The sequence below is a fragment of the Triticum aestivum genome, chromosome 4D (assembly GCF_018294505.1).
Source record: "Triticum aestivum cultivar Chinese Spring chromosome 4D, IWGSC CS RefSeq v2.1, whole genome shotgun sequence".
Taxonomy (NCBI): domain Eukaryota; kingdom Viridiplantae; phylum Streptophyta; class Magnoliopsida; order Poales; family Poaceae; genus Triticum; species Triticum aestivum.
In genome coordinates, this window is record NC_057805.1 from 464,402,406 (window position 1) to 464,474,494 (window position 72,089).

General features: G+C 46.2%; 3 protein-coding genes across 4 annotated transcripts; 2 read left to right on the top strand and 1 right to left on the bottom strand.

The window, feature by feature from the left end:
• The first annotated feature begins 18,522 nt into the window (after window positions 1-18,522).
• Window positions 18,523-20,018, top strand: LOC123100331 (anthocyanidin 3-O-glucoside 6''-O-acyltransferase-like). Its single transcript, XM_044522273.1, has one exon. The coding sequence runs from the start codon at window positions 18,546-18,548 to the stop codon at window positions 19,908-19,910; it is 1,365 nt and encodes a 454-aa protein (XP_044378208.1). The 5' UTR covers window positions 18,523-18,545; the 3' UTR covers window positions 19,911-20,018.
• A 1,831-nt stretch (window positions 20,019-21,849) lies between these two features.
• LOC123100332 (anthocyanidin 3-O-glucoside 6''-O-acyltransferase-like) lies at window positions 21,850-23,418 on the top strand. Its single transcript, XM_044522274.1, has one exon. It carries the CDS (start codon window positions 21,856-21,858, stop codon window positions 23,230-23,232), a length of 1,377 nt encoding a protein of 458 aa, XP_044378209.1. The 5' UTR covers window positions 21,850-21,855; the 3' UTR covers window positions 23,233-23,418.
• A 3,950-nt stretch (window positions 23,419-27,368) lies between these two features.
• Window positions 27,369-30,866, bottom strand: LOC123098650 (uncharacterized). Of its 2 annotated transcripts, none has more exons than XM_044520699.1 (2): window positions 29,145-30,866; window positions 27,369-28,764 (listed from the first exon to the last, which is right to left on the bottom strand). In XM_044520699.1, the coding sequence occupies exon 1, from the start codon at window positions 30,445-30,447 to the stop codon at window positions 29,848-29,850; it is 600 nt and encodes a 199-aa protein (XP_044376634.1). In that variant the 5' UTR covers window positions 30,448-30,866; the 3' UTR covers window positions 27,369-28,764; window positions 29,145-29,847. The 2 variants fall into 2 exon arrangements, with proteins under 2 accessions (XP_044376634.1, XP_044376633.1); XM_044520698.1 differs by having other exon boundaries at window positions 27,887-28,764.
• Between the last annotated feature and the right edge of the window lie 41,223 nt (window positions 30,867-72,089).

A 72,089-nucleotide genomic window follows, 5' to 3' on the forward strand; every position in this document is an offset into this window, starting at 1 on the left:
TGTTATGCGGTCTGACCGATAAAGATCTTCGTAGAATTTGTGGGAGCCAATATGGGCATCCAGGTCCCGCTATTGGTTATTGACCGGAGACGTGTCTCGGTCATGTCTACATAGTTCTCGAACCCGTAGGGTCCGCACGCTTAACGTTACGATGACAGTTTTATTGAGTTTTGATGTACCGAAGGAGTTCGGAGTCCCGGATGAGATCGGGGATATGACGAGGAGTCTCGAAATGGTCAAGACGTAAAAATCGATATATTGGACGACTATATTCGGACTTCGAAAAGGTTCCGAGTGATTCGGGTATTTTTCGGAGTACCGGAGAGTTACGGGAATTCGTATTGGGCCTTAATGGGCCATACGGGAAAGGAGAGAAAGGCCTCAAAAGGCGGCCGCACCCCTCCCCATGGTCTGGTCCGAATTGGACTAGGGAAGAGGGGGCGCACCCTGTTGGGAATCGTAGCATAATTTTAAAAAAATTCTACCCTCACCAAGATGCATCTATGGAGTCTTCTAGCAACGAGGGGAAAGGAGTGCATCTACATACCCTTGTAGATCGCGAGCGGAAGCGTTCCAATGAACGTGGATGACGGAGTCGTACTCGCCATGATCCAAATCACCGATGACCGAGTGCCGAACGGACGGCACCTCCGCGTTCAACACACGTACGGTGCAGCGACGTCTCCTCCTTCTTGATCCAGCAAGGGGGAAGGAGAGGTTGATGGAGATCCAGCAGCACGACGGCGTGGTGGTGGATGTAGCGGGTCTCGGCAGGGCTTCGCTAAGCTTCTGCGAGAGAGAGAGAGAGGTGTTGCAGGGGAGGAGGGAGGCGCCCAAGGCTGTTGTGTGCTGCCCTCCCTCCCCCCTTTATATAGGCCCCTGGGGGGTGCGCCGGCCCTGGAGATGAGATCCAAGGGGGGGGCGGCGGCCACAATAGGCGCATGGGGGAGGCCCAAGGGGGACGCCCCAGCCCACTAAGGGCTGGTTCCCTTCCACTTTCAGCCCACGGGGCCCTCCGGGATAGGTGGCCCCACCCGGTGGACCCCCGGGACCCTTCCGGTGGTCCCGGTACAATACCGGTAACCCCCGAAACTTTCCCGGTGGCCGAAACTGGACTTCCTATATATAATTCTTCACCTCCGGACCATTCCGGAACCTCTCGTGACGTCCGGGATCTCATCCGGGACTCCGAACAACTTTCGGGTTTCCGCATACATATATCTCTACAACCCTAGCGTCACCGAACCTTAAGTGTGTAGACCCTACGGGTTCGGGAGACATGCAGACATGACCGAGATGCCTCTTCGGTCAATAACCAACAGCGGGATCTGGATACCCATGTTGGCTCCCACATGTTCCACGATGATCTCATCGGATGAACCACGGTGTCGAGGATTCAATCAATCCGGTATACAATTCCCTTTGTCAATCGGTATGTTACTTGCCCGAGATTCGATTGTCGGTATCCCAATACCTTGTTCAATCTCGTTACCGGCAAGTCTCTTTACTCGTACCGTAATGCATGATCCCGTGACTAACGCCTTAGTCACATTGAGCTCATTATGATGATGCATTACCGAGTGGGCCCAGAGATACCTCTCCGTCACACGGAGTGACAAATCCCAGTCTCGATCCGTGCCAACCCAACAGACACTTTCGGAGATACCCGTAGTGCACCTTTATAGCCACCCAGTTACGTTGTGACGTTTGGCACACCCAAAGCACTCCTACGGTATCCGGGAGTTGCACGATCTCATGGTCTAAGGAAAAGATACTTGACATTGGAAAAGCTCTAGCAAACGAAACTACACGATCTTTTATGCTATGCTTAGGATTGGGTCTTGTCCATCACATCATTCTCCTAATGATGTGATCCCGTTATCAATGACATCCAATGTCCATAGTCAGGAAACCATGACTATCAGTTGATCAACGAGCTAGTCAACTAGAGGCTTACTAGGGACACGTTGTGGTCTATGTATTCACACATGTATTACGATTTCCGGACAATACAATTATAGCATGAATAATAGACAATTACCATGAACAAAGAAATATAATAATAACCATTTATTATTGCCTCTAGGGCATATTTCCAACAGTCTCCCACTTGCACTAGAGTCAATAATCTAGTTCACATCACCATGTGATTAACACTCACTGGTCACATCACCATGTGACCAACATCTAAAGAGTTTACTAGAGTCAACAATCTAGTTCACATCACTATGTGATTATCACTCAATGTGTTCTGGTTTGGTCATGTTATGCTTGTGAGAGAGGTTATTAGTCAACGGGTCTGAACCTTTCAGAACCGTGTGCTTTACGAATATCTATGTCATCTTGTGGATGCTACCACGCGCTATTTGGAGCCATTTCAAATAATTGCTCTACTATATGAATCCGGTTTACTACTCAGAGTCATCCGGATTAGTGTCAAAGTTCGCATCGACGTAACCCTTTACGACGAACTCCTTTCCACCTCCATAATCGAGAAAATTCCTTAATCCACTAGGTACTAAGGATAAGTTCGACCGCTGTCATGAGATCCTTTCCCGGATCACCATTGTACCCTCTTGACCAACTCATGGCAAGGCACACTACATGTGCGGTACACAGCATAGCATACTATAGAGCCTACGTCTAAAGCATAGGGGACGACCTTCGTCCTTTCTCTATCTTCTGCTGTGGTCAGGTCTTGAGTCTCACTCAATACTCACACCTTGTAACACAGCCAAGAACTCCTTCTTTGCTGATCTATTTTGAACTCTTTCAAAATCATGTCAAGGTGTGCTGTCTTTTGAAAGTATCATCGGGCGTCTTGATCTATCTCTATGGATCTTGATGCCCAATATGTAAGTAGCTTTATCCAGGTCTTCCTTTGAAAAACTCCTTTCAAACAACCCTTTATGCTTTCCAGAAATTTTACATCATTTCGGATCAACAATATGTCATTCACATATACTTATCAGAAATGTTGTAGCGCTCCCACTCACTTTGTTGTAAATACAAGTTTCTAACAAACTTTGTATAAACCCAAAAACTTTGATCACACCATCAAAGCGTATATTCTGACTCCGAGATGCTTGCTCTAATCCATGGAAGGATCGCTGGAGCTAGCATACCTTTTAGCATCCTTAGGATCGACAAAACCTTTCTGATTGTATCACATACAACCTTTCCTTACGAAAACTGGTAAGGAAACTTGTTTTGACATCCATCTGCTAGATTTCATAAATGTAGCTAATGCTAACATGATTCCGACGGACCTAAGCATCGCTACGGATGAGAAAAACTCATCGTAGTCAACTCCTTGAACTTGTGAAAATACTCTTTGCCACAAGTCGAGCTTCATAGACGGTAACATTACCGTCCATGTCCGTCTTCTTCTTAAAGATCCATTTATCTCAATGGCTTGCCGATCATCGGGCAAGTTCACCAAAGTCCATGCTTTGTTCTGATACATGGATTCTATCTCGGATTTCATGGCCTCGAGCCATTCGTCGGAATATGGGCCCACCATCGCTTCTCCATAGCTCGTAGGTTCATAGTTGTCTAGCAACATGACTTCCAAGACAGGATCACGTACTACTCTGAAGTATTACGCATCCTCGTCGTCCTACGAGGTTTGGTAGTGACTTGATCCGAAGTTTTATGATCACCATCATAAGCTTCCACTTCAATTGGTGTAGGTGCCACAGGAACAACTTCCTGTGCCCTGCTACAAACTAGTTGAAGTGACGGTTCAATAACCCTATCAAGTCTCCACCATCCTCCCACTCAATTCTTTCGAGAGAAACTTTTCCTCGAGAAAGGACCTGTCTCTAGAAGCAATTACTTTTGCTTCCAGATCTGAAATAGGAGGTATACCCAACTGTTTTGGGTATTCTATGAAGATGTATTTGTCCGCTTTGGGTTCGAGCTTATCAGCCTGAAACTTTTTCACATAAGCTTCACAGCCCCAAACTTTTAAGAAACGACAACTTAGGTTTCTCTAAACGGTGTCGTCTCAACGGAATTGCGTGGTGCCCCTTTTAAAGTGAATGCGGTTGTCTCTAATGCCTAACCCATAAACGATAGTGGTAATTCGATAAGAGACATCATGGTATGCACCATATCCAATAGGGTGCAGCTATGATGTCCGGACACACCATCACACTATGGTGTTCCAGGCGGTATTAATTGTGAAACACTTTCCACAATGTCTTAATTGTGTGCCAAACTCGTAACTCAGATACTCATCTCTATGATCATATCACAGAAATTTTATCCTCTTGTCACGATGATCTTCAACTTCACTCTGAAATTACTTGAACCTTTCAATAATTCAGACTTGTGTTTCATCAAGTAAATATTCTCAGCATCTACTCAAATCATCTGTGAAGTAAGAACATAACGATATCCACTACATGCCTCAGCATTCATTGGACTGCATACATCAAAATGTATTACTTCCAATAAATTGCTCTCTTGTTCCATCTTACTGAAAACGAGGCCTTTCAGTCATCTTGCCCATGTGGTATGATTTGCATGTCTCAAGTGATTCAAAATCAAGTGAGTACAAACGATCCATCTGCATGGAGTTTCTTCATGCATATATACCAATAGACATGGTTCGCATGTCTCAATCTTTTCAAAAACGAGTGAGTCCAAAGATCCATCTACATGGAGCTTCTTCATGCGTTCTATACCAATATGACTCAAGTGGCAGTGCCACAAGTATGTGGTACTATCATTACTATCTTATATCTTTTTGGCATGAACATGTGTATCACTACGATCGAGATTCATTTTAGGTGCAAGACCATTGAACGTATTATTCAAATAAACAGAGTAACCATTATTCTCCTTAAATGAATAACCGTTTTGCGATAAACATAATCCAATCATGCTCAATGCAAACACCAAATCTCGATGGTAGAGGGAGCATGCGATGCTTGATGACATCAACCTTGGAAACACTTCCAACACATATCGTCATCTCACCTTTAGCTAGTCTCCATTTATTCCGCAGCTTTTATTTCGAGTTACTAACACTTAGCAACCGAACCAGTATCTAATACCCTGGTGCTGCTAGGAGTACTAGTAAAGTACACATTCATATAACGTATATCCAATATACTTCTGTCGACCTTGCCTGCCTTCTCATCTACCAAGTATCTAGGGTAGTACTGCTTCAGTGACCGTTCCTCTCATTACAGAAGCACTTAGTCTCGGGTTTGGGTTCAACCTTGGGATTCTTCACTAGAGCAGCAAACGACTTGTTGTTTCATGAAGTATCCCTTTTGCCCTTGCCCTTCTTAAACTAGTGGTTTTACTAACCATCAACAATTGATGCTCCTTCTTGATTTCTACTCTCGCGGTGTTAAACATCGCGAATAGCTCAAGGATCATCATAATTATCCTTGATATGTTATAGTTCATCACGAAGCTCTACTAGCTTGGTGGCAGTGACTATGGAGAACTATCACTATCTCATCTGGGAGATTAACTCCCACTCGATTCAAGCGATTGTGGCACTCAGACAATCTGAGCACACGTTCAACGATTGAGCTTTTCTCCCTTAGTTTGTAGGCTTAAGAAACTTGTCAGAGGTCTCATACCTCTTGACGTGGGCACTAGTCTGAAATCCCAATTTCAGTCTTCGGAACATCTCACATGTTCTGCGATGTTTCAAAAATGTCTTGGGTGCCACAATTCTAAACCGCACTGAACTATCACGTAGTCATCAAAACGTGTATGTCAGATGTTTCGTAACATCTACAGACGACGCTGAGGTTCAGCACACCGAGCGGTGCATTAAGGACATAAGCCTTCTGTGCAGCAATGAGGACAATCCTCAGTTTACGGACCCAGTCCGCATAATTGCTACTACCAACTTTCAACTAAATTTTCTCTAGGAACATATCTTAACCAGTAGAACTAAAGCGCAAGCTATGACATAATTTGCAAATACCTTTTTGACTATGTTCATGATAATGAAGTTCATCTGATTATGAACTCCCACTCAGATAGACATCCCTCTAGTCATCTAAGTGTAACATGATCCGAGTTTAACTAGGCCGTGTCCGATCATCACGTGAGACGGACTAGTCAAGATCGGTGAACATCTCCATGTTGATCGTATCTTCTATACGACTCATGCTCGACCTTTCGGTCCTCCGTGTTCCGAGGCCATGTCTGTACATGCTAGGCTCGTCAAGTCAACCTAAGTGTATTGCGTGTGTTCCGAGGCCATGTCTGTACATGCTAGGCTCGTCAACACCCGTTGTATTCGAACGTTAGAATCTATCACACCCGATCATCACGTGGTGCTTCGAAACAACGAACCTTCGCAACGGTGCACAGTTAGGGTGAACACTTTCTTGAAATTATTATAAGGGATCATCCTACTTGCTACCGTCGTTCTAAGCAAATAAGATGCAAAAACATGATAAACATCACATGCAATCAAATAGTGACATGATATGGCCAATATCATCATGCTCCTTTGATCTCCATCTTCGGGGCACCATGATCATCTTTGTCACCGGCATGACACCATGATCTCCATCATCATGATCTCCATCATTGTGTCTTCATGAAGTCGTCACGCCAACGATTACTTCTACTTCTATGGCTAACGCGTTTAGCAACAAAGTAAAGTAATTTACATGGCATTATTCAATGACACGCAGGTCATGCAAAATAATAAAGACAACTCCTATGGCTCCTGCCGGTTGTCATACTCATCGACATGCAAGTCGTGATTCCTATTACAAGAATATGATCAATCTCATACATCACATATATCATTCATCACATCTTCTGGCCATATCACATCACATAGCACTTGCTGCAAAAACAAGTTAGACGTCCTCTAATTGTTGTTGCAAGTTTTTACGTGGTTTGTAGGTTTCTAGCAAGAACGTTTTCTTACCTACGTATGACCACAACGTGATTTGCCCATTTCTATTTACCCTTCATAAGGACCCTTTTCATCGAATCCGTTCCGACTAAAGTAGGAGAGACAGACACCCGCTAGCCACCTTATGCATCTAGTGCATGTCAGTCGGTGGAACCTGTCTCACGTAAGCGTACGTGTAAGGTCGGTCCGGGCCGCTTCATCCTACAATGCCGCCGAAACAAGAAACGACTAGTAGCGGCAAGAAGAATTGGCAAACTCAACGCCCACAACTGCTTTGTGTTCTACTCGTGCATAGTAACTACGCATAGACCTGGCTCATGATGCCACTGTTGGGAATCGTAGCATAATTTTAAAAAAATTCTACGCTCACCAAGATGCATCTATGGAGTCTACTAGCAATGAGGGGAAAGGAGTGCATCTACATACCCTTGTAGATCGCGAGCGGAAGCGTTCCAATGAACGTGGATGACGGAGTCGTACTCGCCGTGATCCAAATCACCGATGACCGAGTGCCGAACGGACGGCACCTCCGCGTTCAACACACGTACGGTGCAGCGACGTCTCCTCCTTCTTGATCCAGCAAGGGGGAAGGAGAGGTTGATGGAGATCCAGCAGCACGACGGCGTGGTGGTGGATGTAGCGGGTCTCGGCAGGGCTTCGCTAAGCTTCTGGGAGAGAGAGAGAGAGGTGTTGCAGGGGAGGAGGGAGGCGCCCAAGGCTGTTGTGTGCTGCCCTCCCCCCTTTATATAGGCCCCTGTGGGGGTGCGCCGGCTCTGGAGATGAGATCCAAGGGGGGGCGGCGGCCACAAGGGGGGAAGGGGTTGCCTTGCCCCCCAAGGCAAGGGGGAACTCCCCCCCTAGGGTTCCCAACCCTAGGCGCATGGGGGGAGGCCCAGGGGGGGCGCCCCAGCCCACTAAGGGCTGGTTCCCTTCCACTTTCATCCCACGGGGCCCTCCGGGATAGGTGGCCCCACCCGGTGGACCCCCGGGACCCTTCCGGTGGTCCCGGTACAATACCGGTAACCCCCGAAACTTTCCCGGTGGCCGAAACTGGACTTCCTATATATAATTCTTCACCTCCGGACCATTCCGGAACCTCTCGTGACATCCGGGATCTCATCCGGGACTCCGAACAACTTTCGGGTTTCCGCATACATATATCTCTACAACCCTAGCGTCACCGAACCTTAAGTGTGTAGACCCTACGGGTTCGGGAGACATGCAGACATGACCGAGACGCCTCTCCAGTCAATAACCAACAGCGGGATCTGGATACCCATGTTGGCTCCCACATGTTCCACGATGATCTCATCGGATGAACCACGGTGTCGAGGATTCAATCAATCCGGTATACAATTCCCTTTGTCAATCGGTATGTTACTTGCCCGAGATTCGATCGTCGGTATCCCAATACCTTGTTCAATCTCGTTACCGGCAAGTCTCTTTACTCGTACCGTAATGCATGATCCCGTGACTAATGCCTTAGTCACATTGAGCTCATTATGATGATGCATTACCGAGTGGGTCCAGAGATACCTCTCCGTCACACGGAGTGACAAATCCCAGTCTCGATCCGTGCCAACCCAACAGACACTTTCGGAGATACCCGTAGTGCACCTTTATAGCCACCCAGTTACGTTGTGACGTTTGGCACACCCAAAGCACTCCTACGGTATCCGGGAGTTGCACGATCTCATGGTCTAAGGAAAAGATACTTGACATTGGAAAAGCTCTAGCAAACGAAACTACACGATCTTTTATGCTATGCTTAGGATTGGGTCTTGTCCATCACATCATTCTCCTAATGATGTGATCCCGTTATCAATGACATCCAATGTCCATAGTCAGGAAACCATGACTATTAGTTGATCAACGAGCTAGTCAACTAGAGGCTTACTAGGGACACGTTGTGGTCTATGTATTCACACATGTATTACGATTTCCGGACAATACAATTATAGCATGAATAATAGACAATTACCATGAACAAAGAAATATAATAATAACCATTTATTATTGCCTCTAGGGCATATTTCCAACACACCCTTCCTTCTTTCTCCTTCCCCCTTCCCTTCTCCTACTCCCACAAGGAAAGGAGGAGTCCTACTCCCGGTGGGAGTAGGACTCCCCCCTATGGCGCGCCTCTCCCCTTGGCCGGCTGCCTCCCCCTTGCTCCTTTATATACGGGGGCAGGGGGGCACCCCAGAGACACAACAATTGATCCTTGAGATCTCTTAGCCGTGTGCGGTGCCCCCTCCACCATATTACACCTCGATAATACCGTTGCGGAGCTTAGGTGAAGCCCTGCGTCGGTGGAACATCATCATCGTCACCACGCCGTCGTGCTGACGAAACTCTCCCTCAACACTCGGCTGGATCGGAGTTCGAGGGACGTCATCGAGCTGAACGTGTGTAGAACTCGGAGGTGCCGTACGTTCGGTACTTGATCAGTCGGATCGTGAAGACGTACGACTACATCAACCGCGTTGTGATAACGCTTCCGCTGTCGGTCTACGAGGGTACGTGGACAACACTCTCCCCTCTCGTTGCTATGCATCACCATGATCTTGCGTGTGCGTAGGAAATTTTTTGAAATTACTATGTTCCCCAACAGTTTGGATATCGGAAGTGTTCCGGGTGAAACCGGGATTTTTCCGGAGTACCGGGAGGTTACCGGAACCCCCCGGTAACTTAATGGGCCTTAGTGGGCCTAGGTGGAAGAGAGGAGAGGAGGCCAGGGCAGGGCCGCACGCCCCTCCCCCCCAGTCCGAATAGGACAAGGAGAGGGGGGCGGCGCCCCCCCTTTCCTTCCTCCCCTCCACCTCTTCCCCCTCTCTCTCCTAGTCCAACATGGAAAAGGGGGGGAGTCCTACTCCCGGTAGGAGTAGGACTCCTCCTGGCGCGCCTCTCCCCTTTGGCCGGCCGAACCCCCCTGCTCCTTTATATACGGGGGCAGGGGGGCACCTCTAGACACACAATTTATCATTGATCTCTTAGCCGTGTGCGGTGCCCCCCTCCACCATATTACACCCTGATAATATCGTAGCGGTGCTTAGGCGAAGCCCTACGTCGGTAGAACATCATCATTGTCACCACGCCGTCGTGCTGACGAAACTCTCCCTCAACACTCAGCTGGATCGGAGTTCGAGGGACGTCATCGAGCTGAACGTGTGCTGAACTCGGAGGTGCCGTGCGTTCGGTACTTGATCGGTCGGATCGTGAAGACGTACGACTACATCAACCGCGTTGTGTTTACGCTTCCGCTTTCGGTCTACGAGGGTACATGGACAACACTCTCCCCTCTCGTTGCTATGCATCACCATGATCTTGCGTGTGCGTAGGAATTTTTTTGAAATTACTACGTTCCCCAACAGATTTCTGTGGGTATGGGTTTGGGCAGGAGAAGGTCGTACCCGCCCATACCCTACCCATTGCCATCCCTAAGCTCTGGCAAGGTTCAAAAAAGAAAAGAGGATGGAGCTCTGATGTGTTCTGCTGCTGTGTGTGCGACAGTGCAAGGATGCCACAAAAGCTTAGGTCAGATCAGATTACAGTTACAGTTACAGTTACAGGATACGATTAGATTAATAAGTCTGCTAGGCGCTCCCACAAAATCGGTATTTTTTTCTCTTTTTTTGCAGAATTTCTGAAATCAAAACAGGCTTGAACTGAAATTAACGAGGAATCCATCTCGAGAACTCGGGGAGGAATGCGGCGTCGCACTGCATCTGCCAGGCGCACGCTAGGCTCCCGCGCCAGCCCCTGTCCCCTGACCCTGAGGTGCTCACCGTCGACCTAGTTAGGCCCCTCCCCTCCATCCCTCCGCTAACTTCGCGTCAGCGACCACCTTGGCTCCGCACGAGGCGCTACGGTGATGCTACGTGCTGGGCGGTGGCGCGGTTCCCCTGCGGCCTGGGGTAGGCGGAGCCTCGTGGTTGCCGCCATGGTGGGTTGGGGAAGAAGAACTGGGGATGAGAATCCATCGTCCCTAAGGCTGGCTGGGAGTATCATAGGTAGTATCATGCATGCCAACTAAGCAATTTTGATGAGGTGTCATAGAATTAAATGAGGAAAGAGAAGCTTGAGTATCATATCATGATATCATATCATATTAAATGATGTGTTAATTTGTGTCATGCATGACAATAAATATAGTCCTATATGATACCAACATATGATACCATGCATTACAGATGTAGTATACACTAATATCATATGCATGATACTAATATATGATACTCCCCATTACAACCAGTCTAAGGGACTGTCGACTAGGTCCCACATGCCAAAGGCACAAGAAGCTGGTTGGAAAATTCTCCGAGGATATAATTGCAACAAACAACTGCACCGGTTCTAGAAAAACGCACCAACTTTCTCGAAATCAACTCAGTAGTCACGTCCAACTAAAAAAACTCAATTGCCACGTCTCTTTAATTAGATAGACGATTGTCCGTACATTGCAAAGCGAACATAAATACTCTAGTAGATTTGCCTGTGATTTTCTTTCTTTTTTGCGGGAAGCCTATGATGTGATTTACTACTCGTATTAATTTGATTGTGTAAAATAAATAAAATTATATATTTGGTAAACACTTATTGCCTTACAAAGGAAACAAAATTTTATTTTGTAAGTAAATAAGAGGTAGAGTAGTGAGGTGGTTTTTAAGGAAACCCAGTGGAAAACAATATATGGAAGAAAAATAATTAAAAATATGAAAGAGAGGCGGGCGTATGTAAGGTTGGGGGAAAAAAGGATAGATGACAGAAGCCTGTGTTCTTTGTTTACCTAATTCTGTAATATTCGTTCATACTACCATGACAGTAACTTTTTTATGAGCAGTATATAAATAATTTGAAGGCATATTTCACTCAAAGCATATTTAGTCTTTGTTGGTTCATACTCTAAGTGAAACTGCAAGACACAAGTAGGCTTGCAGATGCAGTTTGGAAGAAATTAGGCTTATCTGATTCAGCACGAGGTTCGTCCGATCTGCATGGCTTCCTTCTCTCGCAAACTGCAAAACACAAGTACGGCAAACTGTATGGCACATCCTTTTTGGAGCCTGTGCAGTGGTACTTTGGAATGACCGTAATGCCCAGGTTTTCGATAATGCCAGATGGTCATTAGCACAAACCTTCTCTGCAATTGCAACTCTTCTTAGGTTGTGGTGTTTTAGAGCACCAAGGGATGATGATCGAGCTGTGTTAAGCGCTTGGGCTGAAATAGGTGAATAAGAGCATCTCTAGCAGACCCCTTAAAGCGGTCAAACCCGTAAAAATCTACATTTTTAGTTCCACGGTGTTAAAAACGTCCCGAATAGAGCCTGTAAAAGTGATCAAACCCGTAAAAAATTTGCAGGCCCCTGAGAATCCATCCCCACGACCCTTTTATATGCAGATTTGGAGGCAAAATATAAGGGGGACTGAAAACCCGTCAACACTACGGGAGAAGGAAATCCGCCGTGCGCACACGGACTCCGGTGACCTTCTGCCACGGAACTCGCCGAATCTCGCCAAAAACTCGCTGTTTGCAGCTGCTGCGTCGTCGGCTTGCGGAGTAGATCGCAGGAGCAGCGGCTGGAGACTCGAGCAGCTACGGTGACGAAGGAGCTTCTGATCAACCCGGCCAAGGACGAGCTAGCTAGCTAGCATGCCTGGATCGACCCGGCCACGAACGAGCTAGCTAGCTAGCAAGCTCCTGGATCCATCCGGCCACGAATGAGCTAGCTAGCTAGCAAGCTCCTGGATCCATCCGGCCACGAATGAGCTAGCTAGCTAGCAAGCTCCTGGATCCAGCCGGCCATGGACGAGCTAGCTAGCTCCCGGATCCATCCCGCCATGGTCAAGCTAGCTAGCCCCTGGATCCATCCGGCAACGGAGGAGCTGGCTCCTGGATCGATTCGGCGACTACGGCGGACGACGGGAGCTGACTATGAACACAGGCGAGAGGAAGAAGAAGATGCGGCGAAGAATATACGCGAATATTCGATTTTACGGTCCGAGTTTAAGGGTCTGTTCGGCCGCAGCTCAAACCGACCCTTAAAATGCGTTTTCCGCGAACTGAAAACCGTGTTTTCAGTTCCACGGTTTAAGGGGTCTGCTAGAGATGCTCTAAGCAGCCCTCTCTAACCCCCAACACCCCCATACTTAGTTTTGTTTTTTCCTGACTTGGTGATGGTCTGCTGCACGATCTGCATGGTCATTCGGGTTCTTTCCCGTTTTGAATGCATAAGGTAGATCATTATCTATCTTTTCTTTCAAAAAAATACTCTATGTGAGTAGATGTTTCCAAAGATCAACTGACAAGTATCTATGTGCCTCGGTATTTGTTGAACGATTCATGGTCAATTACCATGATTATTTTTTAGCTACCAAAAAAATGCAACATTGCAAGATTGTGTGGATAAAAGTTGACATCCAATATCAATGCTACCATATTGTTTGAGTGTGTCACAAATTTAGATACAATGTACCTTGTTGTTAGAAATTTAAGTTGTGATATTGTTTTCCCTAGGTACGTGTGTGGAAAGTATGGTGTATCACATAATGGTTGCGTCGTGCATTGTTAGAAAATTGTGCGGCTATTTTTTAATGTAAATATATGCAATACATTTGAGGGATTGCTTGTTTGTTCCTTTCGCCTTTTTATTGCATTCCGCCATCTTTGCTTGAGAAGAGTAATTTTGCGGGTTGCACTTGCTCATCATGAAACTCACCCTTTTATTAGCTACTCACTCCTCTCCGGTTTTATAGGTCATGTGTGTGTCTCTAAGCCGCTAATTTTAGTAATGTAATATGAATTATATATCACAAATATTATACCATTAGAAAATAGAACATTTGAAGTTTCTTATGGTAGTATAATTTATATAATAAATAACTCATATTATGTTGATCAAATAGTTGACCTAGGGATACGTGTGGGCTTAACGAACTGAAAAGGAGGTAGTAGCTTAGTCTTTTTTTTGCGGGTGTGGCTTAATCTTTTTTTTGTTCCTAGTAGCATGCAAGAAAAAAAAATCCATAGGCACTAGCACCCATGACATATTTTTAAAGAAGAAGCCCACCCAGGTGAGATCGCGGAAATTCACCCCCTGGCAGGAGTCGAACTAACTATTACAGTCTTTTTTTTTTGTGGGAACTAACTGTTACAGTCTTAGGATTTATTCCTTTGAAAAACTGAGCGAGCTATTTATTTTTTGATGGGAGAATCAAGCATAGACCATCATTTTAGTTTGTGGGTCACTATGACCAATTCGAATAAAGAGGAGCACGACTCTTCAAAATTTGCAATTTAAAAGATAAAATAGATCCAAAAAAATTAGTGACTAGTAAGTATTTCCTCCATCTCATAATATAAAAGCATTTTTTACACTTTTTTCACTAAGTGTTAAAAACGTTCTTATATTATGGAAGGGATGGAGTATATTATAATGGTATGACGAAATTGAATACACAAAAGAGTGGACTAGTATACATATCAGCCAAACAAGAAAGTGACCCAATATTGAAATCCCTTAATAAAGGACCCAATAAGAGTTGGTATATATACTTCTCAATCAGCCAGCGCAGTACATGAAAAGAAGTCAGGTCCTTCTCAAACACTAAGATGGATCATTGGTTCCGTTTCAAACACTCAGGCTGCACGGCCGTTGAAACCAACCAGCACGTGCTGTGCTCCTGTACCAAATTTACTAGTATATATACTCAAAAGTCAGAAGTTTTTGTTTTTCTGTGTGTGAGTACACGCACAAGTACTAAACTATATGTGCGTAGTAGAATGCAAAAAAAATACACTATTGTATGCTCATTATGTGAATATTCCAAAAAGTGCAATTTGAGTGCAGAGTTGTGTGCAATTTTTTTATTTTTTTGGTCCTTTAAAGATTTTGGGTCCTTTAAAGTGCAATTTTATATTTGATATGACGAAATCGAATATACAAAAGAAGTACGGAAACACTAACGCTCACACGTGTGGGCGTTTGCATCTCGTCCATACGCGTGAATTCGCGTCCGTTTGTGGGCGCACGAATCTTGGCATGTTTGTGGTGCCACGTAGGACTGGGCTGGTGTGTGGGCATTCATCCGGTCGCCCACACGTCTGTTTCACCATACGGAGGGGCCGGTGTGTGCGCGTTTAGCAGTTCACCCACACACCAGTCTTCACTCACGCACAAGGGCTGATGTGTGGGCATTTGCCATCTCGCCCACACGCCCGTCTCCTCTCCCACACCCAAGCTGCCAGTTGCCATGCGTTTTGCAGTGTACATGGCAACTGCCCTAGTGTGCTTACAAGCAGATGGCAACTCTCTCTTTTTTTTTTACCCGAACATGTCAGTTGCCATATGTTTGTAGGGTACACGGCAACTGCCCCTAGTGTGCTTGTAAGCAGATGGCAACTCTCTCTTTTACCCGAACATGTTGTTTTGCCATGTCTCTTTGTAGCGCTACACGGTAACTGCCTAATGTTAGTAGGTGGCAACTCCTAAGATTTTTAAATCATGGCAACTGTAGTAAACCAGACCATATATGGCAACTGCTTAGTATATATTATATTATGAGACGGAGGGAGTATATTATATTGATATGACGAAATTGAATACACAAAAGAGTGGAGTAGTATATATATCAGCCGAACAAAAAGTGACCCAATATTGAAATCCCTTAATAAAGGACCCAAGAAGAGTTGGCATATATTAATATATACTACTCAATCAACCAGCGCAGTACATGAAAAGAAGTCAGGTCCTTCTCAAACACTGAGATGGATCATTGGTTCCGTTTCGAACACTCAGGCTGCACGGCCGTTGAAACCAACCAGCACGTGCTTTGCTCCTGTACCTAATTTTCTAGTATATATACACAAAAGTCAGAAGTTTTTCCTGTTTTTCTGTGTGTAAGTATACACACAAGTACTAAACTATATGTGTGTAGTAGAATGCAAAAACAAAACACTACTGTATGCTCATTCCGTGAATATTCCAACAAAGTGCAATTTGAGTGCAAAGTTGTGTGAATATTTTTAAGTTTTTTGGGTCCTTTAAAGTGCAATTTTATATTTGATATGACGAAATTGAATATACAAAAGAACCATATATCAGCCAAACACAAAAGTGCATATGCATGGGATGCTTTAAAGGGTCAGAGGAGTTATTAGGGCATATACAATGCATAGCCCCAGCGTGATGCTCCGCATGCCATGTAGGATTGGATGTTAGAAAAAGTAGGTTCGGATGAAGAAGCGGGATCCTCTGCAGGAGGCGGGTGCTTGAGGAGAAAAAGTGTGGTCCAGTGCATAAAGCTGAAAAAGTTGAAGTGAAGAGTAGAGATGCATGTGCAGTGAGAGTATACTTTATATTTATTTTTTAGACCAACTACTAGTACGTAGCTTGTGTTGGGGACAAAAAATCAATATAGATGCCTCAAACTATTTTTTGTCATGGGGCATCTGTATCCATATGCAAATCCATATGTCATCATTATACATGCCCAACCAGCAGTACATGAAAAGAAGACCGGTCCTTTTCAAACACTGAGGTTGATCATTGGTTCCTCCTCAAACACTGAGATGAACTGCTGTCTGCAAGGATGCTAGATGCCCGAATAAGTAAATTTACCGGTGGCAGGATGTACCGGTGGGCTATCCACCATCCATCAGCTTTCTCAAGATGCGTGCTGTTGACTTCGTATAAACTTATAAATTGATTCTCTCTACTATACTAGTTGAATACAACTGACAAGACTGACACTGCATGTCTTTTCAGCCTTTTTACAGAAGAGAGAGAGAGTTAGAGTGGAGACGAACGACGCATGCATGCAATCCCTGTTCCCATACATCTCACATGGATTGATTTTCATCCTCATATTTTTCAATACTTGATATGTTTCGAACCAAATGATCATTTTTGAATTTTTTTATATATTCGAATATTTGGTGACAAGGCCTTCAAAACAAGATCAATCTTGGCTACATTTGAACTACTTTTTATTTTACATATTTCAATTATCTTTCAAATAACTTTCATAAAACATAAGAATGTTTCGGTATTTCATAAAAAATATTTCAATTTTTGAACTAATTTCAAAAAACTAATTTGAATATTTTTGAATAAGTAATATTTCCAAACTGTTTCACTCATTTCAAAGAATATAATTTCAGCCGTTTCAAAATAAGTATTTCACAAATTTGAAAAAACACATTGCACCGATTTGAAAAACTAATTTCACTCATTACAAACTATGTCTCAAAAACTAATTCCACTTCTTATTGACGAAAAGAAATAGAAACATATTTCACTCAGTAGAAAAACCAGTTTCGAACATTGAAAAAAGCCGTTTCACACCAAAACGATTTATTTCACTTTTTTGACACAACATATTTCACTCATTTCAGAAAACACATTACACTAGCTTTCAGTCAGTTTCACATTTCACTAGATTCAGAAAACACATTACACCCGTTTACAAAAGTTACATTTCACTCATTTTAGAAATCACATTTCACTATATTTAACGTATTCCACACCGAAATATGTGTCATGTGTATAAAAAACAAATTTCACTCATCTAAAGAAAATAATTTCACACGGTTGAGAAAACATATTTCAAAATTGATTTCACTCAATGAAAATAACTAATTTCAATTATTTCAAAAAACCTATTTTACTCGTTTCAGAAAATCTTTCAGTCAGTTTCACATTTCACTAGATTCAGAAAACTCATTACACCCGTTTACAAAAGTTAGATTTCACTCATTTTAGAAATCACATTTCACTATATTTAACGTATTTCACACCGAAATATGTGTCATGTGTATGGAAAACAAATTTCACTCATCTAAAGAAAATAATTTCACACGGTTGAGAAAACATACTTGACTCAGTTGAGAAAATTGATTTCAAAATTGATTTCACTCAATGAAAAAAAAACTAATTTCAATTATTTCAAAAAACATATTTCGCTTGTTTCAGAAACCCAATTTCAGTCATTTGAAATGTTGAAATTAAAACATGTTTGAAATGCATCCAAATTTGGTCTTATACTAAAGCTCTTGGCTTCAGGAATTCAAATATATAAAATATTTCAAAAATAACAGTATGGTTTAAAAGATAGAAATGATTGAAAATCCTAAAGAGAAAATAAAAGGAAAAGATTTGTACCACAGCACCACATGCAACGTCAGGATAGACTCTCTCTTACCTAACATGTGTCCCATCGATCTGACATTAATTTGACGTAATGGTGAATACAGCGGCCCAGAAGATGGAATACACTGATATACAAACATGTGGGTCATCGAGCGACACGAATCGCAAACAACGCAACGGCAGCGGCTCCGGTACATCCCGCCTCCCGTAAAAAGGAGTTTGCGGCTAGATGCCATGCTTGGTACCTGGTACCTCCTAGGTGGACGCATGCATGGCAGTTGAAACGAGCGGACGAGAGAGCACACAGTACACAACAAACGGAGGCGTTTGAACCCAACCAACCAGCACGTGCTTTGCTCCTGTACCAAATCTACCACGCTGCTCGCGACCTAGCTACCTCCTGCACCAAAGCGGTAATATAACATCCACGTTACTCAAGGTCAAGGGTAAAACATAGATTCATCCAAGCAAAGTTTCACGGATCGACCAACATGGGCGTCAACAGCAACGAACTCCGCGTCCTGGACGCTGGCGTGGTCAGGCCGTCCGACCTCGACCTCCCGCCGCGCTCCATTCCGCTCACCTTCTTCGACGTCAAGTGGCTCCGCCCGCCGCCCGTCCAGCGCCTCTTCCTCTACCGTCTCCACCGCAACCACGACGTCGACCAGCTCATCTCCGGCCTCAAGGCCTCCCTCTGCAAGGCCCTCACCCTCTTCTACCCGCTCGCCGGCCACGTCCGCCTCGCCCCGAACAGCAACAACCGCTACGAGCTCTTCTACCAGCCCGGCGACGGCGTCCCCTTCACCGCTGCCGAGTACGACGCCGACGTCGACGACCTTGCCCGTCCCTCCGACGGCGAGCCCGTGCAGGTCGCCAGGCTCGCGCCTCTCGTGCCGCCGCTGCCGAAGGGCCGCGCGGTGCTCGCCGTGCAGGCCACCGTTCTGCTCGAGGGTCGGGGCCTCGCGCTCGGCGTCACCGTGCACCACTCCGCCGGTGACGGCGCCAGCTCCACCCACTTCCTGCACACTTGGGCCGCCATCTGCAACGGCGCTGTTGAAATGCCGCAACCGCCCATCATCGACCGCACGCTCATCGCTGATCCCAGGGGCCTCTACGACATCTACTCCAAAGGAATGCCGAGCGACGGCAGCGAGATCGAGTTCGTGACCAGCAGAATGTCCTCTGTCCCCGACGACCAGCTCGTCGCCACATTCACGCTGACTCAAGAGCTCCTAACTGCCATCAAGGACGCGCTCGCCGGAGAGGCGGCCAGGCACGGTGTGCCGTCACGCAGATGCTCGTCGATGCTCGCCACCTATAGCTTCATCTGGTCCTGCTACTGCCGAGCCAAAAAGGAACAAAACCAAACAAACACAACCCACCTCCTTTTCTCCGTGGATCACCGGGCGCGGTTGAAGCCGCCCGTCCCTGCCAAATACTTCGGCAACTGCTGTAGCCCGGCCATCGCCTCAGCACGCCACGGCGAGCTCGCGGCGGCCGGCACAGGAGGCCTCTTCACGGCGTTCACGGCGATCGCGAGCGCGCTGGAGGAAGAGGTGGGCGAGGGTTCACAGGAGAGGTGGGACGGAGGCATCGAGAGGGTGAAGGAAGCCGCGAAGGCCGGCATGGTGTTTGTGGTGGGGTCACCCAAGTTCCGCGTGTATGACATCGACTTCGGTTTCGGGCGGCCGATGAAGGTGGTGGCCATGTCTGCGACTGCCACCGGCTCGATGCCAGTGGCAGATGCGCGTGACGGTGGTGGCGGTGTCGAGGTGGCGCTCTCATTTCCGGCGGACGGCATGGAGAATTTTCAACGGAGCTTTGCCGAAGCCATGCATGCCATCGGGATGCAATAAGAATAAGGCATTTCTCTGTTTTCAAAAGTCGATGTTCTAGCGTAAAATAAAATATTGTAGTACCAAGGTCCTTTCATGTTCGTCATGTTCTTTATTGTAGTACTCCAAGATCCCTTCTAATGTAAAATAAAATAATATAATACTAGTTTGTATTAATTTCTTTCAAAAGTCAACCATGTATATGTTTGACTAATTCTGAAGAAACTATCAATATTTACAATACATAAGAAAATATTTGGTATTGCATAGGTTGATAGATTCTTCTATAAACTTGTTCGAACGTTGGAAAGTTCAGCTTTTAAAAAGTTCAATATGCACTGTATTTTAAAACACAGGGAGTAACATTTATGTTAGCCCTCATGGATATGGGCCCACCACTGTAAACTTCCTTAATTCGATTGATCAAGCTGTTGCACTCTTTAATTTGTGGTCATGTATCAAAATCAACTGTCATGCTATGAATTTGTAAAGTCAAAGACTCCTTCGATTCAACTCACTCAATTCATCTTGTAGAGGATGGACATATGAAGCTAATGATATGTGCCATTAAAGCTTATCTTAACTCTATAGACATGTCAGAGGATATGCCGTGATATTTGTGAGAAGGAAACATCTCCAAATCTGCAATGCATGTTAATCTCATCTGAAGCATCATGTTGGGGATTCAAATTCTTGGAGTGATTTGCTGAAGGCCAAGAAATGGTTTGGACACAAACTTTTAGAAGATATCTCGCTCGGGAAATAATGTTACAAGAAAGGATCAATTTCTAAACTACCCATCAATAATGAACATGCCATGGCTATTCAACCAATGCATAGCATAGGTTACGTCTGTTGGAATATAATGTCCGACCTTCTCACATAGTTCGGACTTTTGAAGCAACTGGCTGGAGCTTGAATTCAATAGCATCATGATTTTTTATGCTGGTTGAATGAGGATATGTAAGACTATAATAGTTAGATATTTTTTTCAGGAGTATGCATAGCATGTGTATCATCCATTAAAGAAAAAGCATGTTGAAGAAGCGGATACAATGCATATCAGCTTACAAAGTTACTCACACCACGATTACAACCAATGGACTCGCCTTGCCAACCTCTAGCTATGAATTGCGAGGGCGAGGCACAAAACGTCAAGGACCCGACACGACTGAAGCCGGACATCTCAAAGCACGACCATGCATGATTCTAGGGTTGTAAGAACCCTAGTGGGCTGGTTGGGAACCTAACTATCTGAGCTACGCTCAGTTCATAAAAGAAAACATTGATGGTTATAGAATTTCCAAATACAATGTGAATTTTCATTTCTGAACTAACTGTTGCGTTCTTAGAATTTTATTCCTAGGAAAAACTAAGGAAACTATTTAAAATCAAGCAATCATAAACCATAGTTTTAGTTTGTGGGTCCCCTATAACCAATTCAAATGAAGAGAAGGATGACTCTTTAAATTTGCACAAAATAAATAGACCCAAAATCTTTTAGTGACCATTATTTGATATGACGAAATTGAATATACAAAAGAATTATATATCAGCCAAACACGAAAGTGCATATGGGGTGCTTTAATAAAGGACCCAAAGGAGGGACGTGGAGTATTTGAGCTCGGGCGTGAAAAGAAGTCAGGTCCTTTTCAAACAGTGAGGTTGATCATTTGTTCCTTCTCAAACAGTGAGATGAACCTCTTAGGTGGACGCATGCATGACCGTTGAATCGAGCGGACGAGAGAGAGAGAGCACAGTACACAACAAACGGAGGCGTTTGACTCAGAGAACACAACCAACCACCACGTGCTTTGCTCCTGTACCAAATTTACCACGCTGCTCGCTACCTAGCTACCTATCTACCTCCTGCACCAAAACAGTAGTATAAAATGTACGTAACTCAAGGTGAAAGATGGATTCATCCACACACACCCGGCAAAGTTTCACCGGTCGATCGACCAACATGGGTGCTAACAGCAACGACCTCCGCGTCCTGGACGCCGGCGTTGTCGGGCCGTCCGACCTCGACCTCCCGCCACGCTCACTCCCGCTCACCTTCTTCGACGTCAAGTGGCTCCGCCCGCCGCCCGTCCAGCGCCTCTTCCTCTACCGCCTTCAGCACAACCACAACGTCGACCAGCTCATCTCCGACCTCAAGGCCTCCCTCTCCAAGGCCCTCACCCTCTTCTACCCGCTCGCCGGCCACGTTCGTCTCGCCCCGAACAGCGGCAACCGCTACGAGCTCTTCTACCAGCCCGGCGACGGCGTCGCCTTCACCGTCGCCGAGTACGACGCCGACGTCGAACAAGACCTTGCCCGCGCCGAGCCCGTCCAGGTGGCCAAGCTCGCGCCTCTCGTGCCGCCGCTGCCGAAGGGCCGTGCGGTGCTCGCCGTGCAGGCCACGGTGCTGCTCGGGGGGAGGGGCCTCGCTCTTGGTGTCACCTTGCACCACTCCGCCTGTGACGGCGCCAGCTCCACCCACTTCCTGCACACATGGGCCGCCCTCTGCGCCGGTGCCGCTGAAATGCCGCCGCCGCCAGTGATCGACCGCACGCTCATCGCCGATCCCAGGGGCCTCTACGACATCTACTCCAAAGGATTGCCGAGCGACGGCAGCGAGATCGAGTTCGTGAGCAGCAGCGTGTCCTCTGTCCCCGACGACCAGCTCCTCGGCACGTTCACGCTGCCTCAGGAGCTCCTGCGTGGCATCAAGGACACGGTCGCCCGTGAGGCTGCCAGGCAGAAGAACGCGCCGCCTCCCAGATGCTCGTCTCTGCTCGCCGCCTTCAGTTTCATGTGGTCCTGCTACTGCCGGGCCAAACAGGAACAGAACCAAACTAAAACAACCTACTTCCTTTTCTCCGTTGATCACCGGACCCGGTTGAAGCCGCGCGTCCCAGACAGGTACCTGGGCAACTGCCTAGGTCCGGCCATCGCCGCCGCGCGCCATGACGAGCTTGCGGCTCCGGGCACGGAGGGCCTCTTTGCGGCGTTCATGGCGATCGCTGAAGCTCTCCAAGAAGAGGTGGGCGAGGGATCACACGATAGGTGGGACGCGTGTGTTGAGCGGGTGAAGGAGGCGGCGAAGGTTGGCCTGTTCTCCGTCGCCGGTTCGCCGAGGTTCCGCGTGTACGGCATCGATTTTGGGTTTGGGCCGCCGGCGAAGGTGGACGTGGTGTCCGTGGCAAAGACCGGCGCGATGTCAATGGCGGAGGCACGTGACGGGCACGGCGGCATCGAGGTAGGGATCTCACTGCCGACGAGCGGCATGGAGCATTTTCGACGGTGTTTTGACGATGCGATGCATGCCGTCGGCATGCAAGAGCGGGTCTATATATAGTTGATGAGGAGAGTCCATGTCCTAGTCCGGCACTCTTCTGGAGGAATTCACCACCATCTTCACCAATAATTCATCATCTACACCTCATGATGAGGCGTGAGTAGTCCACACTGGACTACAATTTCGTAGTAGTACAATTATTTAGCGTTCTCTCTCTTTATGTTTCGGTGTTTAGATCACATGAACTTCCCTACACATTATAATTGTCTATATGTAATTCTTACAATGAATCATGGTATTTGATGAATAATTAGTTTTTGGTTGTGATTATCATGGTTGTATGAAAATTTTATAAATGTATATTGCTATTGGTTTTATTAGCTTAATCATTGGCCAATTTAGATTTTATTTTTGAGATAATTGGACAACTTAGATGGACGAACGGTAGATGGAGTAGCGTGCATCAGATGAAGCATGCCACTATTCGCGAATTACTCTTCGTGACAGTAAGAGATGAAAAATCATAGACGGATTTGCCTCACTATAAAGACAACAAGATTGCATAACTGTGAAAGTGGTTATGCCTTCGACTTTATGCCATCATGAAAATAGCGTGATAAAAAAGAACTTTTGGCAACCTTGGCATCACTTGAACATTTTTAAATACACAATGAGCATTTTTATATACATGTGTAACATTTTTATATATGTTGTACATTTTCAAATACATGATGAATATTTTAAATACATGTTTTGGACAATTTTATGAATACATGTTAAACATTTTCAAATACACATTGAACACTGTTTTGAATGAGCGGAACTTTTTTCATTGTATACCATTTAAAAAAATGTCACAAACATATATTTCAATTGCGTAGACATTTTTTGAATTGTAAAATAAAATTATGTGAACATTTTTAAAAATGCCACAACATATTTTTGAAACACATGAATAATTTTCAAAATCGCACAAACATTTTTTGAATGGTACCGAAACATTTGTTCTAAACTACACAATTTTTTTAACATTGTATAAACATAGTTTTTGGGAATTTTCATGAACACATTTTTAAAACACGGGCGCCAAACCCATATGTTTGCTTCGGCAGGCTGGGCCGGCTTAAGTTTCGGCTTCGGTTTGTTTATAGCCGAAAGGAGAAGGCCCTTCTCCCTCGCAACCAGAAAGCCCCACGGCAGTGAAGGAGAAGCCCTTCTCTTTCCGTCGCTCCCACGTCGGTCGCTCTTTGTCTCCTAATCCGTCTCCATGCGCTGGGGAACGTTTTTGTTCTATCTGAGAAGCTACAACCTTCGGAAAATATTGGGGTCCTTAATTAATATAATAGGCAGCACCGTTTCCCTAAAAAAGAGTTATAAATTTGAAGCTCACCCCAATCTGTAGGATAAGGAACCACCATCTTTATTTACGATATGGATCTCATCATTTTCTTAAAAACAGGAACCACCATCTACAAGAATCGCTAAAGATATGCGTTCAAGCTTTTTTTTTTTTTTGAGGCAAGCTGGGTTTGCTGGGTCTGAAAACGGTGTTGACGCTCGGTGGAAACAGATCGGAAACACGCGTCCGCTTCGTTCGCGTCTGTTTGCTCGGGCAAGCTAGCTGGGCCGGCTTTAATTTTGGTCTCGGTTTGCTGAGCCGAATATGAAAAGGAGAAGGCCCTTCTCCCTCCCTCAAAACGAGAAACCCCCCACGCACGGCGATGGAGAAGCAGTTCCTCCTCTGCGTCTCTCTCTGCCGCTCCAGCGTCAATCGCTCTCCTTCCGCGTCGCCGGCCGCCGGCCGCTGGCGCTCTCCCTCCCCGGCCCTCTTCATGCCACCTCCAGCTTCGTCGCTAAACACGAACAGCTAGCGACCGCAGGACCTAGTTGTCCCCAAATCCGGTTCAATCTCTCTCGCACTCGACCGCCATAAGATTACCAGCCCAGGCTCACAGACAAGCACATATCCGCCGAGACAGAAGTAGAACGATGATTAAATTCAGAACCAATTCCAGAATCGCCGCCTGCTTGAATCCTCCATCCACGCCGGAGTTGGACGCCTGCAGTGGCCTCCCCGCCTGGATCCTCCTGGACACGAGGGTTTACTTCGCCGACCGCCAGAACTTCACCACGGCCAAAGCCGAGACGAGCAAAGGCCACGCCATCCAGATCTCCATCTGCTTCGCCCACCCACCGGCCCTCTCCCATGTTTGCATCCACTGCCCGGGCCTCCAGGATGCCGACTTCGCCGACGAGCCACGTGTTATCCGCTCCGAAAAGCAGTTCCTCCTCCTGCACCTGCCAATGAACTGGTCCACCAGGTTCGTGAAGCGGTCCAGTGAGTACTACATTTATCAGGCCATTCCGGGGAAGCCGGCACTCTCCCGGATTCCTCCGGTACCCGGTCGTAGTTATCTCCTGCCATATGATCTCGGAATTTACTGCTCTAACAATGGGGAATACATGCTGGCTGGTCTGTGCCCGAACTATACGTGTCGAACGGTTGGACCATGAAACTGGCTAATTTGGAGAGACCACCACTTGATGAGCATTGTCCCGTAGCGTCGCACAAGGTGATCCTACTTGGAGGAAGCCTGCTAGGCTGGGTTGATCTTTGGAGGGGTATGATGGTGTGCGACGTTCTCTCTAATGATCAATATGTGCAGCAGTGGTTCGTCCCACTTCCAGCCCCGATGCCTGGGAATGAAGCCGACGTCGGCGACCATAAGTGTGCATGGATGTTTCGGGATGTCACTTGCGTTGATGGATTACTTAAGCTTATCGAGATCGAACATTTTCAAATACCCGATGCAGTTGAAGAAAGCGTCGTGCCACGTGATCCGGATAGAACATATGATGAATGGTGCTTTGTGAGACCGCCACCAGATGATCTGGACAAGAAGCGTTGGCCGCATAAGCTAGTTGGTTGGAGGGCCGCCGTATGGAATAGAGTGCTTTCCGACGACGGTTGGCGCAAGGAGAGGGATGTTCATGTCAATGACATATTGGTCGAGAACGCACACCATTCTGCTTTGTTGGCTCAGCTGGGGGACGACATTGTTGGAAACTCGACGATAATGAACTTGTTACCATCTTTCCCCACCCTGAGCATCCATGGTGACGATGTTGTCCACATGAATTCCAAGGTGAGGTTGGATATCGAGAAAGAGCAGAGGATCTCTATTGACATGAGAAATAAGACACTGAAAACAATGGCACCATGTCCCGTTGTTCAACATCATGACTACTGCCCCCACTTCCCTTGTGTGTTGTCAAATTATCTGAGAGTCACTCCAGGTAATTTTACTGAGCAGCTGGTTGCATTAGGCATTATTCAGAACAATGGTTACTGGTGCATTTGTGGTGATCTGGTATGAATGAAGATATGATTCCTGTTTCTTAGAAGAATAAAAATAGGACCTTGGGGTGTGGGGTCGAGAGCGAGAGAGGTTGATCATTTTTAACAAAGCAAACCACTGATGTTGATGGTTAAACCCTGATGTTGTTGCCTTCTTTTCTTTTCGCTATCTTTCGAGTGGTCCGATATATACGTAGACGTAGGTACAGGCATGTTGTCTAACTTGTGCTTGATTCAACTTGTTTTATTTTCTGAACCTCATTCATGATGACTGCTACAATGTTTTTTCATGAATTTAACAGCTTTTTGTTTGCCTTTGTAAATGCAGCTTTGCCCCAGGTTGTAGTACAAGCAAGCAACTCTGAAAATGCGAATGTGCCTTTGCACCAGATTGTCTACAGTGAAAGCCATCATGAATGTGGTAATTGCGCAGACCCAAGCTATGGCAGCTACCAGCACCCACTCCCTATTGCATTGCAGCAGCAGCAGCCAACGTACCAGCCTAACTGGCCACAATTTCCCAGTTGCATCTCATCAGGATCAGGTATTAGCATAGGTGAAGCTTGTGATGCAGCTGTGTTTCTTCTTTGTATACCTGTCTTAAAACAATTCACAAATTTGATAGAACTGAAGTGACATGAAACTGAGAGTTTAGTCATAAGCTGCATCTTTAGAAAGTACATCTACTTTATTTTACAAGGGCAAAACATGGAAGAAAAAAGGAAGCATGCAGAGGCGTATGAAGTTGGTGAAACAGAGCAAAACCCTTCCGTCAGAAAATCCACTAGTACATGCACTTCAGTGCTTGCGATACTCAACTCCTAGTACTAACTATGCTTTTGCTGATTGTGGTATCTATGCAGTGAACACCCAGCAGCCACACCCCGTGTTCAACACAGCCGGCTTCGGGCAGATGGTGCATCCACTTCCGCTGAACGACCGCCGTCCATTTCAGTCTCCACCGCAACGGCCTCCTGTGCTGCTGCCATCGCCCTTCAGCACCATGTCGCGGTCAATACCTCCCGCGGAAGCTGGCAACCCTGTTTTGGCGGCAGGCGACGAGGCCCACATCGACACTCGCCCTATCAAAGGCCCCGTCAAAAAATTTGGCCCCCCTTGTAGTCAGTCTAGGTTAAACTCTGACAGTGTATATATGTGTGCAGTCATTTACAAAGATCATTTCCATGGCATAAAATTCATGTAAAGCAAGAGCCTGTTCCTCTAGATCAGAAACTCGGAGTCTTTACAACAATGGATGTGTTTTTGGCAGTGAATTAAGACACCAGTAATGCTGGCATTTCTTATAAACACAAGTTAGCTTACAAGTAGCTTTTCTTTTCTGAAGAAAAGGGGGGGGGGGGGGGGGGGGGGGCTCCGATGATTGTTAATACAGTAGAAACCAACACCAGCTACAATAGGTTCAGCAGAGCAGGAAAGAAACACAACGTATCTGCCGAAACAAACGGTTAAATTACAAATTCGGAACTACGCTGGCATGGCAAACCCGGAATCATGGAGCAGTCGGCCGCCATCCTCTCACAGCGTCGAAGACATCCATTGCAATGTGCTCCTCAGCTGTGGCCCTTGCATAAGCACAAGCCTATTTGCCTCACTTGTCTGCAATATTGCCCAAGATTAATGTAGGACTGACATAGCAAACCACTGCACGCAAAGCTAATTCTAGCCTGCAGCTCGCCACCATACAGAGCATCCACGCCAGAATCCAGTAGCTGCTGGATACCTGAGGCCCATGTCAAGAGCTGAAAACCCGCAATAACATAGAAGCTCTGAAGACATCACGGTAAAATAACTAATTTTTTGTGCCAGGAGATGGGTCCAGAAGGACCCTAACCGGGTAAAATAACTAGTTGAGCTTGGAAAATCTACCAATCAGCAGATATACATATAGATGCATACCAACCCTGCACATAGCTTCCTCCTGTAATCTGTATCTTGCCTGTAGAAGTTATATAAACCCCCTCCCCCCTTACAAGTGATCGTGAAAAGAAAACTGTACTTAGCCTTTCATAGAGCAAGTCTAAGAATAAAATGACTGAACAGACTTGCCTTAGGTGCTCAGTTTCACAGGGATCTGACCCACCCACAAGGATGCATAGCATAGAACAAGGAGAACTGTGTGATAGCACTGCTTTGAAATAAAATGAGTTGTGTTACTCACTGTTGCCATGTATGCAGCATTTGTAGTATTTCTTAACTGCGTGACCCAGCAGAAGCTGCCATGATAAGACAAGTAGAGGACTTTTAAATTCATAAGCACTCAGAATTGTCGTAAACAAGGATTTCATGGCAAAGCGGCATTGTCTCCAGCATTTTTAGTGTTCTTTGTTTGTATAATTTGGCAAAAATCTAAGAATCGAGATACCCCCTAGAATTTGTAAACACTCATATCATGAAAAAACAGAACAACATATTTAGCATGTCAATTTAGAATATCTGCCTATTATAAAAAATAACCAGCAAGAGCAACCAATCACACTCAAAATCTTCTTGATTTTCCAAATGGATAAAGATGCAAAAACTTATCCAAAGTTAACAGGAAAAGTTGTCTATACTCCTGCACCCAAAACATATAGCAAAACAGAAGTATGATTACCTAGAGTGCCTTTCAGATATTTGGATAACTGACATGGGTAAGCTGGACTGAAATATCCTCCGATAGAAAACGGTGCCAGATTTATCAGCTGCTTCATCTTCAGGTCAACAGTGACCAACCATATCTTTTGAGTGTCAGATTTCAAGTTACGTAGCAGGTAAACAGTATCATCACAGTGACAGTTTAAGCTCAGAACAGGGAAAGACGCAGACAAATTCTTCAAAGCTAATAATTCTCCGCCTCCATCGCCGATCTGATGCCTGGAGTGGTCAACGGATATTTCCTCATCATGATGCATGCACTCCTTACGCCAATAGTTCCAAGAAGTCATCCTATACCACGTTATGATCCTCCAACCAACATTGTCCCGCACCGGCTGCTCTGCCAAAAGATCTGAATCATAAACTACAAGCATGTCATCATGATATGCCGTTTCATCATCAACCGGTCTTTCATAAGTTTCCACCTCAACAAGTTTAATCAAGCCATCGCCGCACGCAATGTCGCGAATGTTCCACGGACATACTCCAAGACCAGCCTTATTGCCAGGCATCAGCATAGGCAACTGAATCACCTGCACCACAGGCACCTCGTCGAGCACATTGTAGAGCAAAATCCCCCTCCAGAGATCGACCCAGCCCAGTGTGCCTCCTCCAAGCGAAATCACCTTGTGAATCACATACATCTGGTTGCGTCCGAGGATTTACCTTGTCTGGCATGTCTGCTGAAGCCACCTTGGTGCTCCAAGCCCATGACGTAGACGAGAAGAGAGGTCGTAGACCCAAGGCGTCTGCGTGAAGCAGAGGGCGGCGAGCAGGAAATGGCCGTCGTCGCCGTGGGGCACGAGGCCGACCTCCCAGGCTCTGGCGACGAACGGGAGGGGATCTGGGAGTAGGTGGAGTGACGGCCGCCCGGGTCCGGCTTTGTAGACGAAGTGCTCGCGGAGCCCGTCCTCGTCGTAGGGGCCGAATTTGAAGGTGACCCAGAGCAGGAGGAGGTCCTTGTGGGAGCAGATTATGCGGGGCCTCTCCGGGAAGTCGGCCTCCTCGATGCCCGGGCAGTGGATGCACACGCAGGAGACATCCGGCGGGTCGGCGGCGCAGAAGGTGGCCTGGATGGTGTAGCCGGTGCTCGAGATGGCTTCGGCGGTGGTGGCGTTGGTGCGGTCAGCGACGTACGCCAGCGGCTCCAGGAGGACCCAGTCGGCGGTGGCGGCATCAGGGCCGCACCGGAGAGGCGGGGGCCGGCAGGAGGCGGAGAAAAGCTTGATAATTGATACTGGAGTGGCCGAACTGGAGGACATCGTGCTCGACCCGCGGCGAACGCTCGAGTTAATCGAGGTCCGGGATTCGGGAGTAAGATTTGATGGCGGTCGGCGCAGGAGATCTCTGATTCTGATGGTGGATGGCTGGGCAGGAGCGGTGGAGGAGTGGGGGCGGCGGCGGGCTTAGGGCGCGACCGGGGCAGACGCTGGGAAGAGCAGGGGACGGGGGAGAGCGCCGACGTTTTGGTCGCGGCCTGCCGGCGTCGAGGGGCGGCGGAGCATGAGGTGTAGGAGCGCCATGGTAGGGGCAGGCAGCGGTCGGGACTGGAGTTCGCGGAGACGGAGAACTGTGCGGCGCGGAGGGCCGGACGGCGGCGGAGGGGAGTGGCGGCAGGTCGAGGAGACTCACCGGGAACAGAGACCGACTCAGGCAGTGTGTGTGTGTGTGTGTGTTTGGGCTAGGGAGACCGGACTTGTCTTTGACTCTTCCGTCCGGATTTATTGGGCCCCTCTTATTTTGGGCTGAAGTTTGACCTAAAATTTTAGGTTACAAAATGTAAACTATATATCACAAAATTTATATTATCGGAAAGCTCTTTCAAATACAAATCCAACCGTATAATCTTTTATAGCATATACTTCCTCCGTACGCCTGGCAGTGTGTAGAAGGGCTGTGTGCCCGTCCTTTTTAATTGACGTGTGCGGCGGGACGGGCCTCATCCACAATCCCCGTCCACATCTAGCCACCTTTGCTCCCTTGCAGGCGACCTAGAAACTCTAGTCTGCCAGCAGCAAATCCTAGCCACTCAGCCATGGGATTCTTCAACAGGAAGGGATGGAAGAAGGGGAGGTTCAGCGCCGGAGCGAGCTCTTCCCGCGCTATGTCGCCGCCGGCTAGGCGCGGCACGCCACCACGGGAGCGGGAGCGGTTGTACATCCCAGTCCACCAGGCGCGGTGACACTGGCATTACCACCAGCCCTTGCCATATCCAGATGTGAACTTGCCGCACGGCTGGCATCTGGACCCGCAGCGCATCCCTATCCCGGCGGCGCCGCGGTCCGCGCAGGCGCATGCTGAGGAGGTTCATCGGTGGCGCGAGCTCCTCACGCTGAAGCAGCGCGCCATGCGTGACTACACGCCAGACTCCCCCAACTGGGAGCGCTAGTTTGCGCTAGAGCACGAGGAGGAGCGCCGCCCTGGCGTCCACATCAACCACGACCTTCCATCGCCGCCCCTGCGGGTAAAGCCGGAGGAAGAGGAGGCGGAGGCGGAGTCCCAAGCCGCCCACGAGGAGGTCCTGCAGCACGCGCTGGAGGTGAGCCGGCTCTAGGAGGACGCCCATTGGGATGGGCCGGAGCAAGCCCTAGCTTTGTCCACGGCGGGGGACTCCATCCAGGCGCCTCTGTTCGTGCAGCCAGCGGCGCCGGCGCCGCCCCTAGTCGAGCCCAAGGCCGAGCCGGAGCGCGAGCCAACTCCCACGCGCAAGCGGTCACTGCCGCCCCCCACTTGGCCGGAGGAGTCCTATTCGTGGACCGGCCAGCTCCGTGAGCGGGTGAGCACGGCTCCCTGCCACTACGCCGGAAGAAGAGGTGGCCCATCTTGAGCGCCGGAAGGCGCATTGGCTCGCCGAGGAGGGGGCCGACGGCGAGCGGCAGATGCGGTATGAGCAGATGTTGCGCCACGATGAGGTGGGTCTACGGCTTGAGGAGGAGGGGGAGCACGCCCGCCTCGCCGCTATGCCGCCGCAGCAGCAAACGCCGGAAGAGGCTACCCTGGCGGCCTATCAAGCCGCGTTCGGGCGGCTGGGCCTCCCCCGTCTTCATTGACCTCACCGGCGGCGACGACGACGATAGGAAGGGCAAGGGCAAGGCGGTCTACTAGGGCAGCGTGCGGGCGCTTATTAGAGTTTTCAATTTTCTATTTATGTTTAAGTGGACTTTGGCCGGCATTTGACCGGCCATTTATGTATAATTATGCTTAATTCGTCAGTTTCGGCCACGTCGGCATAAATGGGTCGGCCTCCTGTTGGGCGCACCTACCGACCAAAATGAAAAACCGGACGCGCACGTTCGCCTAGCCGACCAAAACGGACGAAAAGCGGACAAAGCACGCGTCTGTTTGGGTCGGCGCGTTGGAGTTGCTCTTAGGGCATGCAACCCAAAAAATTTCTTCCGCGGACATGGATGCGGGAGGCAGTCATCCAACCGTAGCCGTATTTTGTCCGCCAGCAAATTCAAATTTGAATCTAGGCTAGTCCACACAACGCTCCGGATCACACCCGCGCCGGATCGCATCCCCGATCACAACCAAAAGGAGGCAAATATGCTTAGTTTTTACATGCCCGAATTCAAAAGAATATATGTCCGGCAGTCCGTGCATTTCTACCCTGCCAGATCTGCCATTCCAGCAAGCTGCTTCCCGATCAAGGAGGTGTCGTTGCCCTGCCAGACTGGCTAGAAGGTCTCATTACTGGGAGCAACTAACCAAGGGGTACCCCTTGCGGGAGCCTCTTGGTTAGTTGAGCTCTACACATGAGAAACAAAATGGGTTCTCAAAAGTGCTCAAAACTTTAAATACTGGAATCTTTTTGTTGTGTAGAGCTTCTCAAATGTTTTTTCTTTTGGAAAAAGTAAAAAAAAAACTGATTTCGTAGTCGAAGTCTGAAATGAACCCTAAACCCAAAATCCCTGAAATTATCACCCCGTCTTATCTAATCCCGGCTTATCCCGACCTGCTTTGCCTGAGAAGGCGTTTGTCTCCGCGAGGATTGCACACGTGACAGAGATTAGGGGGAAACCGAATAGTTTTGCAGTGGGAAAGCATATATTTTTAGTGGGATAGATGGAGACTAACCGAGGTGGCCGTTCAATCTTTAATGCATGCAGGCGTGAGTACCGATTACGTGTGCTTAATCACTGGCCGTTCAGTCTTGTGCCCTGTGCACTCAAACTCCGTTGTTGCTAGCTAGCCAAGCCAAATACTCCCTCCGTCCGGAAATACTTGTCATCAAAATAGAGAAAAAGAGATGTATCTAAATGTATTTTAGTTCTACATACATCTTCTTTTATCCATTTTGATGACAAGTATTTTCGGACGGAGGGAGTACGTAGTTGTGTGAAGGAACGTGCATGTTTCACTACTTCATCGTCAATCAGTAATGGTGTAAAAATTCTCAATCTTGACATGGTTCATCTTCTGCTAGACTGCTACTCCCTCCGTCTAGGTGTATAAGTCATCTTACGAAAACCAAATAATCCCAAAATACTTAGGCACGTACATTAACTCTCACCTCGTTTCTTGTTTTGTGACATATCAACCAATAAGAGATGTGGGCCGTACATGCTTTTAATGACTTGAGACTACCAAACACGACATGCAGTGGTTAGTTCATTGCATGCAATGCTATTAATTAGCAAAAAGATATTAAGTTCTCTCGTTTTCCTCTCCGCCTTGGTCGCGGTGCACAACGTAAGATGACTTACACACCTAGACGGAGGGAGTATCTCGAAACTGGCAAACAAATGGAGTGTTATCGAGAAGAGGACCCGCGTCGCCCTCCCCGCGGGCGACCCAGGAGGAACCCTAGCCGCCAGGGGAACTACCTCCTACCCAGATCTCCCTCCCCTCACCGCCGCCGGGCAAAGCCCATGCGATGCCGGCGGCGGCGGGCTCTCCGTTTCTCCCCTCTCGCGGGGCTAGGGCGTTGCGGGGCGCTCTGCCGCGGAGGAGCATGGTCGCCGTGGCGAGCTGGCTCTGGGCGCGGGCGAGCATGCACGATGTGCACAAACACTTGGGGTGCGCAGACGCAGGCGTTGCGGGCGTGGGCTCACACAACGGGGCGGCGGCTGGCGGATCAGATCTCGAGGCGGCGACCTCGGTTGGTGGCACGCAGTGCGGCCTGTGCGGCGGGCGGCACCGGCGGATGAAGATGGGTGGCCTTCCACGACTCCGTGGGCGGCGGCGCTGTGGCGGCTCCTCGCTGGCCTACTGGAGCTCCATGGGAAGCGTCATCTCTGACTCGATCTGCTCCGTTTTGTGCTGGCTCCGGTCCATGGCGACTGCAGTCGTCGTCTCCCGGTGCTGGATGGACGGATCTAGTGGGTGGTGCTACCTCTTGAGCACTGCGTTGGTTTTTCCTTGAAGAGGAAAGGGTGATGCAGCAAAGTAGCGCAAGTATTTCGCTCAATTTTTGAGAACCAAGGTATCAATCCAGTAGGAGGCCACGCACGAGTCCCTCGCACCTACACAAATAAATAAATCCTCGCAACCAACGCAATAAAGGGGTTGTCAATCCCTTCACGGTCACTTATGAGAGTGAGATCTGATAGATATGATAAGATAATATTTTTGGTATTTTTATGATAAAGATGCAAAGTAAAATAAAAGGCAATAGAAATAACTAAGTGTTGGAAGATTAATATGATAGAAGATAGACCCGGGGGCCATAGGTTTCACTAGTGGCTTCTCTCAAGAGCATAAGCATTATGGTGGGTGAACAAATTACTGTTGAGCAATTGACAGAATTGAGCATAGTTATGAGAATATCTAGGTATGATGATGTATATAGGCATCACGTCCGAGACAAGTAGACCGACTCCTGCCTGCATCTACTACTATTACTCCACACATCGACCGCTATCCGGCATGCATCTAGAGTATTAAGTTCATGAAGAACAGAGTAACGCATTAAGAAAGATGACATGATGTAGAGGGATAAATTCATGCAATATGATATAAACCCCATCTTTTTATCCTCTATGGCAACAATACAATACGTGCCTTGCTGCCCCTACTGTCACTGGGAAAGGACACCGCAAGATTGAACCCAAAGCTAAGCACTTCTCCCATTGCAAGAATGATCAATCTAGTAGGCCAAACCAAACTGATAATTCGAAGAGACTTGCAAAGATAACCAATCATACATAAAAGAATTCAGAGAAGATTCAAATATTGTTCATAGATAATCTTGATCATAAACCCACAATTCATCGGTCTCAACAAACACACCGCAAAAGAAGATTACATCGAATAGATCTCCATAAGAGAGGGGGAGAACATTGTATTGAGATCCAAAAAGAGAGAAGAAGCCATCTAGCTAATAACTATGGACCCGAAGGTTTGAGGTAAACTACTCACACTTCATCGGAGAGGCCTTGGAGATGATGTAGAGGCCCTCCGTGATCGATGCCCCCTCCGGCGGAGCTCCGGAAAAGGCCCCAAGATGGGATCTCACGGGTACAGAAGGTTGTGGCGGTGGAATTAGGTTTTTGGCTCCGTATCTGGTAGTTTGGGGGTACGTAGGTATATATAGGAAGAAGAAGTACGTCGGTGGAGCAACGTGGGGCCCATGAGGGTAGAGGGCGCGCCCCCCTACCTCGTGCCTTCCTGGTTGATGTCTTGACGTAGGGTCCAAGTCCTCTGGATCACCTTCGTTCCGAAAATCACGTTCCCGAAGTATTCATGCTGTTATATTATCTAACTTGGATGTTTAATGGGCTTTTATCCGTTGTTTTATATGATTTTTGGGACTAACCTATTAACCTAGAGCCCAGTGCGAGTTTCTATTTTCTCTTTGTTTTTGAGTTTTGCAGAAAAGGAATACCAAACGGAGTCCAATTGATGTGCCAATTTTTGATGATTTTTATGGACCAAAAGAAGACCACGGAGCATCGGAGTTGGGCCAGAAGAGTCCCGGGCTGCCCATGAGGGTGGGGGGGGGCGCGCCCACCCCCTGGTCGCGTGGGCCTGCCTCGTGGACAGCTCGGGCACCTCCTTGACGTGAAACCGACGCCAAAAATTCCTATAAATACAGAAACCTCGGAAAATTAACCTAGATCGGGATTCCGCCGCCAGAAGCCTCTGTAGCCACGAGAAATCAATCTAGGCCCTCTCCGGCACCTTGCCGGAGGGGGCCATCATCACCGGTGGCCATGGAGGAGTATCCCGGAGAGGCCATCATCGCCATGAAGGCCAAGGATCAGAGGGAGAACCTTTCCCCATCTAGGGGGGAGGCCATGGAGGAGGAAGCACAAGGGGGAGAACCTCTCCTCCTCTCTCTTGGTGGCACCGGAGTGCCATTGAGAGGGGAATCATCGCCACGGTGATCGTCTTCATCAACATCACCATCATCATCACCATCCTCATCTCTTTTACGCGGTCCACTCTCCCGCACCCCGCTGTAATCCCTACTTGAACATGGTGCTTTATGCCACATATTATGATCCAATGATGTGTTGCCATCCTATGATGTTTTGAGTAGATATCTTTTGTCTTTGGGTTGATTGATGATCTAGATTGGTATGAGTTGTATGTTTTACTTTGATGCTGTCCTATGGTGCCCTCCGTGTCGCGCAAGCGTGAGGGTTCCCGCTGTAGGGTGTTGCAATACGTTCATGATTCGCTTATAGTGGGTTGGTGAGTGACTGAAACACAAACCCGAGTAAGGGGGTTGTTGCGTATGGGAATAAAGAGGACTTGATGCTTTAATGCTATGGTTGGGTTTTACCTTAATGATCTTTAGTAGTTGCGGATGCTTGCTAGAGTTCCAATCATAAGTGCATATGATCCAAGTAGAGAAAGTATGTTAGCTTATGCCTCTCCCTCATATGAAACTGCAATAGTGATTACCGGTCTTGTTAACGATTGCCTAGGACAATTCCGCACACCGATCCACCATTATTCCACACTCGCTATTTATAATATTTAGTAATATATTCTAACTTTATGATAACAGCACCTACTTTTATATTTTAGCTCTCCGATATCATACAAAGTTATCCTCTTCATACCCACAACGTAGTTTTATTTCTCGTTGCTAGTTGGAAGCAAACGTTCGGTGTACGTAGAGTCGTATCAGTGGCAGATAGGGCTTGAGAGAATATTGATCTTACCTTTAGCTCCTTGTGGGTTCGACACTCCATACTTATCACTTCCACCTTTGGAAATTGCTACGATGATTCCTTGCACTTGGGGATTATCAAGCTCTTTTCTGGCGCCGTTGCCGGGGAGCAATAGCGTGGGGTTGATATTCTCGTGTGTGCTTGTTTGCTTTCTTCACTAAGTAGATTTTGTTTTTCCTTTTTGTTTCTGTTTATTTGTGGGTGAAACATACAATTTTTTTTAAAGAATGAAAATACAAAAAAATTTACTTGCCTTTCATGCCTAAAATGTTTTGCAAAAAGAGAAGTGATTGGAAAGTTATGCATTGAAGAAGTGAGGGTCGACCTTGAGCACTTGTGTTCATGCTCACGGAAACAATGTAGAATTTTTCATGGAAGTTTCTCTGTAAATAATTATCCCCTTGTATATATCCATTGTATTATAAAAATAATGTGCCAAGCTTTGGTTTTAGGATGATTAGATTGCTTGTTTACTATGTGCAGAACAAAAACAGAAACTTTAGCTGTAGTGCATGAATTTACATTTTTTACTGGAGAGTCAAATGGGTGTGAAACGTTTTGCACATTACTTCTGTACAAAATTTTCAAATTGTCAAATTTATTTCATAATTTTAGGAGTTACAGAAGTTTACTAAACTTCCAGATTACTACAGACTGTCCTGTTTTTGACAGATTCTGTTCTTCGCGTGTTGTTTGCTTATTTTGATGAATCTATGGCTAGTATTGGGGGTATGAACCATAGAGAAGTTGGAATACAGTAGGTTTAACACCAATATAAATAAAAAATGAGTTCATTACAGTACCTTAAAGTGGTAGTTTGCTTTATTACACTAACGGATCTCACAAGGTTTTTGTTCAAGTTTTGTGTGGAAGAAGTGTTCGAAGATCGAGGAGCTATCAATATGAGAGGAATAAAGAGAGGCAAGAGTTCAAGCTTGGGGATGCCCAAGGCACCCCAAGTAAATATTTCAGAGGATACTCAAGCATCTAAGCTTGGGGATGCCCCGGTCGGCATCCCATCTTTTTTCTTCAACAATTATCGGTATACCTCGGTTTTTGTTTTGTTCACATGGTTTGTGTCCTTTGTGTTTTTCTTTTTCTTTAAGAACCATGCTAGTATGAGATAGCCTTTCATTGATTTATAGAATACTTCATGTGCTTCACTTATATCTTTTAAGTATGACCTTATAGAATTACTCTTTGTGCTTCACTTAAATCTTTTTAGTATGGTTTTATAGAATGCTTCGTGTGCTTCACTTATATATTTTGAGCTTGGATATTGGTTAGTCTATGTTAATTGTAGAATGCTCCATGAACTTCACTTATATCTTTTGGAGTATGAATAATACTATCATTGAAAGTGGATTTGGAAGAGTGTCAACTTTAGCTAGTAATGATTCCACTATTTCGGAAGAGGTTCCAATTGAGTATGAGAACAAAGTTGCTATCCATGATGCTACTGAAAATTATTATGAGGGAGGATTACATGCTTGTAGGAGTTGCAATAATATCAAGTTTCCTCTCTAAGTGCTTAAAGTTTTGAAGTTATACTTGTTTTGCCTTCCTATGCTAGTTTTGATTGTTGTTCTTATAAATGGTGTGCTCACAAAATCCCTAGACATAGGAAGTGGGTTATGTTTAAATGTGCTAGTCATATTCTTCATGATGCTCTCTTTATGTTTCAATTCTTTTCTTTTATGTGAGCATCATTGAAATCATCATGCCTAGCTAAGAGGCACTAAAGAAAAGCGTTTGTTGGGAGACAACCCAATTATTTACCCTTACTGTTTTTGTGTGTTTACATGATTAAGATACTGTAGTAATCATGTTTTATAGCTTTTGTTTCAATAAAGTGCCAAGTAAGACCTTTGGGAAGACTTGGGTGAAAGTTAATGTGATCTTGCTGTGAAAAACAGAAACTTTGCGCTCACGAGATTAGCTGTCATTTTTTACAGAAGAGTGCTTTTGAGTTGATTCTTTTTGCAGAAGATTAATAGACAAATTTCTCATGTCCACCTATTTATTTGATAATTTTTGGAGTAGCAGAAGTATGATTTATGTTCAGATCATTACAGACTGTTCTGTTTCTGACATATTCTGTTTTCATTGCATAGTTTGCTTGTTTTCTAGTTTCTATGACTTATATTTCTCAATATAAATTGTAGAAATGATATTGTACAGTAGACATTGTGTGGGAACAATTATGAACCTTGTCTTAGACAGTACCAAAGTGAATGGTTTACTCTTTATCATACTAACCTATCTCACGAAGTTTTGTTAAGTTTTGTGTGATTGAAGTTTTCAAGCTTTGGGTGAGATATCGATATGAGGAGAATAAGGAGTGGAAAGACCCTAAGCTTGGGGATGCCCAAGGCACCCCAAGGTAATATTCAAGGAAGACTCAAGTACCTAAGCTTGGGGATGCCCCGGAAGGCATCCCCTCTTTCGTCTTCAAAACTATCGGTATACCTTACTCGGAGCTATATTTTTATTCGTCACATGATATGTGTTTTGCTTGGAGCGTATTTTCAATTTTACTTTCTGTTTGAATAAAATCATTGGATCTGAAATATTGAATGAAAAAGAATCCTCCCATGGCTAGTTAATTATTTGACTACTCAGTGTTCTTCACTCATATCTTTTGGAGTAGTTTGTCATTTACTCATGTGCTTCACGTATATCCTATGAGTAAATGGTTGAATAAATTGAATGTCATAAATCTGAATTTATATATGTTTCATATGCTTATAACATGGGGAGTAATGACTTCACACATAATAAGTATAGGTAGTAAACTTATTGAAAGTTAGCAAACGTAGAATTGGTCACTTGAACAATTCATGAAAGAATATTGAAGGAAGAGGGATTTCACATATAAATATACTATCTTGGACATCTTTTGTAATTGTGAGCACTCATTAAAATATGACATGCTAAAAGGTTGATGTTGGACAAGGAAGACAACGTAATGGGTTATGTTTTCTTATATCTGAAATAAAGTATATTGTCATGGATCGCCCAACACGTTGAGCTTGCCTTTCCCCTCATGCTAGCCAAATTCTTTGCACTAAGTAGAGATACTACTTGTGCTTCCAAATACCCTTAAACCCAGTTTTGCCATGAGAGTCCACCATACCTACCTATGGATTGAGTAAGATCCTTCAAGTAAGTTGTCATCGGTGCAAGCAATAAAAATTGCTCTCTAAATATGTATGATTGATTAGTGTGGAGGAAATAAGCTTTATACGATCTTGTGATGTGGAAGAAATAAAAGCGACGGACTGCATAATAAAGGTCCATATCACAAGTGGCAATATAAAGTGATGTTCTTTCGCATTAAGATTTTGTGCATCCAACCCTGAAAGCGCATGGCAACCTCTGCTTCCCTCTGCGAAGGGCCTATCTTTTACTTTTATCTCTTACCCTTATGCAAGAGTCATGGTGATTTTCACCTTTCCTTTTTACATTTTATCCTTTGGCAAGCACATTGTGTTGGAAAGATTCTGATATATATATCCAATTGGATGTAAGGCATCATGAACTATTATTGTTGACATTACCCTTGAGGTAAAAGGTTGGGAGGCGAATCTATAAGCCCCTATCTTTCTCTGTGTCTGATTAAAACTTTGAACCCATAAATATCGCGTGAGTGTTAGCAATTGTGAAAGACTAAATGATAGTTGAGTATGTGGAGTTTGCTAAATCAAAGCTCTGACATAGACTCTTCCTGAAAATAAGATGAATTGTAATTGTTTGATGACTGATAACACGGTTTGTTAGTTTTCAAGAAAGTTTATGATCTATACTTTAACATGTGAATAGCTTGTTACTTGATCATGAAAAGTTTTATGAGATGAGCTACTGTTATGACATATAATGATGCTAGAAAAGTGATTGAATTATCATTGATCAAACTTAAGCACTTGCTAGCATTCACACTTCATAAATTATTTCTTTTATCATTTACCTACTCGAGGACGAGCAGGAATTAAGCTTGGGGATGCTGATACGTCTCCAACGTATCTATAATTTATGAAGTATTCATGCTGTTATATTATCTATCTTGGATGTTTAATGGGCTTTATATGCTATTTTATATGATTTTTGGGACTAACCTATTAACCTAGAGCCCAGTGCCAGTTTCTGTTTTCTCCTTGTTTTTGAGTTTTGCAGAAAAGAAATACCAAACGGAGTCCAATTGACGTGCCAAATTTTGATGATTTTTTATGGACCAAAAGAAGACCACGGAGCATCGGAGTTGGGCCAGAAGAGTTCCGGGCTGCCCACGAGGGTGGGGGGCGCGCCCACCCCCTGGGCATGTGGGCCTGCCTCGTGGACAGCTCGGGCACCTCCTTGACGTGAGACCAACGCCAAAAATTCCTATAAATACAGAAACCTCGGAAAATTAACCTAGATCGGGAGTTCCGCCGCCAGAAGCCTCTGTAGCCATGAGAAATCAATCTAGGCCCTCTCCGGCACCCTGCCGGAGGGGGCCATCATCATAGGTGACCATGGAGGAGTATCCCGGAGAGGCCATCATCGCCATGAAGGCCAAGGATCAGAGGGAGAACCTTTCCCCATCTAGGGGGAGGCCATGGAGGAGGAAGCACAAGGGGGAGAACCTCTCCTCCTCTCTCTTGGTGGCACCGGAGTGCCATTGAGAGGGGAATCATCGCCACGGTGATCGTCTTCATCAACATCACCATCATCATCACCATCCTCATCTCTTTTACGCGGTCCACTCTCCCGCACCCCGCTGTAATCCCTACTTGAACATGGTGCTTTATGCCACATATTATGATCCAATGATGTGTTGCCATCCTATGATGTTTTGAGTAGATATCTTTTGTCTTTGGGTTGATTGATGATCTGGATTGGTATGAGTTGTATGTTTTACTTTGATGCTGTCCTATGGTGCCCTCCGTGTCGCGCAAGCGTGAGGGGTTCCCACTGTAGGGTGTTGCAATACGTTCATGATTCGCTTATAGTGGGTTGGTGAGTGACTGAAACACAAACCCGAGTAAGGGGGTTGTTGCGTATGGGAATAAAGAGGACTTGATGTTTTAATGCTATGGTTGGGTTTTACCTTAATGATCTTTAGTAGTTGCGGATGCTTGCTAGAGTTCCAATCATAAGTGCATATGATCCAAGTAGAGAAAGTATGTTAGCTTATGCCTCTCCCTCATATGAAACTGCAATAGTGATACCGGTCTTGTTAACAATTGCCTAGGACAATTCCGCACACCGATCCACCATTATTCCACACTCGCTATTTATAATATTTAGTAATATATTCTAACTTTATGATAACAGCACCTACTTTTATATTTTAGCTCTCCGATATCATACAAAGTTATCCTCTTCATACCCACAACGTAGTTTTATTTCTCGTTGCTAGTTGGAAGCAAACGTTCGGTGTACGTAGAGTCGTATCAGTGGCAGATAGGGCTTGAGAGAATATTGATCTTACCTTTAGCTCCTTGTGGGTTCGACACTCCATACTTATCACTTCCACCTTTGGAAATTGCTACGATGATTCCTTGCACTTGGGGATTATCAAGCTCTTTTCTGGCGCCGTTGCCGGGGAGCAATAGCGTGGGGTTGATATTCTCGTGTGTGCTTGTTTGCTTTCTTCACTAAGTAGATTTTGTTTTTCCTTTTTGTTTCTGTTTAGTTGTGGGTGAAACATACAAAAATTTAAAAGAATGAAAATACAAAAAAATTACTTGCCTTTCATGCCTAAAAGTTTTTCAAAAAGAGAAGTGATTGGAAAGTTATGCATTGAAGAAGTGAGGGTCGACCTTGAGCACTTGTGTTCATGCTCACGGAAACAATGTAGAATTTTTCATGGAAGTTTCTCTGTAAATAATTATCCCCTTGTATATATCCATTGTATTATAAAAATAATGTGCCAAGCTTTGGTTTTAGGATGATTAGATTGCTTGTTTACTATGTGCAGAACAAAAACAGAAACTTTGGCTGTAGTGCATGAATTTACATTTTTTACTGGAGAGTCAAATGGGTCTGAAACTTTTTGCACATTACTTCTGTACAAATTTTTCAAATTTTCAAATTTATTTCATAATTTTAGGAGTTACAGAAGTTTACTAAACTTCCAGATTACTACAGACTGTTCTGTTTTTAACAGATTCTGTTTTCGCGTGTTGTTTGCTTATTTGATGAATCTATGGCTAGTATCGGGGGGTATGAACCATAGAGAAGTTGGAATACAGTAGGTTTAACACCAATATAAATAAAAATGAGTTCATTACAGTACCTAAAGGTAGTGATTTGCTTTATTACACTAACGGATCTCACAAGTTTTTGTTAAAGTTTTGTGTGGATGAAGTGTCCGAAGGTCGAGGAGCTATCAATATGAGAAGAATAAAGAGAGGCAAGAGTTCAAGCTTGGGGATGCCCAAGGCACCCCAAGTAAATATTTCAAAGGATACTCAAGCATCTAAGCTTGGGGATGCCCCGGTTGGCATCCCATCTTTCTTCTTCAACAATTATCGGTATACCTCGGTTTTTGTTTTGTTCACATGATTTGTGTCCCTTGTGTTTTTCTTTTTCTTAAAGAACCATGCTAGCATGAGATAGCCCTTCATTGATTTATAGAATACTTCATGTGCTTCACTTATATCTTTTAAGTATGATCTTATAGAATTGCTCTTTGTGCTTCACTTAAATCTTTTAGTATGGTTTTATAGAATGCTTCGTGTGCTTCACTTATATATTTTGAGCTTGGATATTGGTTAGTCTATGTTAATTGTAGAATGCTCCATGAACTTCACTTATATCTTTTGGAGTATGAATAATACTATCATTGAAAGTGGGTTTGGAAGAGTGTAAACTTTAGCTAGTAATGATTCCACTATTTCGGAAGAGGTTCCAATTGAGTATGAGAACAAAGTTGCTATCCATGATGCTACTGAAAATTATTATGAGGGAGGAATACATGCTTGTAGGAGTTGCAATAATATCAAGTTTCCTCTCTAAGTGCTTAAAGTTTTGAAGTTATACTTGTTTTGCCTTCCTATGCTAGTTGATTGTTGTTCTTATAAATGGTGTGCTCACAAAATCCCTAGACGTAGGAAGTGGGTTATGTTTAAATATGCTAGTCATATTCTTCATGATGCTCTCTTTATGTTTCAATTCTTTTCTTTTATGTGAGCATCATTGAAATCATTATGCCTAGCTAAAAGGCACTAAAGAAAAGCGCTTGTTGGGAGACAACCCAATATTTACCCTTACTGTTTTTGTGTGTTTACATGATTAAGATACTGTAGTAATCATGTTTTATAGCTTTTGTTTCAATAAAGTGCCAAGTAAGACCTTTGGGAAGACTTGGGTGAAAGTTAATGTGATCTTGCTGTAAAAAACAGAAACTTTGCGCTCACGAGATTAGCTGTCATTTTTTACAGAAGAGTGATTTTGAGTTGATTCTTTTTGCAGAAGATTAATAGACAAATTCCTCACGTCCACCTATTTACTTGATAATTTTTGGAGTAGCAGAAGTATGATTTATGTTCAGATCATTACAGACTGTTCTGTTTCTGACATATTCTGTTTTCATTGCATAGTTTGCTTGTTTTCTAGTTTCTATGACTTATATTTCTCAATATAAATTGTAGAAATGATATGGTACAGTAGGCATTGTGTGAGAACAATTATGAACCTTGTCTTGACAGTACCAAAGTGAATGGTTTACTCTTTATCATACTAACCTATCTCACGAAGTTTGGTTAAGTTTTGTGTGATTGAAGTTTTCAAGCTTTGGGTGAGATATCGATATGAGGAGAATAAGGAGTGGAAAGACCCTAAGCTTGGGGATGCCCAAGGCACCCCAAGGTAATATTCAAGGAAGACTCAAGTACCTAAGCTTGGGGATGCCCCGGAAGGCATCCCCTCTTTCGTCTTCAAAACTATCGGTATACCTTACTCGGAGCTATATTTTTATTCGTCACATGATATGTGTTTTGCTTGGAGCGTATTTTCAATTTTACTTGCTGTTTGAATAAAATCATTGGATCTGAAATATTGAATGAAAAAGAATCCTCCCATGGCTAGTTAATTATTTGACTACTCAGTGTTCTTCACTCATATCTTTTGGAGTAGTTTGTCATTTACTCATGTGCTTCACGTATATCCTATGAGTAAATGGTTGAATAAATTGAATGTCATAAACCTAAATTTATATATGTTTCATATGCTTATAACATGGGGAGTAATGACTTCACACATAATAAGTATAGATAGTAAACTTATTGAAAGTTAGCAAACGTAGAATTGGTCACTTGAACAATTCATGAAAGAATATTGAGGGAAGAGGGATTTCACATATAAATATACTATCTTGGACATCTTTTGTAATTGTGAGCACTCAATTAAATATGACATGCTAAAAGGTTGATGTTGGACAAGGAAGACAACGTAATGGGTTATGTTTTCTTATATCTGAAATAAAGTATATTTTCATGGATCGCCCAACACGTTGAGCTTGCCTTTCCCCCTCATGCTAGCCAAATTCTTTGCACTAAGTAGAGATACTACTTGTGCTTCCAAATACCCTTAAACCCGGTTTTGCCATGAGAGTCCACCATACCTACCTATGGATTGAGTAAGATCCTTCAAGTAAGTTGTCATTGGTGCAAGCAATAAAAATTGCTCTCTAAATATGTATGATTGATTAGTGTGGAGGAAATAAGCTTTATACGATCTTGTGATGTGGAAGAAATAAAAGCGACGGACTGCATAATAAAGGTCCATATCACAAGTGGCAATATAAAGTGACGTTCTTTCACATTAAGATTTTGTGCATCCAACCCTCAAAGCGCATGGCAACCTCTGCTTCCCTCTGCGAAGGGCCTATCTTTTACTTTTATCTCTTACCCTTATGCAAGAGTCATGGTGATTTTCACCTTTCCTTTTTACATTTTATCCTTTGGCAAGCACATTGTGTTGGAAAGATTCTGATATATATATCCAATTGGATGTAAGGCATCATGAACTATTATTGTTGACATTACCCTTGAGGTAAAAGGTTGAGAGGTGAATCTATAAGCCTCTATCTTTCTCTGTGTCTGATTAAAACTTTGAACCCATAAATATCGCGTGAGTGTTAGCAATTGTGAAAGACTAAATGATAGTTGAGTATGTGGAGTTTGATAAATCAAAGCTCTGACATAGACTCTTCCTGAAAATAAGATGAATTGTAATTGTTTGATGACTGATAACACGGTTTGTTAGTTTTCAAGAAAGTTTATGATCTATACTTTAACATGTGAATAGCTTGTTACTTGATCATGAAAAGTTTTATGAGATGAGCTACTGTTATGACATATAATGATGCTAGAAAAAGTGATTGGAATTATCATTGATCAAACTTAAGCACTTGCTAGCATTCACACTTCATAAATTATTTCTTTTATCATTTACCTACTCGAGGACGAGCAGGAATTAAGCTTGGGGATGCTGATACGTCTCCAACGTATCTATAATTATGAAGTATTCATGCTGTTATATTATCTATCTTGGATGTTATATTATCTATCTTGGTGGTAGAATATATTGTGCTGTGATTTGTGGGCCAGCTCTCATATTTTACAAAACTCATTTGGTGCCCAAACAATTAGCCGAAATAGAAAAGAATAAATAAAAAGTAAGAAAACAAAACAAAACAGAAGAAAAAGGAACCCCCCCCCCACACACACACGCTGGACCAACCGGCCCAGCTAGCCAACAGTGCCAGCCCAGCCCACCTACCTCAGCCTTTCGTCCCCCTCCTGCAACAGGAGAAGGCCGAGCCTCCATGGCCGCGGGGCACTCGCCCCCGCGCAATGCTGCGGCGCGGGTGGATAAGATCAGCCCCCGACGCTCTCTCTCTCTCGCCCAAACCCTAACCCACATCAGATCCCCCTTCTCCCCTCTCTCCCTCACTCGCGCTCGCCCTTTCTCCCCACTGCCCGAGCGCCCCCTCGCCGCCCTCCGCTCGATCCCGTGGCCACCGTGCCCCAATCGCCACTTCGCCGTGTCGTACGCCGTCGCCGCCCTCGACTACATCACCTCCGCCTCTCCGTTGAAGCTTGGAGCCACTGCAACGACCTCCCCGAGCTTGTCTTCCCCGCACGGCCGCCGTCGATCGCCGCCCCATTTCGCCGCCTCGAGCCTCCCCCGAGCTCACTCTCGCACACCGACAGGCTCAATGTGAGCCTCTTATCCCTCCTATCCCTCTTCCGTTGCCGTTTACTCCATTTAGCCGCCGTCCTCGACTTGCCCGAGCTCGCCACCGCATAGCACGTCGCCGGCGTTGTTCCGGCGACCATTTGGACGCGCGCTGCTGCTCATTGGCCTCGTCGCACTGCGTAGACCGCGCCTAGCCGTTTATTTCACCCGTGCGCGCACCGTAGCACCGTCCCCGACGAGGCCCGTAGCTCACCGCCGCCACGGCTTGTCGCCGGCGCCACTCCGGCCATCCCTGCCCCTGCTGCTTGCTCCATCGGACGCGCCGCATCGCCAGCTAGCTGTAGCCGCAAACCGCCCACGTTTTGGTGCCCCGTAGCGCCAAACCAGAAAGCGGCCGAACTCCGGCGACCGCCCCGCCTCTCGCCGTCGTCGTTCCAACCTATTACGGGCCGCGCCGCCACCGTAGGTGGATGCGGCGTCGAACGCCCGATCAAACGCGCCTAGCCGCACCTACCCCCGTGCCCTGTAGCGTTTTTTCGGCCGCCTCCGGCGATGAGCCGCCGCGGGAGAGGCTCGCCGGAGCTCTCTCCGGCGCCCCGCCTACGTGGCACCGCCTAGGCCCCCCCAGTCGCTGACTGTGGCCCCCAGTGGACCCGCTGACCCATGTTGACTTTAGTCAACTGCTGACTGGGCAGGTCCCAGCCACTGACTGGTGGGCCCAGGTGCCCCACTTTGACCAGTTGACCGAGGTCAACGCTGACTGGGCCGGCTTCTGTCACAGACATGTGGGCCCCCACTCTGATAATTAGTTTAATAAACGTTTTTATAAAAACAAGTAACTATACTAGCCTAAACACTCACTGACATATGGGGCCCACCCCTCTAATTAGGCTGTTAGTTTAGTTTAAATTACTGTTAGACTAACAGAGGCTGTCATGTGGGTCCCACTGGACCCACATGCCCGGTTTGACCCTGGTCAGCGAGTCTGTTGACTGCTGACATCATCCCCATGCAATGCTGACGTCATATTCCTTTTCTGTTAATATAAATAATTCCATAATATTGTTAAATCTTTCAAAAATCATATAAAATAATCCGTAGCTCGGATGAACATGTTTTCTATATGAAAGTTGCTCAGAAAAGTCCAACGAATCCGAATACGCAGTCCGTTCATTTGTCACATGCCTCTAGCATGCTGAACATGGAACTTTCCCCCTCCGGTCATCTGTCTGGCACAGGTCCGGAACCGGGAAAACATTCCCGGTTGAATTTCCCCCTTCACCTATTCGTGTAGACATACGTTAGGTCACACCCGACACGTCGTATTACCACGTTATGTTGTGTGGTGCTATGTTTGCTTTATATTTACTATTTCTTCCCCCTCTTCTCTCCGGTAGACCCCGAGACCGATGCTGCCCCTGTGATCGACTACGTCGACGACGACCCCCTCCTTGCCAGAGCAACCAGACAAGCCCCCCTTGGTCACCAGATATCGCCTATTCCTTCTCTATACTGCTTGCATTAGAGTAGTGTAGCATGTTACTGCTTTCGGTTAATCCTTACTGATGCATAGCCTATCATTGTTGCTACAGTTGTTACCCTTACCTGCTATCCTACTGCTTAGTATAGGATGCTAGTGTTCCATCAGTGGCCCTACACTCTTGTCCGTCTGCCATGCTATACTACTGGGCCGTGATCACTTCGGGAGGTGATCACGGGTATATACTATATACTTTATATACATGACACATGTGGTGACTAAAGTCGGGTCGGCTCGCTGAGTACCCGCAGGTGGTTCTGATGAGGGGGCTGAAAGGACAGGTGGCTCCATCCCGGTAGAGGTGGGCCTGGGTTCCTGACGGCCCCCGACTGTTACTTTATGGCGGAGCAACATGGCAGGTTGAGACCACCTAGGAGAGAGGTGGGCCTGGCCCTGGTCGGCGTCCGCGGATACTTAAAATAACACGCTTAACTAGTTCTTGGTATTTGATCTGAGTCTGGCCATTTGGTCTATACGCACTAACCAGCTACGCGGGAACAGTTATGGGCACTCGACGTCGTGGTATCAGCCGAAGCCTTCGTGACGTCAGCGACGGAGCGGCGCGCGCCGGATTGGACTGGAACGCCTGCTAGGCTAGGTCTGCTTCCGGCCGCCCTCGCAACGTGCAGGTGTGCAATGGGCGATGGGCCCAGACCCCTGCGCCATAGGATTTAGACCGGCGTGCTGACCTCTCTGTTGTGTCTAGGTGGGGCTGCGATGTGTTGATCTTACGAGGCCGGGCATGACCCAGGGAAGTGTGTCCGGCCAAATGGGATCGAGCGTGTTGGGTTATGTGGTGCACCCTTGCAGAGAAGTTTATCTATTCGAATAGCCATGTCCCTCGGTAAAAGGACGACCCAGAGTTGTACCTTGACCTTATGACAACTAGAACTGGATACTTAATAAAACACACCCTTCCAAGTGCCAGATATAACCCGGTGATCGCTCTCTAACAGGGCGACGAGGAGGGGATCGCCGGGTAGGATTATGCTATGCGATGCTACTTGGTGAACTTGCCATCTACTTTCTTCTACATGCTGCAAGATGGAGGTGGCCAGAAGCATAGTCTTCGACAGGATTAGCTATCCCCCTCTTATTCTGGCATTCTGCAGTTCAGTCCACTGATATGGCCCTTTACACATATACCCATGCATATGTAGTGTAGCTCCTTGCTTGCGAGTACTTTGGATGAGTACTCACGGTTGCTTTTCTCCCTCTTTTCCCCTTTCTATACCTGGTTGTCGCAACCAGATGATGGAGTCCAGGAGCTAGAGATCCCGAGGATGATTCTACATGGAGTTCGGCTTCAAGGAGTAGTTAGGAGGTCCCAGGCAGGAGGCCTTGCCTTTTCGATCGTTGCTACTTTTGTGCTAGCCTTCTTAAGGCAAACTTGTTTAACTTATGTCTGTACTCAGATATTGTTGCTTCCGCTGACTCGTCTATGATCGAGCACTTGTATTCGAGCCCTCGAGGCCCCTGGCTTGTATTATGATGCTTGTATGACTTATTTATGTTGTAGAGTTGTGTTGTGATATCTTCCCGTGAGTCCCTGATCTTGATCGTACACATTTGCGTGCATGATTAGTGTACGATTGAATCGGGGGCGTCACAAGTTGGTATCAGAGCCGACTGCCTATAGGAATCCCCCTTCCAAACTCCTTGGCCGAAGTCGAGTCTAGACATTGCAAAACTTTTACTAACATGGCTGTGTGTCTTACGGGCCCACGTCGCCATTGGGTGGTATTAGTATCTTTTACTCCTCGTCTATACTCTGGGACTTTAATCTCTCTTCTATTCGGGTTAAATGAATTTTGCTAACTCGAACATTAGGATCTCGTGATCACTTCGACCCGGAGGGCCCCTTGTTACCGATGACCGCCTGCTGCTCCAGAAGATTCCGAAGATACTCTACGATGTGCTCTCGAGTCTTTGTGCCATCGCATTTGCGATTTCTTTCCACCGTCAACCCCTATGAAAACTGCATACACTTGCCATTCATACAATCATTCCCCGTTGATCTTGTTATTACAAGATGCCCCGAAATACTCTCTGTTGTCCCGAGAATCCTCCGAGCTTACTGCCTTGCAGTTCTTTACCACATGAATACCCCTACGGATAATTCCTCACACTTATCGAGTATCCGTTTATCCACAGTTGATTCCTGTATTTCACAAATGTTTTCGAAACACCATTCGATTTTCCGAAAATCCCCAACAGCCTATTGCTCTTCAAATTCTTGCTTGCAATATGATTTACCATAAGTATGGTAATCTAATTGACATCCTTTGTCATTATCATTTCGAGATTCCTTGATTCTATATGTTGCGAATGTCCGCAATCGCCAGTTGATCCTTATAAATTATCTTTCCGGCTCAGCCGTCATTTTTAACTGGAGCTGGTTCTCGACCAATCAAATTGCCGTCGATTGTACCCCTAAGCCGGCTCAGCTTATCCATCCTAAATCAGAGCGTTTGCTTCTGATCCCTTGATTTGGAAATCATACTTCCTTGGCAATTAAACTTTGAATTAGTCATTTGCTTCTATAATCCAATGACTTCGCATTGTTTCTTCCTCTGGTTGTGTGCCGATGCCCACATCAGCTCCACTATGGACGGTCGGATCATTTGTTGAAATATCATCCGACAGCGTCCTTCGTATACAAAAACCTCGAGAAGTTATTTCCCTGATACCTAATGCCTTAGGTAAATTGTATCCTCTCCTTTTGTCACCCATGCTCTACTATCGAGCTTGTGTTATTTACTATTGAAGCTTGTGGTATATGTTCCCAAGATGACCCTAAGGGTTGAACCTATGCCTTTCCAGATCCGGGTAAACCCGAGAGCTATCACGAGTCATACTCTTCTGGAGTTTTGCTAGATAAAATTTAAACATTACAACTTCTTCGAAAAATGAGAAGTGAATGAAAGGTTATGCATTGGAGAAGTGGGAGTCGACCTTGAACTTTGTGTTCATGCCCATGGACACGATGTAGATCCCATCATAGAAGCTTCTTGTAATAATAACTATTTCCTTAATAAGATATCGTCTGGTATCTGTGTATTGATCCTTTGCAATCATGGTTCCGACCATATTTTCTCCTTGATTCCATTTCTCAGACAAGTTAAAGCACTTGTCTTTTGTTGATCGATACATCTCCACAACCTTTATTTTGATCTTCCTCGAGTATTACCCTCTGGTATCTCGAGAACTGTGTTGCTTCCTGCGAGTCTTCATCTAGTATTGCTTCTCACCGATTTCAGATTCCCCCAGGTTCTGAGTTATTAGTCACTCGAGAACACCGATAAGTGAATCGATTCCGCACTCCGATTCAATAACTCTTAAGTAATTTACGATGCTTACGAGTTTAATAATCCTCCAAGTCATTCCTAGCCTTATCGGCTATATCATTATTGTGCAAACTTTTTACTGTGCTACCTGGTCCTTCTTCTCGGAGCACAATTTTCGACGATGAGCTAAGCTTACGTTGATTTTCCTCATCGTATCATTTCGCCTTGAACAACTAGCTTGATTCCGAGTTTGTGTCATATCCGTGGTTTCAATAACTTTTCGCTACATCCTTTCTTTTGCTTGATGTTGTCGATGAGCGATTATATCTTCATGAAACCTCTCGACAAATGTGTCATGATCATCATCAACATTCCGAGCTCTTCAAGGATATCAATTGAATCCATGTTGAGAAATACCATCCTTGCCCTCGATGTTTTGTGTTAATCATCGACCACTTTATTGCCTTCCGTTCAACACAAACTTGTTCGTGTTCTGTGTTATACCTTGAGTTCCTTGCTACCCATCATTTGTTCTTCTTTACCTTGAAGTATTACCATCTTTTATGTCAAGAATGTCATGCGAATTTCACCATGTCTTGAGAATCCTGGATACATAGTGATACTTCTCACCATCACCATTATTCCTTGTTCCCCGTGTTGTTTCTAACCAGAATATCGACAAATGCACTATGATGTGTAAAATTCAAAACTTCTAACAACCCTATTGCTTGTAAGTTAATGGTCGATAGTTCATTCTACTTCTTTTGTCTTTTAGTCACCATTCAAACATTGATCGTGTGACCTAGCCCATATTTCGGGTGCACCTTTCAATCAATGTTCAATTGAGTATGCTTTCCTCTAGCACACCATTATATCATTTGATCTGACAAATGTTATCTCCTTGTTCACATGACCGTGGAAACCCATCTTTTTGGAAATCTGGAGGAATTGTCGCTGAGTCAGTCAGCCACCTCCTCACCTCTCCTTGGTTTAATGATGAACTATTGTTTCAGGAACCCGCTCCCATAGTTCATTTCCCGAGAATCTTACAATGTCATTCGTCTGTTTGTGTTGCACCTTTTCTTCTCGGACATCCTGAGTCTGAGGTATCATGACACCAATCGGATCTGAATCTCGGTCAGATATGATGGTTGGGGCAACTTTCCAGGAGTTATGGCGTTGGTTCTTAGATGACCCGGTAATATGATGTCATACCTAGCGCCCCCCCCCCAGCTGGAGGACCTATCATTATAATTTCTTTTGCAAGGATAACCAGTCTTCCTGGAGGAAATTGTAAGACTTATTTTATAAGTTGCTCCTAATGGACCATTTGTGTATCCAAAGTCTGGCCCTTGATTGAAACACCATATCATTGCTACCTCGAAGCATGACTATGATACCCCCCGCTCTTCAACAAGAACATTGGAGGCGCGATGCTAAATGTTTCTTGGTCAGTTATCCAAACACCGTTGTATGGGTAACATCTTGATTAATCCTTGCCTCTTATTTGAATGGTTGGGTACTTGCTCTCCTACCCTGTATACCATGTTCTGCTTGTACATAGGAAGGATATACTGCTAATAATTGTGTGTAATCACAATATTCCTTTCCATTGTTCTGTTTAATCTGATAATCGCGTTTTCCTTTCCTTTCTTTTGTTTAACCTTTCCTGAATCTGATTTAATTAGCAGAGATAATTCCCTACTTAGGTAGGCACCTTGTTGTACCATTCTGTCTGTAAGATCCTGTTACTATTGTTGATGACATTCCGGTAACCACCGATGGACGAGAACTTTGCCTATTGGTCCACCTCGTTCAATGAGCAGGAAAATGGTTCTCTTCGTCCCTCGCCCTTGGTACCGACGTTGTTGCCGACATAATCAACAGACTATCCTCTGACATGCCTTGCTTGCATGATCGTGCAAGACATCACCGCCTTCCTACTTTTAACCCACATGATGGGCCCATAACCCACAGTTCCACAGGATCAAAACCTGACTCTCCTGTGCACCCCCTGTTCCCAAATTTATTCATCGCGCGTGGCCTCGTATGTAATTCACGGACCACCGTCCTACTGATCTATACTGGCATCAGACATAATACTTATTCCGATTGCTTTGAACCCCTTTCACACACTGTTTCAGGCATCGGGCGATTGCCTGCCCGCTCGAAACTTCCCACGATACCTCCTTTATTTACTATTGATATTTTTTAAGTTTCAATTCAAGAGTTACTTTCCACCTCCCCCGATGTTATCAACCAGATAGTTAACCTTTCGGAGGTCCGTTTTTCCGAAGTTACCCCTTGTCCGTCATATGTACAATGAAAACTCCAAAGAAAGGATCACGATTCATCATGATGACCTGAAGCAGAGAATTGAAGACATCAACAAAAGGGATCAACCTCTTCGAAAGGGCAGCCAAGACCGAGAAGACTCGTTAGGTTTTCGCTACCAACACTTTCCCCCTTACTCCACCGCTTAAATCTCGGGACGAGATTTCTTGTAGTGGAGGAGAATTGTGACGCCCGGATAATTAAGCTACAGTAAACCTCTGTTAACGATGCCACGTCACCATGATTACTGTTATTAATCTGGTGTTAGTTCGAAACCGATTATAATTCAAAATTCAAAATCAAGCAAACAATAAAAGTTTTCAAATATTAAAACTAAAATGTTCAATAAATAGTAGATAAATCAGAGGCTATGATAAAATTGTAAACAACATTAATGAAATTTGTTAAGTGACTTAAACAACCTCAAACAGTGGCTGAAAACATTATTTAATAACCTCTTTATTAATACAAAAGAATTATGAAACGATATTTACCCCAAACTAGTTTTTGGTGGTAGAATATATTGTGCTGTGATTTGTGGGCCAACTCTCATATTTTACAAAACTCATTTGGTGCCCAAACAATTAGCCGAAATAGAAAAGAATAAATAAAAGTAAAAAAACAAAACAAACAGAAGAAAAAGGAACCCCCCCACACACACACGCTGGACCAACCGGCCCAGCTAGCCAACAGTGCCAGCCCAGCCCACCTACCTCAGCCTTTCGTCCTCCTCCTGCAACAGGAGAAGGCCGAGCCTCCATGGCCGCGGGGCACTCGCCCCCGCGCACTGCTGCGGCGCGGGTGGATAAGGTCAGCCCCCGACGCTCTCCTCTCTCTCTTGCCCAAACCCTAACCCACATCAGATCCCCCTCCTCCCCTCTCTCCCTCGCTCGCGCTCGCCCTTTCTCCCCACTGCCCGAGCGCCCCCGTCGCCGCCCTCCGCTCGATCCCGCGGCCACCGTGCCCCAATCGCCACTTCGCCGTGTCGTACGCCGTCGCCGCCCTCGACTACATCACCTCCGCCTCTCCGTTGAAGCTTGGAGCCACTGCAACGACCTCCCCGAGCTCGTCTTCCCCGCACGGCCGCCATCGATCGCCGCCCCGTTTCGCCGCCTCGAGCCTCCCCCGAGCTCACTCTCGCACACCTGCAGGCTCAATGTGAGCCCTTATCCCTCCTATCCCTCTTCCGTCACCGTTTACTCCCTTTAGCCGCCGTCCTCGACTTGCCCGAGCTCGCCACCGCATAGCACGTCGCCGGCGTCGTTCCGGCGACCATTTGGACGCGCGCTGCTGCTAATTGGCCTCGTCGCACTGCGTAGACCGCGCCTAGCCGTTTATTTCACCCGCGCGCGCACCGTAGCGCCATCCCCGACGAGGCCCGTAGCTCACTGCCGCCACGGCTTGTCGCCGGCGCCACTCCGGCCATCCCCGCCCCTGCTGCTTGCTCCATCGGACGCGCCGCATCGCCAGCTAGCTGTAGCCGCAAACCGCCCATGTTTTGGTGCCCCGTAGCGCCAAACCAGAAAGCGGTCGAACTCCGGCGACCGCCCCGCCTCTCGTCGTCGTCGTTCCAGCCTATTACGGGCCGCACCGCCATCGTAGGTGGATGCGGCGTCGAACGCCCGATCGAACGCGCCTAGCCGCACCTACCCCCGTGCCGTGTAGCGTTTTTCCGGCCGCCTCCGGCGATGAGCCGCCGCGGGAGAGGCTCGCCGGAGCTCTCTCCGGCGCCCCGCCTACGTGGCACCGCCTAGGGCCCCCCAAGTCGCGGACTGTGGCCCCAGTGGACCCGCTGACCCCTGTTGACTTTAGTCAACTGCTGACTGGGCAGGCCCCAGCAACTGACTGGTGGGCCCAGGTGCCCCACTTTGACTAGTTGACCGAGGTCAACGCTGACTGGGCCGGCTTCTGTCACAGACATGTGGGCCCCCACTCTGATAATTAGTTTAATAAACGTTTTTATAAAAACAAGTAACTATACTAGCCTAAACACTCACTGACATATGGGGTCCACCCCTCTAATTAGGCTGTTAGTTTAGTTTAAATTACTGTTAGACTAACAGAGGCTGACATGTGGGTCCCACTGGACCCACAGGCCCGGTTTGACCCTGGTCAACGAGTCTGTTGACTGCTGACGTCATCCCCACGCAATGCTGACGTCATATTCCTTTTCTATTAATATAAATAATTCCATAATATTGTTAAATCTTTCAAAAATCATATAAAATAATCCATAGCTCGCATGAAAATGTTTTCTATATGAAAGTTGCTCAGAAAAATCCAACGAATCCGAATACGCGGTCCGTTCATTTTTCACATGCCTCTAGCATGCTGAACATGGAACTTTCCCCCTCCGGTCATCTGTTTGGCACAGGTCCGGAACTGGGAAAACATTCCCGGTTGAATTTCCCCCTTCACCTATTCGTGTAGACATACGTTAGGTCACACCCGACACGTCGTATTACCACGTTATGCTTTGTGATGCTATGTTTGCTTTATATTTACTGTTTCTTCCCCCTCTTCTCTCCGGTAGACCCCGAGACCGATGTTGCCCCTGTGATCGACTACGTCGACGACGACCCCCTCCTTGCAAGAGCAACCAGACAAGCCCCCCCCCTTGGTCACCAGATATCGCCTGTTCCTTCTCTATACTGCTTGCATTAGAGTAGTGTAGCATGTTACTGCTTTCGGTTAATCCTTTACTGATGCATAGCCTGTCATTGTTGCTACAGTTGTTACCCTTACCTGCTATCCTACTGCTTAGTATAGGATGCTAGTGTTCCATCAGTGGCCCTACACTCTTGTCCGTCTTCCATGCTATACTACTGGGCCGTGATCACTGCGGGAGGTGATCACAGGTATATACTATATACTTTATATACATGACACATGTGGTGACTAAAGTCGGGTCGGCTCGTTGAGTACCCGCAAGTGGTTCTGATGAGGGGGCTGAAAGGACAGGTGGCTCCATCCCGGTAGAGGTGGGCCTGGGTTCCTGACGGCCCCCGACTGTTACTTTGTGGCGGAGCGACAGGGCAGGTTGAGACCACCTAGGAGAGAGGTGGGCCTGGCCCTGGTCGGCGTCCGCGGATACTTAAAATAACACGCTTAACGAGTTCTTGGTATTTGATCTGAGTCTGGCCATTTGGTCTATATGCACTAACCAGCTACGCGGGAACAGTTATGGGCACTCGACGTCGTGGTATCAGCCGAAGCCTTCGTGACGTCAGCGACGGAGCGGCGCGCGCCGGATTGGACTGGAACGCCTGCTAGGCTAGGTCTACTTCCGGCCGCCCTTGCAACGTGCAGGTGTGCAATGGGCGATGGGCCCAGACCCCTGCGCCATAGGATTTAGATCGGCGTGCTGACCTCTCTGTTGTGCCTAGGTGGGGCTGCGACGTGTTGATCTTACGAGGCCAGGCATTACCCAAGGAAGTGTGTCCGGCCAAATGGGATCGAGCGTGTTGGGTTATGTGGTGCACCCTTGCAGGGAAGTTTATCTATTCGAATAGCCGTGTCCCTCGGTAAAAGGACGACCCAGAGTTGTACCTTGACCTTATGACAACTAGAACTGGATACTTAATAAAACACACCCTTCCAAGTGCCAGATATAACCCGGTGATCGCTCTCTAACAGGGCGACGAGGAGGGGATCGCCGGGTAGGATTATGCTATGCGATGCTACTTGGTGAACTTACCATCTACTTTCTTCTACATGCTGCAAGATGGAGGTGGCCAGAAGCGTAGTCTTCGACAGGATTAGCTATCCCCCTCTTATTCTGGCATTCTGCAGTTCAGTCCACTGATATGGCCCTTTACACATATACCCATGCATATGTAGTGTAGCTCCTTGCTTGCGAGTACTTTGGATGAGTACTCACGGTTGCTTTTCTCCCTCTTTTCCCCTTTCTATACCTGGTTGTCGCAACCAGATGCTGGAGTCCAGGAGCTAGAGATCCCGAGGATGATTCTACATGGAGTTCGGCTTCGAGGAGTAGTTAGGAGGTCCCAGGCAGGAGGCCTTGCCTTTTCGATCGTTGCTACTTTTGTGCTAGCCTTCTTAAGGCAAACTTATTTAACTTATGTCTATACTCAGATATTGTTGCTTCCGCTGACTCGTCTATGATCGAGCACTTGTATTCGAGCCCTCGAGGCCCCTGGCTTGTATTATGATGCTTGTATGACTTATTTATGTTGTAGAGTTGTGCTGTGATATCTTCCCGTGAGTCCCTGATCTTGATCGTACACATTTGCGTGCATGATTAGTGTACGATTGAATCGGGGGCGTCACAATGCCACATATTATGATCCAATGATGTGTTGCCATCCTATGATGTTTTGAGTAGATATCTTTTGTCTTTGGGTTGATTGATGATCTAGATTGGTATGAGTTGTATGTTTTACTTTGATGTTGTCATATGGTGGCCTCCGTGTCGCTCAAGCGTGAGGGGTTCCCGCTGTATGGTGTTGCAATACGTTCATGATTCACTTATAGTGGGTTGGTGAGTGACTGAAACAAAAACCCGAGTAAGGGGGTTGTTGCGTATGGGAATAAAGAGGTCTTGATGTTTTAATGCTATCGTTGGGTTTTACCTTAATGATCTTTAGTAGTTGCGGATGCTTGCTAGAGTTCCAATCATAAGTGCATATGATCCAAGTAGAGAAAGTATGTTAGCTTATGCCTCTCCCTCATATGAAACTGCAATAGTGATTACCGGTCTTGTTAACGATTGCCTAGGACAATTCCGTACACCGATCCACCATTATTCCACACTCGCTATTTATAATATTTAGTAATATATTCTAACTTTATGATAACAGCACCTACTTTCATATTTTAGCTCTCCGATATCATACAAATTTATCCACTTCATACCCACAACATAGTTTTATTTCTCGTTGCTAGTTGGAAGCAAACGTTCGGTGTACGTAGAGTCGTATCAGTGGCAGATAGGGCTTGAGAGAATATTGATCTTACCTTTAGCTCCTTGTGGGTTCGACACTCCATACTTATCACTTCCACCTTTGGAAATTGCTACGATGATTCCTTGCACTTGGGGATTATTAGTTCAGAGTCGATGTGACATGGCATGTAGGTGGTCCGGCGTGGCATGTACCGTATCAACGACGACTGGTCTCGGTGGCGTGGTGCAGCAGAGTCTAGGCAGTGGATGCGTCTTGATGGATGAGCGCAGGCGGTCATGCTGTCTGGCGCCGTGGTGGCATCGGCGGCAGTATGGCCTGGCAAGGTGAATGCGTTGATCACTCCTGGAGATGGGATGGTGGAAGATGGCGGCGGTGGATCCAGAGCGTGCGCATGCGGTGAACGTTTACGGTCGGCCAGACAGGGGTGGGGCTCTCAGCCCGATGCAGGGCAGATGCGTGAGGCTACCGGATTAGATAGTGTGTGTTCATGCGGTTTGGGCACATTATCAAGAGTGTAGGTGTTGCGACTTTATTCGCCGGATGCGTAGCTTCGGGTTGATCCATGTATTCATGTTGTGAGACTCTGTTGAATAGTAATAAAAATGGTTGTGTAAATCGATTGATGCAGAGGTCGGGGGTCATCCTTCATTTTGAAAAAAAGAAAAAAAGGCAGCTATATCTCTTACCTCAGTGGATTACTTGTGTCTGATCAACAGTCCATCACCTTCTACTGTAATTTTTAATATTTATATTTTAACTTATTTTAATTTAGTTTAGAATGCCCTGTTGAACTATTTTATTCACCTTCTATACATATTCTTATCGTATTCCTGTGAGTCCTTTTCTGGAAAATGTCTTCCCATATTTTCGTATCCGTATCCATGTATCATGTAATATAGCTAAAAATCACAACTTTTGATGCGGAGCATCCTATGATCATCCCCATGGACCTACCATCGTCTCACCAAGAGCCAAGAGGACCCATGACACGAGCACGAGTTAGACCTCTCGAGAATGAGGTGACTTCCTTCCTTAGTGATATCACGTATGACCCACTTGAGACATGGCTACTACCTCAAACGGAGATGTTTTGTGTGCTTAGGTACCAAGGAACCAGCCTAGAAGAAGCCACGGTGTGAGGTGGACATCAAGAGCATGAAGAGGATCCGCCCACTCCGGAACAAGCGGTACTACCGCTCCTCACTACCGCTCTCCACTGCCGCTCAACCCGACAAATTCCTGTGTTCGCACGACCCGGGTCCGGTACTACCGCCTAGTCCAAGCGGCACTACTGCTTACAAGCGGTACTACCGCCCAATGTCCGGTACTACTGCCTTGCCTGCGCGCAGAGAACGGGCCTAGGGCCCATGTATCCCCATCTCACTTACCCCCTCATGGACTTAGACTATATATACTCCCCCATCTTATCCTAGCTAGGGTTAGCATTGGTTTAGCTCATATGTGAGGATAGCTTTTGCTCATCCACACGGATCTACTCCACGAGAGAGACCGCGGCCCCTCTACGGAGACGATCCACGTTGGATTCAAGACCCCCTCTTGGGTGGCCCCATCAAGACCTCCTCACGGAGAAGAACCGGTTACCTTTGTATCGTCCCTTGTTGACTTTGGATCTTGTATCTCCTCTCGTGTTTCGAGGATCTAGCATATGTGTGACTATATCTTGTTGGTTTGAGAGTTCCTCTTGTGTTTTCCCTCGTTTTCCCCTCCTGTTCTTAGTCGGGATCCGCTCCTTTCGTGAAAGATCGGCCGTTTAGGGTTCTACCCTACATCATCTTGGTATCATGAGCCACGTTGATCACGATTTTGGAGACTCCCCTCTTCGTTTTCTAGCCTAATTTTGTTGTGTTATTCCCCAATTTCAAAAATTCCGCACAAAAATAGCCCCAATTTTTTTGTGATTTGTTGGTGTGATGAAGTTTTGTTGGATTTGATCCGTGGATTTGCCTTGTACTTGTGGATCTAGCATCTCCCCAATTTTCTCCACTTTCCATCCATGAAATCGCTCGAATTTTGACCACGAAATCATCCTTTTCCGCCCCAAAACCTACCCCGATCCTGATTTTGCGATTTTTCCGACACCAGTGGTACTACCGCCCCATGAGCGGCACTACCGCTTAAGTACCACAAGCGGTACTACCGCCCTCAAGTGGTACTACCGCCCCGCCCAGTTTCAGTCAAAACCGATTGGCATCTTTGCCTACACCCTCCACCATATCATCCGCCTACCACCATAGCTTTCTGCATCCTAACACTATATCTTCCATTTTTCACTTCCACCAATTCCGCATTGCCACGTTCGTTACGTCAACTTGACTTTTGTTTTGAGAATTTGAGTTGTGTTTCATCGTTTCCTAACGTGTTTCGGCTACTTATGGACGCTTCGACGTCAACATCACCACCGCTCATCTTCCCCACGGACTACTACGAACGGCTACATCATTTTGGTATCAACCTGATCTTGCTATCATGATATCATCATACTTTCTTGCAATTGCATTGATAACCACATAGCCCATTTTGCGTAACTTACCCATCGAGACTAGCCTTTGAGTATTGCCGGCAACGTGACTTGTGCACATTAGTGGTCATACTTCCCATAGCATACATACCATATCATCGTGGTGCATATCTTGGTATCATCTCTTGTGTCACAAAGTTGTCATCGCATATACTTAATTGCTATCTTGGTTCGTGAAGCATTGCATGAGAAAAGAGCTCCAAAGAGAAAGATCCAAACAAGCTTTTAAGCAAAAGGAAGAGATAAGCAAAGAGCTTATAACCAAGAACCATAGCATCATACAACATTAAGATTGTCATACTCGATCATCTTGGATCATACCATCGGAACATCATATACATATAGCATACTTGGGATAGATGTTGGAAATATGCCCTAGAGGCAATAATAAATGGTTATTATTATATTTCTTTGTTCATGATAATTGTCTATTGTTCATGCTATAATTGTATTGTCCGGAAATCGTAATACATGTGTGAATACATAGACCACAACGTGTCCCTAGTAAGCCTCTAGTTGACTAGCTCGTTGATCAACAGATAGTCATGGTTTCCTGACTATGGACATTGGATGTCGTTGATAACGGGATCACATCATTAGGAGAATGATGTGATGGACAAGACCCAATCCTAAGCATAGCATAAAAGATCGTGTAGTTTCGTTTGCTAGAGCTTTTCCAATGTCAAGTATCTTTTCCTTAGACCATGAGATCGTGCAACTCCCGGATACCGTAGGAGTGCTTTGGGTGTGCCAAACGTCACAACGTAACCGGGTGACTATAAAGGTGCACTACGGGTATCTCCGAAAGTGTCTGTTGGGTTGGCACGGATCGAGACTGGGATTTGTCACTCCGTGTGACGGAGAGGTATCTCTGGGCCCACTCGGTAATGCATCATCATAATGAGCTCAATGTGACTAAGGCGTTAGTCACGGGATCATGCATTACGGTACGAGTAAAGAGACTTGCCGGTAACGAGGTTGAACAAGGTATTGGGATACCGACGATCGAATCTCGGGCAAGTAACATACCGATTGACAAAGGGAATTGTATACGGGATTGATTGAATCCTCGACATCGTGGTTCATCCGATGAGATCATCGTGGAACATGTGGGAGCCAACATGGGTATCCAGATCCCGCTGTTGGTTATTGACCGGAGAGGCGTCTCGGTCATGTCTGCATGTCTCCCGAACCCGTAGGGTCTACACACTTAAGGTTCGGTGACGCTAGGGTTGTAGAGATATGTGTATGCGGAAACCCGAAAGTTGTTCGGAGTCCCGGATGAGATCCCGGACGTCACGAGGAGTTCCGGAATGGTCCGGAGGTGAAGAATTATATATAGGAAGTCAAGTTTCGGCCACCGGGAAAGTTTCGGGGGTTATCGGTATTGTACCGGGACCACCGGAAGGGTCCCGGGGGTCCACCGGGTGGGGCCACCTATCCCGGAGGGCCCCATGGGCTGAAGTGGGAGGGCAACCAGCCCTTAGTGGGCTGGGGCGCCCCCCATGGGCCTCCCCCCTGCGCCTAGGGTTGGAAACCCTAGGGTGGGGGGGGCGCCCCACTTGCCTTGGGGGGCAAGGCACCCCCCTTGGCCGCCGCCCCCCCCTCTAGATGGGTTGTGGCCGGCGCCCCCCTTCCCAGGGGGCCTATATAAAGGGGGAGGGAGGGCAGCAACATCTCAGCCTTGGGCGCCTCCCTCCTCCCCTGCTACACCTCTCTCTCTCTCTCTCTCTCTCTCTCTCGTAGAAGCTCGGCGAAGCCCTGCCGACATCCCGCTACATCCACCACCACGCCGTCGTGCTGCTGGATCTCCATCAACCTCTCCTTCCCCCTTGCTGGATCAAGAAGGAGGAGACGTCGCTGCACCGTACGTGTGTTGAACGCGGAGGTGCCGTCCGTTCGGCACTCGGTCATCGGTGATTTGAATCACGGCGAGTACGACTCCGTCATCCACGTTCATTGGAACACTTCCGCTCGCGATCTACAAGGGAATGTAGATGCACTCCTTTCCCTCGTTGCTAGTATACTCCATAGATGCATCTTGGTGAGCGTAGGAAAATTTTAAAATTATGCTACGATTCCCAACAGTGGCATCATGAGCCAGGCCTATGCGTAGTTACTATGCACGAGTAGAACACAAAGCAGTTGTGGGCGTTGATGTTGCCAATTCTTCTTGCCACTACTATTCGTATCTTGTTTCTTCGGTATTGTAGGATGAAGCGGCCCGGACCGACCTTACACGTACGCTTACGTGAGACAGGTTCCACCGACTGACATGCACTAGTTGCATAAGGTGGCTAGCGGGTGTCTGTCTCTCCTACTTTAGTCTGAATGGATTCGATGAAAAGGGTCCTTATGAAGGGTAAATAGAAATTGGCAAATCGCGTTGTGGTCATACGTAGGTAAGAAACGTTCTTGCTAGAAACCTACAAACCACGTAAAAACTTGCAACAACAATTAGAGGACATCTAACTTGTTTTTGCAGCATGTGCTATGTGATGTGATATGGCCAGAAGATGTGATGAATGATATATGTGATGTATGAGATTGATCATATTCTTGTAATAGGAATCACGACTTGCATGTCGATGAGTATGACAACCGGCAGGAGCCATAGGAGTTGTCTTTATTATTTTGTATGACCTGCGTGTCATTGAATAACGCCATGTAAATTACTTTACTTTGTTGCTAAATGCGTTAGCCATAGAAGTAGAAGTAATCGTTGGCGTGACGACTTCATGAAGACACAATGATGGAGATCATGATGATGGAGATCATGGTGTCATGCCGGTGACGAAGATGATCATGGTGCCCCGAAGATGGAGATCAAAGGAGCATAATGATATTGGCCATATCATGTCACTATTTGATTGCATGTGATGTTTATCATGTTTTGCATCTTATTTGCTTAGAACGACGGTAGTAAGTAAGATGATCCCTTATGATAATTTCAAGAAAAGTGTTCCCCCTAACTGTGCACCGTTGCGAAGGTTCGTTGTTTCGAAGCACCACGTGATGATCGGGTGTGATAGATTCTAACGTTCGAATACAACGGGTGTTGACGAGCCTAGCATGTACAGACATGGCCTCGGAACACACGCAATACACTTAGGTTGACTTGACGAGCCTAGCATGTACAGACATGGCCTCGGAACACGGAGGACCGAAAGGTCGAGCATGAGTCGTATAGAAGATACGATCAACATGGAGATGTTCACCGATCTTGACTAGTCCGTCTCACGTGATGATCGGACACGGCCTAGTTAACTCGGATCATGTTTCACTTAGATGACTAGAGGGATGTCTATCTGAGTGGGAGTTCATTAAATAATTTGATTATATGAACTTAATTATCATGAACTTAGTCTAAAATCTTTACACTATGTCTTGTAGATCAAATGGCCCACGTTGTCCTCAATTTCAACGCGTTCCTAGAGAAAACCAAGCTGAAAGATGATGGCAGCAACTATACGGACTGGGTCCGGAACCTGAGGATCATCCTCATAGCAGCCAAGAAAGATTATGTCCTAGAAGCACCGCTAGGTGAAGCACCAATCCCAGAGAACCAAGACGTTATGAACGCTTGGCAGCAGCGTGCTGATGATTACTCCCTCGTTCAGTGCGGCATGCTTTACAGCTTAGAACCGGGTCTCCAAAAGCGTTTTGAGAAACATGGAGCATATGAGATGTTCGAGGAGCTGAAAATGGTTTTCCAAGCTCATGCCCGGGTCGAGAGATATGAAGTCTCCGACAAGTTCTTCAGCTGTAAAATGGAGGAGAATAGTTCTGTTAGTGAGCACATACTCAGAATGTCTGGGTTGCATAACCGCTTGTCTCAGCTGGGAGTCAATCTCCCGGATGACGCGGTCATTGACAGAATCCTCCAGTCGCTTCCACCAAGCTACAAGAGCTTTGTGATGAACTTCAATATGCAAGGGATGGAAAAGACCATTCCTGAGGTATATTCAATGCTGAAATCAGCAAGGTGGAGATCAGAAAAGAACATCAAGTGTTGATGGTGAATAAAACCACTAAGTTCAAAAAGGGCAAGGGTAAGAAGAACTGCAAGAAGGACGGCAAGGGAGTTGCCGCGCCCGGTAAGCCAGTTGCCGGGAAGAAGTCAAAGAATGGACCCAAGCCTGAGACTGAGTGCTTTTATTGCAAGGGAAGTGGTCACTGGAAGCGGAACTTCCCCAAATACTTAGCGGACAAGAAGACCGGCAACACCAAAGGTATATGTGATATACATGTAATTGATGTGTACCTTACCAGTACTCGTAGTAGCTCCTGGGTATTTGATACCGGTGCGGTTGCTCATATTTGTAACTCAAAATAGGAACTACGGAATAAACGGAGACTGGCGAAGGACGAGCTGACGATGCGCGTCGGGAATGGTTCCAAGGTCGATGTGATCGCCGTCGGCACGCTACCTCTGCATCTACCTACGGGATTAGTTTTAAACCCCAATAATTGTTATTTAGTGCCAGCTTTGAGCATGAACATTGTATCTGGATCTCGTTTAATTCGAGATGGCTACTCATTTAAATCCGAGAATAATGGTTGTTCTATTTATATGAGAGATATGTTTTATGGTCATGCCCCGCTGGTTAATGGTTTATTCTTGATGAATCTCGAATGTGATGTTACACATATTCATAATGTGAATACCAAAAGATGTAAAGTTGATAACGATAGTCCCACATACTTGTGGCACTGCCGTGGTCACATTGGTGTCAAGCGCATGAAGAAGCTCCATGCAGATGGACTTTTGGAGTCTCTTGATTACGAATCATTTGACACGTGCGAACCATGCCTCATGGGTAAGATGACCAAGACTCCGTTCTCCGGAACAATGGAGCGAGCAACCAACTTATTGGAAATCATACATACCGATGTGTGCGGTCCAATGAGTGTTGAGGCTCGCGGAGGATATCGTTATGTTCTCACTCTCACTGATGACTTAAGTAGATATGGGTATGTCTACCTAATGAAACACAAGTCTGAAACCTTTGAAAAGTTCAAGGAATTTCAGAGTGAGGTTGAGAATCAACGTGACAGAAAAATAAAGTTCTTACGATCAGATCGTGGAGGAGAATATTTGAGTCACCAAAATTGGTGCACACTTAAGGAAATGTGGAATCGTTTCACAACTCACGCCGCCTGGAACACCTCAGTGAAATGGTGTGTTCGAACGTCGTAATCGCACTCTATTGGATATGGTGCGATCTATGATGTCTCTTACCGATTTACCGCTCTCATTTTGGGGCTATGCTTTAGAGACTGCCGCATTCACTTTAAATAGGGCTCCGTCGAAATCCGTTGAGACGACACCGTATGAATTATGGTTTGGGAAGAAACCTAAGCTGTCGTTTCTAAAAGTTTGGGGATGCGATGCTTATGTCAAGAAACTTCAACCTGAAAAGCTCGAACCCAAGTCGGAGAAATGCGTCTTCATAGGATACCCTAAGGAAACTATTGGGTATACCTTCTACCTCAGATCCGAAGGCAAGATCTTCGTTGCCAAGAACGGGTCCTTTTTGGAGAAGGAGTTTCTCTCGAAAGAATTGAGTGGGAGGAAAGTGGAACTTGATGAGGTGATAGTCACCCCTTCCGAACCGGAAAGTAGCGCAGCGCGGGAAAATGTTCCTGTGGTGCCTACACCGACTGGGGAGGAAGTTAATGATGATGATCATGAAGCTTCGGATCTAGTTACTACTGAACTTCGTAGGTCCACAAGGACACGTTCCGCACCAGAGTGGTACGGCAACCCTGTCCTGGAAATCATGTTATTAGACAACGGTGAACCTTCGAACTATGAAGAAGCAATGGCGGGCCCGGATTCCGACAAATGGCTAGAAGCCATGAAATCCGAGATAGGATCCATGTATGAAAACGAAGTATGGACTTTGACTGACTTGCCCGATGATCGGCGAGCCATAGAAAACAAATGGATCTTTAAGAAGAAGACGTACGCGGATGGTAATGTGACCATCTACAAAGCTCGACTTGTCGCTAAGGGTTATCGACAAGTTCAAGGGGTTGACTACGATGAGACTTTCTCACCCGTAGCGAAGCTGAAGTCCGTCCGAATCATGTTAGCAATTGCCGCATACTATGATTATGAGATATGGCAGATGGACGTCAAAACGGCATTCCTTAACGGCTTCCTTAAGGAAGACTTGTATATGATGCAGCCGGAAGGTTTTGTCGATCCTAAGAATGCTAACAAAGTATGCAAGCTCCAGCGCTCAATCTATGGGCTGGTGCAAGCATCTCAGAGTTGGAACATTCGCTTTGATGAGATGATCAAAGCGTTTGGGTTTACACATACTTATGGAGAAGCCTGTGTTTACAAGAAAGTGAGTGGGAGCTCTGTAGCATTTCTCATATTATATGTGGATGACATACTATTGATGGGAAATGATATAGAATTCTTGGAAAGTATAAAGGCCTATTTGAATAAGTGTTTTTCAATGAAGGACCTTGGAGAAGCTGCTTATATATTAGGCATCAAGATCTATAGAGATAGATCAAGACGCCTCATTGGTCTTTCACAGAGTACATACCTTGACAAGATATTGAAGAAGTTCAATATGGATCAGTCCAAGAAGGGGTTCTTGCCTGTATTGCAAAGTGTGCAATTGAGCACGGCTCAATGCCCGACCACGACAGAAGATAGAGAAAAGATGAGTGTCATCCCCTATGCCTCGGCCATAGGGTCTATTATGTATGCCATGCTGTGTACCAGACCTGATGTAAACCTTGCCGTAAGTTTGGTAGGAAGGTACCAAAGTAATCCCGGCATGGAACACTGGACAGCGGTCAAGAATATCCTGAAGTACCTGAAGAGGACTAAGGATATGTTTCTCGTTTATGGAGGTGACGAAGAGCTCGTCGTAAAGGGTTACGTCGATGCTAGCTTCGACACAGATCTGGATGACTCGAAGTCACAAACCGGATACGTGTATATTTTGAATGGAGGAGCAGTAAGCTGGTGCAGTTGCAAGCAAAGCGTCGTGGCGGGATCTACATGTGAAGCGGAGTACATGGCAGCCTCGGATGCAGCACAGGAAGCAGTCTGGATGAAGGAGTTCATTACCGACCTAGGGGTGATTCCCAATGCGTCGGGCCCGATGACTCTATTCTGTGACAACACTGGAGCTATTGCCGTTGTGAAGGAGCCCAGGTTTCATAGGAAGACCAGGCATATCAAGCGTCGCTTCAACTCCATTCGTGAAAGTGTTCAAAATGGAGACATAGATATTTGTAAAGTACATACGGACCTGAATGTAGCAGATCCGTTGACTAAACCTCTCCCTAGAGCAAAACATGATCAACACCAGGATGCAATGGGTGTTCGATTCATCACAATGTAACTAGATTATTGACTCTAGTGCAAGTGGGGGACTGTTGGAAATATTCCCTAGAGGCAATAATAAATGGTTATTATTATATTTCTTTGTTCATGATAATTGTCTATTGTTCATGCTATAATTGTATTGTCCGGAAATCGTAATACATGTGTGAATACATAGACCACAACGTGTCCCTAGTAAGCCTCTAGTTGACTAGCTCGTTGATCAACAGATAGTCATGGTTTCCTGACTATGGACATTGGCTGTCGTTTATAACGGGATCACATCATTAGGAGAATGATGTGATGGACAAGACCCAATCCTAAGCATAGCATAAAAGATCGTGTAGTTTCGTTTGCTAGAGCTTTTCCAATGTCAAGTATCTTTTCCTTAGACCATGAGATCGTGCAACTCCCGGATACCATAGGAGTGCTTTGGGTGTGCCAAACGTCACAACGTAACCGGGTGACTATAAAGGTGCACTACGGGTATCTCCGAAAGTGTCTGTTGGGTTGGCACGGATCGAGACTGGGATTTGTCACTCCGTGTGACGGAGAGGTATCTCTGGGCCCACTCGGTAATGCATCATCATAATGAGCTCAATGTGACTAAGGCGTTAGTCACGGGATCATGTATTACGGTACGAGTAAAGAGACTTGCCGGTAACGAGATTGAACAAGGTATTGGGATACCGACGATCGAATCTCGGGCAAGTAACATACCGATTGACAAAGGGAATTGTATACGGGATTGATTGAATCCTCGACATCATGGTTCATCTGATGAGATCATCGTGGAACATGTGGGAGCCAACATGGGTATCCAGATCCCGCTGTTGGTTATTGACCGGAGAGGCGTCTCGGTCATGTCTGCATGTCTCCCGAACCCGTAGGGTCTACACACTTAAGGTTCGGTGACGCTAGGGTTGTAGAGATATGTGTATGCGGAAACCCGAAAGTTGTTCGGAGTCCCAGATGAGATCCCGGACGTCACGAGGAGTTCCGGAATGGTCCGGAGGTGAAGAATTATATATAGGAAGTCAAGTTTCGGCCACCGGGAAAGTTTCGGGGGTTATCGGTATTGTACCGGGACCACCGGAAGGGTCCCGGGGGTCCACCGGGTGGGGCCACCTATCCCGGAGGGCCCCATGGGCTGAAGTGGGAGGGCAACCAGACCTTAGTGGGCTGGGGCGCCCCCCATGGGCCTCCCCCCTGCGCCTAGGGTTGGAAACCCTAGGGTGGGGGGGCGCCCCACTTGCCTTGGGGGGCAAGGCACCCCCCTTGGCCGCCGCCCCCCCCTCTAGATGGGTTGTGGCCGGCGCCCCCCTTCCCAGGGGGCCTATATAAAGGGGGGAGGGAGGGCAGAAACATCTCAGCCTTGGGCGCCTCCCTCCTCCCCTGCTACACCTCTCTCTCTCGCAGAAGCTCGGCGAAGCCCTGCCGACATCCCGCTACATCCACCACCACGCCGTCGTGCTGCTGGATCTCCATCAACCTCTCCTTCCCCCTTGTTGGATCAAGAAGGAGGAGACGTCGCTGCACCATACGTGTGTTGAACGCGGAGGTGCCGTCCGTTCGGCACTCGGTCATCGGTGATTTGAATCACGGCGAGTACGACTCCGTCATCCATGTTCATTGGAACGCTTCCGCTCGCGATCTACAAGGGTATGTAGATGCACTCCTTTCCCCTCGTTGCTAGTATACTCCATAGATGCATCTTGGTGAGCGTAGGAAAATTTTAAAATTATGCTACGATTCCAACAATAGAAGTCGTTGCATCTTTGCTTAGTAGGTCGTGCACAAGTTTCGTATCCGCCTATTGTGCAATCGTGCTAGCGTCTCTCTAGTGTTGTGCAACAAGAGAATTTCCGTGGATTCCACACTTCTGGCTCATTCCTTGGTTGCACGATCCCATTTATCTATTTGCGTGTGTGTTTCCGTGTACCACTTATTCTATTGGTCTACTTGTTGCATTTGCAAATTTGCGAATCTTTTCCAACATTATTGAGTCTCACTTACAATTGCATCAAATTTTGTGCCACCATCCTAACCAAGCTCCACTATAAGCTTTACTTGTGTAGGTGTGAGAAACCGACAAGAATTGGTACCAATTGTGCTATTTCCTTGTTACACATTGAGTGATCATTGATCCAGCTTCAACATCGGTCAAGGTACATTGGGTATAAGTTCTTCTCTTTCTCCCACTCACATATTTGCTTGATATGATGGATAGGCCAAGTTCTTCTACAAACCCACTCTTCCTTGAGCAAGACGACGACCCGAACAACTACGTCACCAAGCTACACCTATTTGGTACACAACGAGCTCTGCATCAAGAGCAACTAGCAATGGGCGACCGCATCGACAACCTCGCCACCGACTTGCGACTCTCCGAGCAACGTACAAGAGACTACTTCGACAACAAGCTCGACGAACACAAGCACGAGAATGACACAATAATGGACGAGATTCGTGCCTTGTTGGTCAACCGCTCTTCTACCACTTCGTCCTACTCAAGAAGAAACCGCTCGAGTCGACACTCCGACGGCACTATCTCCGGCTCAAGTACCCCGACATGGAATACTCTTCGTCGTGCCGCACGTCAAGATCGTCAAGA

Bases quoted from the DNA above. Each gene is read 5' to 3' on its own strand.
- LOC123100331 (XM_044522273.1), top strand. From the start codon at position 18,546: ATGGGCGTCAACAGCAACGAACTCCGCGTCCTGGACGCTGGCGTGGTC.
- LOC123100332 (XM_044522274.1), top strand. From the start codon at position 21,856: ATGGGTGCTAACAGCAACGACCTCCGCGTCCTGGACGCCGGCGTTGTC.
- LOC123098650 (XM_044520698.1), bottom strand. From the start codon at position 29,829: ATGTATGTGATTCACAAGGTGATTTCGCTTGGAGGAGGCACACTGGGC. The intron at 28,765-29,144 runs GTAATCATACTT...TTATCATGGCAG, and splicing joins ATATCTGAAAGGCACTCTAG to CTTCTGCTGGGTCACGCAGT.